Source organism: Primulina huaijiensis, chromosome 4 (genome assembly GCF_012295235.1).
Source record: "Primulina huaijiensis isolate GDHJ02 chromosome 4, ASM1229523v2, whole genome shotgun sequence".
Lineage (NCBI taxonomy): Eukaryota > Viridiplantae > Streptophyta > Magnoliopsida > Lamiales > Gesneriaceae > Primulina > Primulina huaijiensis.
The window spans coordinates 1,337,059-1,409,147 of record NC_133309.1 but is presented as its reverse complement, the minus strand read 5'-3'; the positions used below and the strand labels follow the sequence as shown (position 1 = coordinate 1,409,147).

The following is a 72,089-nucleotide window of genomic DNA, read 5'->3' as shown; positions in this document are numbered from 1 at the left end:
TTTGTAGATTATTGTGGTTCATTTGGAAGTTCAGAGGTTTGCTCATGTCACGGTCAGATTTCAGGGGTGAGCAGGGTTGGTTTGTTCCAAAAAATCATTAAATTTTATTATTTCTGATTTTTTTGTTGGAGTTCACGAGGTTTGATTCAAACTATATCAAATCACGACTTGATGGAATTCTTGGGTTAGTCATGGTATATGCTGAATTTTATGGCTAAAAAGATGGCGTGGTGAAGCAACAGATATCTTGAAATAATGTGTGTGCAAGCAAGCATAGCTGTTTTTTGTGTGTTTACGTGAGAAGATTGACCACACTTGTGATTTCTAAACGGGTAATGTAGAGCTTTAGGTGATTTTTTTTCCAGACGGTTTGTGTCTTGGGCATATCTGCTTGATGAGTATATTGATTACTGACCTCCAAAAAGGGGAGCAACCAACTTGGATTTGAGTTTAGCATATCACAAATGTTTTATGAGTTTTCCTGTTTCTTGAATTGAAATCATGTTTGAGGACAATTGTGTATTTTTTCTGATATTGGCGATCTAATAATAAATTTATATGTATCTTTAGAACTTTAGATGTAAAGCCCAAAAAATCAGTATACGTAAAATCTATGCATTTATTTAATTTATGAAATTTCATTATTTTAATATTTATGTTTAATTGATCTACGTTAAAATGTTTTCTTGAGTTTTATGTTTCAGACGATTATTTAAGGCGGGATCGAGGAAAGGAGACCGGGATGATTTTTAGTGACTTTAATTGTGGTATTTTATTTTAAGTTAGGTTTGAGATATTTTAAATAATTTATGAATTTTTAATATTTTTAAAGCCTAATTTAAATATTAAGTCATTTTAGGATTTTTAAACTTTTAAAGTTTATCAATTAGGGGATTTTAGTAAATTTATTATGGGATTAGAATTTTATTAATTTGTTGATTTGTTAACATTTTTATTAGCATGATTTATTTATTTAAAAACACTTTATAATTACTAATTAAGTGGTTTATTACACACCACACACACATATTAAAATATTCAATTATTCCAACACCTTTTCACACACACTCATACACGTATACACACACCCCTTCATTATAAACAAAACACACATGTTTTATTATATTATTTGACTAAGGAGAGAAGAGAATTTCTCTTTAAACTCTCCTCCATCAACCTCTATATCATTTCTCTCCTCTCCAACTTCTTCTTCAGCAATCGTTCCTTTCCTCTGAAATTTCCAGCAATATTTTGTTGAGTTTATTTCAAGAAAATCGAGCCACCTTCGTCCCGGATCGTCTCTCGCTCCGTCTCCGCTTCAGTGTCGTCGTTTCGGTATTATTTAATCGTCAAAGGCACGTATAATCTCTCTTTTCTGTATCGATCATGTCATATTATGCGTGTGTTGTTATTTATGCTTAAAATCATGTGTATGATGTGTAGAAGTTTGAGCAAATACGTTGGAACAGCTTTTGAAACGATTTTTAGATCTACAATTTTCGTTTTTATTGTTCTGATAAAAACTGCGAAATTTCGGTTCATATTTTGAGAAAACTTTCAAGAACAAAAATGTAGAACTTTTTAATGCCTTCGATTTGATATAAAATTCGAGATTTTTGGATTAGAATTGAGTGAGTTATGGAGTTTTTCGTGGGACTGCTCAAACTGCAACTTTTACAAAAATTGTGTTCTTGAAGTTTTATGTTGCAGGCCTCGTTGGGGATCGACGGGTGATCGTTGCTGCATATAGGTATATTATTTATGATGTTGGGATGTATAATGAAGCTTCGTTTCTTGTCGTTAGGCGCTTGGGAGATTGAATGTCGTATAGAACCGTTTGTTGTCAAAAAGTCTCGTTCACGGGTTTGTTGGGTTGATTGTGATTTTGGTTGTTTTGGGACAATTGTTTAGGCTTGGGTCATTGAATTAGTAGCCTAAGATGAGCTCGTGGTGTTGATTCTTGGTCTGTGCAGTCGAGTCGAGGGAGTTAAGCATATCACATTCAGAATTTTCGTAAGTTTCATGCCACCGCAGGTACACGGACCCGGACACGGACCTCTCCACGGGGTCCGTGCCTTTGTTTCCTTCGAGTAGCCATTTTTGCGAGCCAACACAGACCCCTTACGGACCTAGGCACGGGGTCCGTGCCTCCTATTCCTTTTGAGTATTACTTGGCAGTACCTAGACGGACCTGTACATGGACCCGGGGTCGGGGTCCATGTACTCACGTATTTTAGGAAAATTTATTTATGATTTTGAGGTTTGATGTTATGGTTTAGTGCAAGGATTTATCAAAGTCATGTTATTGGAAATTATAGAATATCCTAAGAAATTATTGAGCTTGAGAGTAAGCATGATATTTACGTCTAAGTTATGCAAGGTAATTATGAAATTTCATGTAGTATGTTGCAGCAACGGCCCCAGTCAAAGTCCAACGAATCCCTCGACACCCAGTAAGTATGTATGACGTGCAAAGAAAATATTTTAAGTTTTTGAGGTATGCTAAATGTCTTGTGACCAAATTATGTTTAGGATTGGAAAGCGTTAAATTATGAACGGGGACCAATCCACCCGTTAAATTATGAACGGGTTAGATCGAGGTTGAAAAGCGTTAAATTATGAACGGGGACCAACCAGCCCGTTAAATTATGAACGGGGATCTTATGTATGTGGCAGTGGATACGTTTCTGTCAGCCCAGTACTGTGGTTTGTCTGATCAGGCATTTATTATGTTATGGGTCACTTGCTTTGAAACATCCTCTACGAAAAATATTGAAGTTATGTATGTTCAAGTATGTTCAAGTATGCAAGTATGTTTATGAAAAGTTTAAGTTGATGGCACGTCTAATTATGTATGTATGTAAGTTCAAGTTTATGATGTAGGTTCAACTTTCAAGTATGTATTTTATATTTTGAAATTTTATGTTGTTTTATTATGTAGTACTTGCTATCTCCAGTTTATACGTGTTGAGTCTTTAGACTCACTAGACTTGATCGATGCAGGTGAGTATGTTGAAGAGGAGACAGGAGGTGGCGACCAAGGGGCAGGCTTGGACTGAGCGGAAGGCTAAACCCGAGGACCACTAAGTTTATGTTTTTATGAAAAGTTTAAAATACTCTGCTTTTATGTTGGATGTGAGACAATTGAAACAAGTATGTTGTTGAAAAATTTATTTGGTGATGTTGATTTCAAATATTAATATGATGAATGATGAGTGACGACCTTATAGATTTTATGTTTAAGAAAATCTTAAATTTTTCCGCAAATTTTGAAGTAGTAAAAAAAAAATAAAAATTTACGGTACGTTACAGTTGGTATCAGAGCCGTGTTCTTGTAAAGGGTTATGTCTACTGCCAGTCACAAGAAGCTCACGAAGTCCCATCTCCAGTCAGTGAGTTTTAAAGTTTTGAAATTATGTTATGTAATAAGTATTTAATCATGATTTCTGCATGGGTATATTTAAAATTTAAGTTATGTGCATCTTATGTAATTTATATTATGTTCATGCATGTTGGGTAAATTTTAAAACAGTATGCCTCCTAGACGTTTGATTGCCCGTGGAGCAAGGGATGAGGACAGAGAGACTTATGATGGAGGGAGGGCCACTCCTCCTCCACCACCAGATATGCAGGCACAGATGCTTGCGGGTATGACGCAATTTTTCGCACAGTTTGCGAGGAACCAGACTACTGTAGGCCCTGAGGAGAGGCCTAGACCAGAGGCAGTATATGAAAGGTTCAGGAGGATGAGTCCGAAGGAGTTTTCGGGTACTACTGACCCGATGATAGCCGAGGGATGGATCAAGTCCATAGAGGTAATCTTCGATTTTATGGAGCTGACCGATGCTGATAGGGTCAGGTGTGCTACGTTCCTTCTGTCAGGGGACGCCAGGCTATGGTGGGAGAGTGCGTCAGTGGCAGTGAATTTGCAGACTTTGACTTGGACGGGATTCAAGGAAGTGTTCTTCGCCAAGTACTTCACTGAAGAGGTACGCTCTCGTCTGACCAGGGAATTTATGACGCTGAGACAGGGAGACAGTAGTGTGGCAGATTTTGTCAGAAAGTTTGAGAGGGGGTGTTACTTCGTACCCCTCATTGCGAATGATGCCCAAGCAAAGCGGAGGCATTTCATGGATGGACTGCGGCCGATCTTGCGCCGTGACGTGGGGGTAGCTGGCCCTACTACTTATGCAGTCGCCGTATCTAGAGCGCTGGCGGCAGAGCAAGACCAGCGAGACATTGAGGCAGACAGGCAGGGCAAGAGGCCCTATCAGGCTCCACCGCAGCAGCAGCAGCAGTATCAGAGGCCTCAATTTAAGAAATCGTATCAGGGGCCACCAGGGAAGAAGCCTTATCAGGGACCGCCGAGGGGCAAGGGTCCCATTCAGCAGCAGGGGGCGCCTCAGAAGCCCGTTAATTTTCCAGTGTGCCCTAAGTGCAACCGTCAGCATCCAGGGCAATGCTTGTATGGGTCAGGTAAATGTTTTAAATGTGGAGCTACTGACCACATGTTGAAAGAATGCCCACAGTGGAAGCAGCCAACTCAGGGTAGGGTATTCGCCATGCATGCTCAGGAGGCGAACCCAGACACTACACTACTGACTGGTAAACTTTTCTACCTAAACTCAGTATTATTTTGACTTGCATGTGGAAATTTTTATTTGGGATTATTAGTGTGCTAGTATTATCTTGTGTGACTTGGGATATTGAGTCCTATTATGCTTTGGGTTACTGTTAGTAATTCTGTGATATAAGTTTCGTGTGGTGCTAACGTCTCTCAGGAAATATTTTCATTAAGAGAATAGCTACTCAGGCCTTGATAGACTCAGGAGCCACCCATTCATTCATCTCAGAGACGTTTGCTAGTCACTTGGATATCAAGACCATCGGCCTCGACGTGAATTATTCAGTGGTAGTCCCATCAGGGGAAGAGCTGTTAGCTACTAGAGTGGTCAGAGATATCGATCTAGAATTGCATGGCCATTTAGTGTATGCAGATTTGATCCTGCTACCAATGCCAGAGTTCGATATTATTTTGGGAATGGACTGGCTGACTAAGAACAGAGTTCTGATTGATTTTCAGAAAAGATCAGTACTGATTAGACCGTTGGGAATGGAGCAGTTTTTATTTGAGCCATCCAGATGGAGGAGTTTTCCTCGCATGATCTCCTGCATCCAGGCGAGGAGACTGATTTCCAAGGGTTGTCAGGCTTTCTTAGCCAGCATGGCATCTGCACTTGAAGTACTCACTCCATCTTTAGCAGACGTGCTAGTAGTCAGGGACTTCCCAGACGTCTTTCCAGATGACGTCACAGGCCTTCCACCAGATAGAGAGGTGGAGTTTGCCATTGATCTCATGCCAGGCACAGTGCCAATCTCTAAGGCACCGTACAGATTAGCTCCAGCAGAAATGCTAGAACTTAAGCAACAGATTCAGGAACTTTTAGACAAGGAATTTATCCGCCCGAGTTTCTCACCGTGGGGCGCGCCAGTGCTCTTTGTGAAAAAGAAGGATGGGAGCATGAGACTGTGCATCGATTACCGTGAGCTGAACAAGGTAACGATCAAGAATAAGTACCCGTTGCCTAGAATCGAAGATTTGTTTGATCAGTTACAGGGAGCTACCATGTTCTCTAAGATAGATCTTCGATCAGGGTATCATCAGCTGAAAGTGAAGAATGCAGATGTCCACAAGACAGCTTTCAGGACCAGATATGGGCATTACGAGTTCTTAGTGATGCCATTTGGAGTGACAAATGCTCCAGCTATTTTCATGGATCTCATGAACCGAGTATTTCAGCCGTTCCTCGATCAGTTCGTCATAGTATTCATTGACGATATTCTTATATATTCGAAGAGCCATGAGGAGCATAGTCAGCATTTGAGAACAGTGTTACAGGTTTTGCAGAGACACAAGTTGTATGCAAAATTCAGTAAGTGTGAATTTTGGTTGGAGAAAATAGCATTTTTAGGACATATAATATCTAGCAGTGGTATTGAGGTGGATCCAGCTAAGGTGGTGACAGTTAAAGAATGGATTGAGCCGAAGAATGCATCAGAGATCCGCAGTTTCCTAGGCTTAGCAGGCTACTACAGAAAGTTTATTAAGGGATTTTCTTCGATAGCAGTGCCACTCACCTCATTGACCAAGAAGAATGTCAAATTCATATGGACTGAAGAGTGTCAGAAGAGCTTTGATACCTTGAAACAAGCTCTTATCACAGCGCCAGTGTTAGCCATGCCAGCAGGACAAGATAATTTTGTGTTGTACACCGATGCTTCTAAGCTCGGTTTGGGCGCAGTATTGATGCAGAATGGTCGGGTTATAGCTTATGCTTCCAGACAGTTAAAAGTGCATGAAAAGAATTATCCGACTCATGATCTCGAGTTAGCTGCCGTGGTCTTTGCTTTGAAGATTTGGAGACATTATTTGTACGGCGAGAGATGCCAGATATTCACTGATCACAAGAGTCTAAAGTATTTCTTCACGCAAAAAGAACTTAACATGAGACAAAGACGGTGGTTGGAGTTAGTAAAAGATTATGATTGTGAAATTAGCTATCATCCAGGGAAAGCTAATGTTGTGGCAGATGCTTTGAGTAGAAAGGTAGCAATCTTAGCACAGCTGTCAGTGCAGAGATCTCTTCAGTCTGAGATTCAAAGGTTTGACTTGGAAGTTTATCGCGAGGGCAGAGCTCCTAAGCTGTCTAATCTGATGGTCCAATCTTCCTTGTTAGACCGTATCCGAGCAGGTCAGCCTTCAGATGAGCAGTTATTGAAATGGAGGCTGAAAGATGAAGCCAAGGGCAGTGTACTCTATTCAGTGTCCGATGGTATTGTGAGATACAGAGATAGAATGTGGGTGCCTAGTGTTGATTCAATTAGACAGGATATTTTGTCAGAGGCACATGCATCTCCGTATTCTATTCATCCAGGAGGTACCAAGATGTACAAAGACCTACAGATTTTGTATTGGTGGCCAGGGATGAAGCGAGACATCCGCAGATTTGTGTCAGAATGCCTCACTTGTCAACAGGTGAAGGCAGAGCATCAGAGGCCAGCAGGAATGCTTAAGCCACTCCCTATTCCAGAGTGGAAATGGGAGAATATCACTATGGATTTTGTCGTTGGGTTGCCAAGATCAGTTAGGGGTTTTAATGCCATTTGGGTTATTGTGGACCGACTCACTAAGTCAGCACATTTCTTACCGGTGAAAACGACTTTCTCCATGACTCAGTATGCAGAGCTTTATATCCGGGATATAGTCCGTTTGCACGGGATTCCAGTTTCGATTGTGTCCGACAGGGACCCGAGGTTCACATCGTCTTTCTGGAAGAGCTTACATGCAGCCATGGGGACGAAGTTGCTTTTCAGTACAGCGTTTCACCCGCAGACAGATGGTCAGTCTGAGCGTGTGATACAGATTTTGGAGGATTTGCTGAGAGCCTGTATGATTGATTTTCAGGGGACTTGGGAGTCGAAGTTACCTCTAGTGGAGTTTACCTACAACAACAGTTTTCAATCCTCTATAGGTATGGCTCCTTATGAAGCACTATATGGAAGAAAGTGCAGATCACCGATTCATTGGGATGAAGTCGGTGAGAGATCAGAACTTGGTCCAGAGATAGTTCAGCAGACTGCAGATGTGGTAGTCAAGATTCGTGACAGAATGAAGACCGCCCAGAGCCGTCAAAAGAGTTATGCTGACAAGAGAAGAAGGGATCTTGAGTTTGCCGTAGGTGATCATGTATTCGTCAAAATAGCACCTATGAAGGGTGTTATGAGATTTGGGAAGAGAGGCAAGCTTAGTCCGAGATTTATTGGACCGTTCGAAATTCTTGACAGAGTTGGAACTCTAGCTTATCGTGTAGCCTTACCGCCGAATTTGTCCGGAGTGCACAATGTGTTCCACGTTTCTATGTTGAGGAAGTATCTAGCTAATCCTTCGCATGTTCTGAGCCATGAGCCATTGCAGTTGACTCCAGATCTGTCTTATGAGGAAAGACCGATTCAAATCTTAGACAGGCAAGAGCGTAGGCTTCGGAACAAGACGACTAAGCTAGTCAAAGTCCAGTGGCTGAATCAATCAGTGGAGGAGGCCACTTGGGAAGCTGAAACAGACATGAGACTTCGCTACCCGGAGTTGTTCGGTAAGACTTAATTTCGAGGACGAAATTTTTATAAGTGGGGGAGAAACTGTAAAGCCCAAAAATCAGTATACGTAAAATCTATGCATTTATTTAATTTATGAAATTTCATTATTTTAATATTTATGTTTAATTGATCTACGTTAAAATGTTTTCTTGAGTTTTATGTTTCAGACGATTATTCGAGGCGGGATCGAGGAAAGGAGACCGGGATGATTTTTAGTGACTTTAATTGTGGTATTTTATTTTAAGTTAGGTTTGAGATATTTTAAATAATTTATGAATTTTTAATATTTTTAAAGCCTAATTTAAATATTAAGTCATTTTAGGATTTTTAAACTTTTAAAGTTTATCAATTAGGGGATTTTAGTAAATTTATTATGGGATTAGAATTTTATTAATTTGTTGATTTGTTAACATTTTTATTAGCATGATTTATTTATTTAAAAACACTTTATAATTACTAATTAAGTGGTTTATTACACACCACACACACATATTAAAATATTCAATTATTCCAACACCTTTTCACACACACTCATACACGTATACACACACCCCTTCATTATAAACAAAACACACATGTTTTATTATATTATTTGACTAAGGAGAGAAGAGAATTTCTCTTTAAACTCTCCTCCATCAACCTCTATATCATTTCTCTCCTCTCCAACTTCTTCTTCAGCAATCGTTCCTTTCCTCTGAAATTTCCAGCAATATTTTGTTGAGTTTATTTCAAGAAAATCGAGCCACCTTCGTCCCGGATCGTCTCTCGCTCCGTCTCCGCTTCAGTGTCGTCGTTTCGGTATTATTTAATCGTCAAAGGCACGTATAATCTCTCTTTTCTGTATCGATCATGTCATATTATGCGTGTGTTGTTATTTATGCTTAAAATCATGTGTATGATGTGTAGAAGTTTGAGCAAATACGTTGGAACAGCTTTTGAAACGATTTTTAGATCTACAATTTTCGTTTTTATTGTTCTGATAAAAACTGCGAAATTTCGGTTCATATTTTGAGAAAACTTTCAAGAACAAAAATGTAGAACTTTTTAATGCCTTCGATTTGATATAAAATTCGAGATTTTTGGATTAGAATTGAGTGAGTTATGGAGTTTTTCGTGGGACTGCTCAAACTGCAACTTTTACAAAAATTGTGTTCTTGAAGTTTTATGTTGCAGGCCTCGTTGGGGATCGACGGGTGATCGTTGCTGCATATAGGTATATTATTTATGATGTTGGGATGTATAATGAAGCTTCGTTTCTTGTCGTTAGGCGCTTGGGAGATTGAATGTCGTATAGAACCGTTTGTTGTCAAAAAGTCTCGTTCACGGGTTTGTTGGGTTGATTGTGATTTTGGTTGTTTTGGGACAATTGTTTAGGCTTGGGTCATTGAATTAGTAGCCTAAGATGAGCTCGTGGTGTTGATTCTTGGTCTGTGCAGTCGAGTCGAGGGAGTTAAGCATATCACATTCAGAATTTTCGTAAGTTTCATGCCACCGCAGGTACACGGACCCGGACACGGACCTCTCCACGGGGTCCGTGCCTTTGTTTCCTTCGAGTAGCCATTTTTGCGAGCCAACACAGACCCCTTACGGACCTAGGCACGGGGTCCGTGCCTCCTATTCCTTTTGAGTATTACTTGGCAGTACCTAGACGGACCTGTACATGGACCCGGGGTCGGGGTCCGTGTACTCACGTATTTTAGGAAAATTTATTTATGATTTTGAGGTTTGATGTTATGGTTTAGTGCAAGGATTTATCAAAGTCGTGTTATTGGAAATTATAGAATATCCTAAGAAATTATTGAGCTTGAGAGTAAGCATGATATTTACGTCTAAGTTATGCAAGGTAATTATGAAATTTCATGTAGTATGTTGCAGCAACGGCCCCAGTCAAAGTCCAACGAATCCCTCGACACCCAGTAAGTATGTATGACGTGCAAAGAAAATATTTTAAGTTTTTGAGGTATGCTAAATGTCTTGTGACCAAATTATGTTTAGGATTGGAAAGCGTTAAATTATGAACGGGGACCAATCCACCCGTTAAATTATGAACGGGTTAGATCGAGGTTGAAAAGCGTTAAATTATGAACGGGGACCAACCAGCCCGTTAAATTATGAACGGGGATCTTATGTATGTGGCAGTGGATACGTTTCTGTCAGCCCAGTACTGTGGTTTGTCTGATCAGGCATTTATTATGTTATGGGTCACTTGCTTTGAAACATCCTCTACGAAAAATATTGAAGTTATGTATGTTCAAGTATGTTCAAGTATGCAAGTATGTTTATGAAAAGTTTAAGTTGATGGCACGTCTAATTATGTATGTATGTAAGTTCAAGTTTATGATGTAGGTTCAACTTTCAAGTATGTATTTTATATTTTGAAATTTTATGTTGTTTTATTATGTAGTACTTGCTATCTCCAGTTTATACGTGTTGAGTCTTTAGACTCACTAGACTTGATCGATGCAGGTGAGTATGTTGAAGAGGAGACAGGAGGTGGCGACCAAGGGGCAGGCTTGGACTGAGCGGAAGGCTAAACCCGAGGACCACTAAGTTTATGTTTTTATGAAAAGTTTAAAATACTCTGCTTTTATGTTGGATGTGAGACAATTGAAACAAGTATGTTGTTGAAAAATTTATTTGGTGATGTTGATTTCAAATATTAATATGATGAATGATGAGTGACGACCTTATAGATTTTATGTTTAAGAAAATCTTAAATTTTTCCGCAAATTTTGAAGTAGTAAAAAAAAAAATAAAAATTTACGGTACGTTACATTAGAATTGTGATTTCTTGCGGTTGATTAAATCTTTTGTCAGTTGGATATCTAGAGCCCATTTAATAATTTGGCACTCATTTTTAATCAACACATCAAATGGACAAGTGTGAAATGAATTTTACACTCTTAAACGTAAGCGTATATGTGAGCCAATATATGATGAGTGGGCACTGGGACATATGGGTGAGCTTCCAAAGAAATCTCGGACTTGTAATCCACGGCTGCCCTGCTTGGAGTAGGCTCGGTAATTAGAAAACTTTTATTACCGCTCGTTTTAAGTTTCTCAAGTAATAAACTATAGATCATTTTGTGAGAGAAAATTATGTTGATTAAGAATGAGGATATTTAGTTGTTAGATCAAGGTGGAAGTGTGACCAATTAGAAAGTTATGTGGGTATTTGCAATTTTTTAGTTTTGGATTCGAAACATTGTTGACTAGTTTTTTTAGATTTGGTATTTCGATTGTGTCCTAGGTAACTCTTACTTGATCCATTTCAATTACTATACTTTAGGAATATTTCGTATTTCTAAGCTACTCATTAGAATTATTTGAAGCTCATCTCAAGTCTTAACTGGATACATACGTGGCTACTTTGCGGTATATAAATTCTTCTAATTACTAGTTTTTGCCATCCATTGGTTTAAATTCATTCGGTAGCATTCTGATGAGTTTGTGTTTCTTGATTTTCAATGTCATTTCAGTAACATGGCTGCAGCTGGGAGTTCAATGCTATACTCATTTCTCCTATTCGTTGCTACTCTATCTCTACAAGAAGTGTATAGATCAAAGTTAGCATCTTCAGAGTTATTTACTATTATTGGAGGATTCACCAGCTCTCTCATATTCCTTTTGCTTCTAACAGTAAGAAAGTTTTCCGTCAATGGCTTTAGTTATTATAGTATAGGGCATGGTCTGAACCATTTTCACATACTATTTAAATCCTCTACTTGTTTTTATAAATTTAGACAATCCTTCGTTGTGAACAATTGGAGCAGAGTATATCAAAAGTGCGGTATCATAGAAGTCCAGGACTGCTAACTATTGATTTCCAATTCTTAATTGGTAGAAAAAGGCTACCAGCATTTAAAGCGAGACTCCTTTATATTATAAATATACCCAGTTTTGTCTCCGCAGCTTCTTTTTTTTAAAAAAATTCAGTTTGTAATCTTGGTGATTATTCTTTGGTTCATAATATAATATAATAATAGAGTAATTATGGGGCATTATGAAAAGTCTACTTCAAAGTAATGATTATATTTGAAGATGACAAAGAGAGGGAAACTTTGTTTTGGGAAAGAGAGTAAAAATAAACGATAGTTTTTGTTTTTGTTTTGGGATGAAAATTTGTTTCCAGAAATTAAAAACAGGCTCTGCAAATAATTTTGGTTTTCTCCTTGCGCTTAATTCCTTGGTGGTTGTGTTAAAATCTGATTTGCTTTTGAAACATTTTTCATCATCTCATCTGCTATAGAGCTGATCTCATAGGAACTTTTACTCCCTTGTCAAAGTTCATGCATGCACTTTGCAAAGTCATATGTAAAGCTCATGTTACTCTTAGAAGTTATGTTACTTGAGCAACACAGAACATTGCATGCATTTATAATTGCTTTATGATTGGTACACTTTTTGCTCTTGATATTTGTTCGACCATGCATGATGTGCTCACCATTCTAAGTAGGAATGTCATCATATTGGGTGGTCCAGGCCATGGCCGAAAACTTAGGCCAGCCAGTAAAACTGAGTTTATAAAAACAACGCTCGGTTAGCTAGCTTGGCTTGGTTGGCGTGATCGGATTACCGAGATGAGGTTCAGAGACCAGTTCGCCAGTCTTTTATTTATTTTTAATTATTTTTTGCCTTTATTTTTAGTGTTATATTAATGATTCTATAGCTCAAAAATAAATTATTGTGTCAAAACTTCATTATTTGAAAAATAATTAAAATTATATCATCTAATGATGTCTATAAAAACATTAATTCTTAGTTTAACTCTCATCTATTAAATTACTTTAATACCTATAATATACTAATATTTAGTAGGTATAGAACAACTGGGTACTTTTTTTTAAATAACAAATTAACATAATGAGAAGAAAACCCACCCGATGCTCCGATGGCCCCGATCCCTGTTTTTGCTCAGGCCAGATCAAACCACCGAGTTAGCCAGTCTAAATTGAAAACAGTAATTGTAAGAACCATAAAATTGGATTCAACCCTCAAGCCTAAACCTGGAATATTTGTGTTTTATGATTGTGTGTGTAACTTGCTTTGTTTAATTGATCGATGCATTTATGAAATGATTGTGGTACGTACCTCAAACCTGATTTTTGTGTCCAGTTAATCGGAAATTATCAGGAAACAAACGGTATCAAGACTGGATGGGGCACTGGTAAGTGTGGTTGCTACTTTGACAATACCTTTGTTTCATCTATCTACATCAAAGCCCGGAAGGTGGTCAAGTTTAGCATTGTCATCTGAAAGGGGGCACCAAATATCATACTATTTTCAGCATCACTAGCTTGCTGCTTCATAATTTTCTTACTTTCTTTCATTTTTTATTTGCCTTGCGCATTCATCTTCGTCTTTTCATGACAGTTATAATCGCCGAAGTCGTAGCTGCTGGCACTGTTCATCGAGTTTGTATCACAACCTGGTATACCATGCATACATATATATATTAAAAGAAAGAATATAAAAGCTAAAACCGTTGAAATATTTATATACAAAGTTTCTTGATTTCTTGATATATTCGCAGCTTTCTCTTTTCGGCTGTGCTACTTTACGAGGTCAGTAAACTTTCTGGAATCATGCTCAGCAAGAGTGAATCCAAGGCAAAGAGATTTTGATTAGGGTGTTTCCTTTGAGGCCTATTAAGAAGAAACCATAATTCTCCCTCCCTTTTGGTTGTTTTTTCCCCCGTGTACTTCTGTTCTCGGACTTGTTAGATAGATGAAATGTTAAGCAATTTTCCCTTATTTAATCCAACAAAGAGATAATGAGAGTACTCAAATCATATATAAAGTTAAAAGTAAATCTTATTGCTCCATTATTACTACATATATTATATCTCATTTTGTTTGTTCTTTTTTATTAAATATTGAAAGAATTGCATTATTCTTCTGAAAAATTTAGAATCAAGCCATTTTGGTCTGTGTTCTATGATACTTCAGAAAGTCACACAGACTCGTGAAATTATTTTTTTATTGCGTATTCTTGATTTGACCATCAGAGAGGTTTCGTCAAGCAGTAATCCGACACGTTTCAACACGATTTCGTTTGTGTCTTTTTTAGTTAAATCTCTGTTTTTGACAACTTACTCCTATATATCCTATAGGGCCTGATTCCATCAATAGTTCACGAGTGCGTGTGAATGTAGACATATATACATATAATACATACAAGTATATATGGATTTACCAGTCCGCAACAAAAAACAGTGGATTATTTTATCATGTAGTTTAATAGCTGTTTTGACTATAATTTAGTATTTAACTCGGATATTTAATAAGCTATTAATTAATAGTATGCATGGCAACTAGTAGATTATTTATCGGTTTGAAAATGTAACCAAATTTAATATTACTATTTTGTATTTTTATATCCATTCTTTGTACTTATCAACGTATTAAGAAGTTTTATTTAATTCTACATATTATACATCATATAAAATAATGTATGAACATATAAAATATTTTTTTTGAATGAAAATATTTTTAATCTCGTAATATCTCATTTTATTTTGTAAATCATTATATAGAGAATACTGACCGTTCAAATTTCATTATTTTGATCTTGCGTTTTTGCTTTATTACGATTTTGATGATCTATGTTATCAAATTTCAGTATTAATCATATATCTTCCGATTTCTTGTAATTTTAATCATTTTCTATCAAAAGTGCTCATAAGACACTTCACAAGTAAACGCCACATTGATACCCGCATCATCTTCGCATTGGAAAAAATAATATTCCGTTTTCATAATTTTATTGGATCACATTGAATGTTTCAAAATAACTAAAGGAGTAATTTAAATTTAATATAATAGGGGCATTTTTCTTGACGTATTTGAATAGGAAAGGGAAAATTAGTATAAAATCCACTCTTGAGACTTCATATTGAGAATATTTTTTAAAAAATCAATAATATAATAATATAAATAATATTATTAATTGCGTTTTTGTTTTATATTCAAAATTATAAAATTCAAACTGCCCTCTACCAAAATCGAAATTATTTCGAGCTAAGTTGAACTTCTAATTAACTAATAATCCTCTTCGAACATGTAATATTCTACTTTTGATAGCAAGAAATTAAGAATTAAGCTACTCCTATGGTTCGAGCATTGCCCAGTGTTGTAGACGCATGTCAACTCGAATTGTTCACTCAAGCTCGGTTCTAAACCAAAACAATGTTCCAATTAGAGTTGGCCACGGACCAATCCCGGTTGTGAAACCGACAGTCCAGGTCCAGTTAACCACCGGGTCCTAGTTCGGCTAAGCCCGTATTTTTATTAAATAAAAATATATTATTATTTGTTAATAAACATTTAAAAAATTTAAAAAAAAATTTACATTTATAAAAACTCTATCAAATATTTCATTTTTTTCATAAAAAAAATCTCTCTCCAAAAGTTTCCAATTAATCAAATATTACAATTAAAACTCCTAAAATATGGTATTATCATCATAAATCTCGTGCAGTCGGATCGTTTCCACGCCTTACTCCAAGATTTATTCTGTTTGGTTCCTTATTTCAAGGTCCAATCATAAAAAATAATCATAATAACGTCGACACGGCATATTCAACCCGTACCCGTACGACCCGACAAGTCGACGGTTATCAAAGACAAAAACCGTAGTCAAAACCGTTGACTCTTTTTGACCTAATTAACTGGTCGGTTGACCACATGCCAATTTCAGTCTGGTCCGGGTCCAACCCAACCTGTGGTCAGGTCTAGTTTCAACCAAGTGATCGACAAATTGTGGTAAAAAAAGGTACACTAATACGCAAACATTTTACAATAATCACGGTGCTTACCAAATCATGTTAGCAGAACCATATAATTTGTAAGAAACAGCTCAGAAACAAGATTAGCGTCCTACATTACATTACATGCTGCAAACATTATATATACATAACAGAGAATTGCTGAGCACAAGTCCGAGAAAAGGTTGGCAGAGAAACCTGAGAGAGCACTAAAATTCAGCTCTGTTCTTTATAAGGGGTCCATATTAGTTTACAGACGTCAACGTCAAGACCGCCACGTCCTGCAGCTTTGAGGTGCCGGTCCAAGACCTTAGGATCCGCACATATAACATGTTGTCCCTTCCGGTATTGGATTAACTCTAAGTTCTGAAGAGTAGACAATATGTCTTCGGCCTTGATAGCCGTCATATCACTGAGCTCCTGGAGAAGGCAATTAACAAGGAATAAAATTGAACGGTACTGCAGTAAAAAAGAGAAATAAGGCCAACGCAAGTCAGCCAACTTTCACCCGGTAGCATTTGGCATCTAACACTCAAAAAACTTCAATGATAGCTAATATAAAATATCTTAATGATATTTCCTGATTCTTTCCTTATTCGCTATTTTTTTTATTTTATTTCCTTTTTCCCCTTTTAATGCTTCACGTTTTCTACTGTTATAAATATACAGAGTCAGAGGTTCGGGTTTAATTAAACATAAAAATTGCTCGACTGTCATCCAGTTCATGCAGTGCACAAACTACTAACTAGGTGATAGCATAAGCAAAACTCGCACATCGATAATATCTGACGGTAGAAACTTTCAAGTACGTTTTAGACTCTCATTTCAAACTCTACCAAGTAGACTGAAATAAAAAAACTACTTAAAAAACTCTTCCACCGCAAATAATCAGTGCCATGTAGATGGAGTTGATACAAACCTTAATGGAGATATTTCCTTTGTGTTTTTTCAGTATGTCTAGGAGAACACGTGTCCAGTACCCTCGGTAACTCAATAGTCCCAGGTCTGAGAGAGGTCTTTCTGGTGTTCCGACTTTATTTTCCTTCTTTGAAAGTTCATATGCTACAAAATGGAGAAGAAAAACATAAACACCTTCGGTGAATAAATTAGCTAACAGATATGTTACGAGCCAATCTACCATAGCAAAACCAGCTACCCCCTCCACACCACTCAGAGAGAGACAACTTCTAAAGCAGCCCAAATTACAAAGTCAAACTTTCATCCATAGCATCAACAATAGAAATTTATGGTATGTCCCTTAACAAAGTGAGGTAAATGCTGAGCTTACAAAATGCAATGAGAAATTTTCCATAGCCTTTTCTCTGATAAGGAGGAAGAGTAAGAATGCAGGCCAAGTTGTAGGATTCCTCAGAATGCTTCTCCTTCACATATCAAGAAAGAAAAGTCAGAAACCTACAATTCTGGAATCTTTTCATAAAATGCAAGACCTTCAGCCTATGATGTAGCAACATATCTATATAAATTATTTCACGCTCCTTGTTCTTTGGTGGTAGACAAAGATATTGCAAAATCATGCCCAGGGAGTAATATGATCAAGCTTAATAGAGTCAAATTTAAATCATATTTTTATTCATCGATGTAAAAATGGCATGCAAACTGATCAAGACAAGGGAATACTAAACAAGTTATGATAATCAAGTAGTTGATAAGCCAATTTATGGTAGATAACACTTGACAAGAAGATGACATGATTTAACACTCAGCATCCAAAAAGTGAACTATATATTTGAAACTTCATTTCCAAAAAAACAATATTCATAATTTGATCAAAACTAATAAAAGGCAAGGACAATCAGGTCAACTCCTCAAGATACAAATACCTTGGAGAAGTAGCCGACCATGTGGCATCCTCGATCATCACATTCACACAGCACATAGAACAGAAACAGATCCACATCATAGTACAGGGTCTTGTGATCCAGAAATAATTTAGCAAGATAGCAAAGATTCTGCCCATAAACCTTGTTCTTTTTTCCATCAACCTGTTTCAGCATATTTCCAATTTAGACAGAAATGTATTATCTGACAACTGCTATGAATCAGATTATAGATTGTTGATAGTCAATGGCAATTAGAAAATTAACACATAAAGCAAGATAATGTGACCCAATAAAGCATCTGAGTGCAAACAAAAAAGAGATTTCACGTAAAAACTAAGGTACACCTCAAATTCCGTTGAGAGATAGGTGCAAAACAATTTGGGGGAATCAAAATCCAAAAATATAAAATCTGGCAGTTAGCAAACCAAAAAAATTACTCCCTCAGTTCCCACAAGATTGTGATCAGCCTGAAAACCTGTGGAAAAATATTTCCACAAACATCAAAATTCATCATTTTATTGTCACTCGGAGTAGAAGGGTGAACAGAAAGGGGACACAAACAACCACCCAATGCTTGCCCATCCTAGTTTTGGTAAGAGAGCTAAGCTTCATCTGCCTGAGATAGTAACTATTGCAAACATAAAAAAAAAGGTGGAGTCTGTTTGGGTAACTTAATCATATATACTACAAAACATTTGTGAAAGATAAATTAAGAGATCATGCGAATGAAAACTTCATCGTTAGTGCAAGAAAATTGGGTAAGCCAGGACCGAATAAAGCATCTGAGTGCAACTGCAAACAAAAAGAGAATTCATGTAAAAACTAAGGTACACCTAAAATTCCATTAAAAGATAGGGCAAAACAACTTGGGGGAATCAAAACCCAAAAATGTAAAATCTGGCAATTAGCAAACCAAAAAAAAATATAGTCCCTCAGTTCCCCCAAGATTGTTATCAGCCTGAAAACCTGTGGAAAAATATTTCCACAAATATCAAAATCCATCACTTTATTGTCATTTGGAGGATAAGGGTGAACAGAAATGGGACACAAACAACCACCCAATGCTTGCCCATCCTAGTTTTGGTAAGAGAGCTACGAGATGGAAATTTCATATCCAAGGGATGGGGTATTTCTTTTGGTTTCAGCATTTTCGTTCATTTGCAGAAATATTTGAGAATGATGGGAACAACTTTTCAATGATATATCAGAAGACTTGCATAGTGATGTTTATTTGGTATGAGAGCGTAAGCCAAAGCTTCATCTGCCTGAGATAGTAACTATTTCAAACATAAAAAAAATGTGGAGGCTATTTGGGTAACTTGATCATATATACTCCAGAACATTTGTGAAAGACAAATTAAGAGATCATGCGAATGAAAGCTTCATAGTCAGTGCAAGAAAATTGGGTAAGTTATTAATCTGGAGAAAGAGATAATGTTACCAATGAAATGATTATAAATTTCCAAAATAAAAGGTGAAGAATGCATTATCTTACCTCAAACATAGACAAAGTAGTATCTCGATATATCTCATCACCTGGGGGATGCTTGAGGTCACATTTCCTCTACAAGTAAAAGGGCAAATAAGGTAAACAATGGGAATAACAGTTGAAGTTCAATTGAAACGAGTATATGATAGTAATGCGCATGAAATTATGGATAAAACAGTACTTAGAAAAAGTTCACAGCTTGAAAACTCAACAAACTTCACTGGCATCGATGCCATAAGTAACATTGTAATGGCATAGAAAAGTATAAATAGCCAAAGAATTTTTTATCACCAAAATGCTATTAAAATCAAACTCAAAGCATGTCAATGCTCACCATATGCCTTTGAAGTTGTTCTTTGCGCTTCATGAAATTTAGGCAAAACTCGCAAAAGTACAACTTGTTACAGTCATTGTATTCTGGTGGAAAAGGGGAGAAGTACCAAGTCTCAATCTCATATCTCCCAAGTTCAATCGTCGCAATATTTTTTACTTTAGTGAATTCTTCATGTTCACGCAAGCTAGCAGCATCAAGCTCCTCATGGCCCTGCAATTTTTTTCAAACACCACCTTGAGATCATCCTTACAGCTCCATTTGAATGTATTCTAGACTAGATATTACGTGGCACACTTTTAAAGGGTGTGACTCCATATATAAAGCCTAAGACTAATACAAATGTAATGTTGGACCGTTCACACTTCATCAAAATATAGTGATTTTCTAAATTCAGGCTACAAGGCATGCCTACTCATGTTAGAAGTTAAAACCAAATGGCTTAGCCTGTAAAACAACAAAAGAGGTATAAATGCATCAAATTTTGATCATGGTGATGCTGATGGAGCATAATATAATGTGTGTCCCATCCACAAGTACAAAAGAAAATGCAACATCCTTGTTCGCATCCAAAACAAAAGTTAAAAGCCTCATGCATGAATGTCAACATATAATGATGTCCACAACAAATTATATATGAATTAATTGCTTCAGAATCATATAAACGAGGAGCACCTCCACATGGGTCTCGTCAATCTTGCGTTTTTGATGGCGAGTCATTTTCAAGCTTGTCACCTGAAATTGTCAGATGTGAGGATATACCTAATAACAAGAAATGGAAAAATATCTATAACATTATATAGGGTAAAATCAATTGAACTCAACTGAGAGAACACGTGTTTCGATAACCAGAAAGAAGTGGCAGAACCACATAGTCCTCAGAGAAGACAATGCAGAAAACCAAAGACAGTACCTTGTCCTCAACCTTTTCATCCACGTCAGTTTCCACAGAATCAAGATCAAGGTGTTCACGCTTCACCCACTCGTCAAGTCTGCGGTTAACTGTCAGCCCATGGAAAATTCAATAAGTCATGTGATATAACAAACGAATCATGAACAAACAATATCAAAGAAACAACATTGCACTCAGGTAAAAAGCTAGCACTTTGACTCTTTCTATTGAGGATTTTTTGACGCATTTTCCTACTAGCATAAATGGTTATATTCCTATCATATTTTGACATGTAGTATGACATAGTGGAAAATAACGAAATAAACATTAAATTAGGAAAGATCACTTGTTAGTTGTTATCATGAAATCATTGTTTTGAAGCACTTTTTCTTTAAAAACAAAAGAAAAAAATGAATTCGATAAAAGAATAAAGAGTCACTAATTCAATAGGAATAAGACATTCCAACAAGTTGGTTTTCCATCAAGCATTGGGATGCTCATTTTTACTTGAGCCCAAAGGTGCCTGCCCTACATTTAACCCCAAATTTAAACCCTATTTTCACAAAAATTAGAAGAAATAGGAAATAGTATGAATTAAACAAACTACTTCTCACATTCGGTGTAGTGGACGTAGTACTCATAATCGTTGGGATCGCCAACAGGAAGCTTGCGACGCTCGATGACCTTCACGGGATGGTACTTTCCGTCACGCCAACGGCAATTGACACGAGTGCCCACCTCCAAGGGCATTGTCGTCATTTTCCTCTTCCGATACGAGTCGGTCCCGGGCTGAGACCCGCTGTAATCTGCCGCGGCGTGTGGCTGACGAACTGATGCTCCTTCTACGACATCAGGCCCTTTCTCGGAGGAAGCGGCGCTGCCGTTACCCGCGGCAGAGGCCCCGCCGTTCACCGGTGCGTTTAAGGTCACCGAAACCATTGCACACGAAATAAATTTAATTTTGATTGGAGGAAGTGGACCGGTTATGTTTTTAGATTAGATATTTTATTTATTTATATTTATATTAGTAAAAGATGCAAACCTGTTGAATGTGTTATTATTATTTTTAATTTGATCAAATAAGACTAAACAATTAGCAAAAAAAATTTTCGATTTAGAAAGAAAGTTTTGTTTAGATTTTTTTTCTATGTAAAAAATTGGGTGATTTGAGGAGATTTTCAGTAGGTTAAGAAGGTAATTATGAAATTAAATATTTTGATGTCCTCTAAAGTAGTTACTATAAGGGTCTCAAACTTAATGATATAATAATATAATATAGATTTATATTATTTTTAATTTTTCCCTTGGGATTATCAAATTTACCAAAAAGTCCCTTAGATCTTAATATATTTAAATAAAAAACTCCACACCTATTAAATAGCACATTATGGTAGGGATGACAATTTCCTCTGAACCTGTTGGAAGATCCGATACCCGACACGAATAGAAGAGGGTATGGAGGGATTTTTAGACTCGATTAAATAATTGGGTAATCGGGTATGGGGATTTTCGGGTTTGGGTATGGAGGCGGGTTTGATATAATCCGACCCACACCCGACCCGAATACCCGTTTAAATTAATATATATAAATATATATATATATATATATATATGTATGTATATATATATATATAGTAATTATATTTATTTATATTAAAGATTCATCAGTCAATCCACCGATTTTCGGAGTTTTCAATACATATAATCATAAATTTGAAAATTAAAGAAAACAATGCTTTGTATATTAAAAGAGAAGAAAATATATAAAACTTCATTATATATATATACACACACACACACACTTAATATAAAGCGTGAATAATTTTTCTTATTATTCATTTAAATAATTTTTTAAATATTCATAACTTCATTGAAACAATTTAAATTTGAAAAAATTCAATTGTATATGATAATTGGGTATTTGGGTAGGATATGAGTATCCGATAATCCGATGGGTATAGGGATGAGGATGAAATTCAATACCCGATGGGTATGAGTATGGGTATGGGGATAAATTTAATAAATGAGTATGAGCATGGATGTATGAAATCCGACCCATACCCTACCCATTGTCATCCCTATATTATGGGTAATCTATTTTATATGTTTTATTTATTTATTTATTTATTATTATTAGGATATTAAATTTATAATAAATTATGTTTTGTTAGGGTTTTTTTTGTGTTTATGAAATAATTTTAAAGAATTTTTTCATAGTATTATTGAATTATTTTATGGAGTGTGAAATTTTGTTGTACATGATTTTTTAAAACTTGTCGTATAGCATGTTAGACACAGATATGTGTGGATTGACAGAGAATATGAAGGGAGAGAGAGTTATTTTATGCATACATGTCAAATGTGATGAGTAGGGATATCAACGGGACGAGTTCAGTGCGGATTTGTCCAAATTCGAGACTGTACTACCAAGAAAAATTAAAAAAAAAAACCCGAACCCGACCGGTCCAATCCCAATGGGAGGGTTTTTTTAAAAAAATAATATAATTTTAAAAAGTGTATATTAAAATATTGCAAATTTAAAAAATTTGTAAAAATATTGCATTCCGTATAAATAAAAATATTTAAATTATTTTCATTAGTATTACTAATGTAATTCTTTAATAAAAACTTATGTTAAGGATGAATGAAATAAAGCCATTATTTTCAAATTTTTGAAGGGGACCATGAAAATCTATAATTTGTTTAATTCCCAAACAATTACATGGTAAATTACTGTCATTAGCATTACTAATGTAATCTTGTTTCTATTAAGAGTGGGTCTCATGTGAGACCGTCTCACGGATCTTAATCTGTGAGACGGGTCAATCCTACTCATATTCACAATAAAAAATAATACTCTTAGCATAAAAAATAATACTTTTTCATGTATGACCCAAATAAGAGATTCGTCTCACAAATACGACCCGTGAGACTGTCTCACACAAATTTTTGCCTTCTATTAATTATTCGAAAAATTTGTCGTGGTTCCTAGTACTTATTAGAGAAACAAAGATGCTCATATAATAAATGTTAGAGAAACTTATATTCGAGTAATATGCAATATGGAAATATATTTTACAAAACAAAGATTAAATAAAATGATTCTTGTTTGATTTTTTTAGTACAAAATACGTTGTTATTATTACTTTAAGCTGATTTTCATAATATTAATTGTGTCACTTATAAAATTCATTCAATCAAATTTAGTTCAATAAATCAACGAACAATAATAAATTAAATTTAAAAAATCAATAATGTTATCTCTTAAAAATTTCCTCGTATGAAATAAATGATCAAATCAACGAACAATATAATAACCTATCAATGTTAAACATTTTTATAAAAATTACATTATAAAACAACATTAATTCAATAAAAATAAAATAAATTAATACCTGACAATTTTGGATAACAAAAAACTTATGAACACAACGTCCGACCGAGAAGAAATTTAACTAACAAAAATTGTCGTCGACAAAAACGAAACGAAAAAAAAAACTAATGAATCAGAAGAAATGCGGAAGACTTGCGCTAAAAATATCCGAAGACTCAGTGTTCGAATGGTAAGTGATCGGTGTAATTTAAAAAAAGAGAAGGAGTCACGGATTCTTAGAATCCGCGACAGACCGTCGCAGATTCTAAGAATCCATGACCCTTGTATTTTTTTTTAAAAAAAAATTGAATATGGAGTTTTATACTCCAGATTGTTATATTTTTACAATAACTTCACATTTGCAATATTTTAATATATATTTTTTAAAATTATATTATTTAAAAAAAAACCCCAATTGGACTTGTTGACCCCACAATACATTTAAATAAAAAAAATTTAAATATATTATTATTATTAGTTTAATAATATATAAAAATATACATACATTCATATATATTAATGAAAATATATACATACATAATATGTATATGTTTATACATAATATGAAAAAACTTATAGCAAACTCGCAATTGGACTCGTTGATTTGGATCCGCCTTGTCTCAAATCCGTGTGACCGTGTTTTAACCAGCACCAAATGAAAAAGGTTTAACACGGGCCAAGTTTTAACTCGATCCATTGCTTGCTAGCCAGTTGAATAAGAATTGTCGAAAGTGAATATTCAAAATGAATACGAATATATCGAAAAAGTAATTCAAACCAGTTGATATTGGCATTTCTAACAGAAAGAGAGAAAATAACTCAAATCTTCATTCTCATTGCCTATAGCAGCCCTCATACTCTCTAAAAGTGAAAAGTAAGTCGTGCTGTCTTATTCTGATTTCGGCAGTAAACTAAATAGAAGGCACGGATTAAAATTAGCCATGGTTGGATCTTTTTTTAATAATACATCAATTGCCCACATTCCAGCTAAAATCTAGCCAAGCCCTTGCCCTTCTAGGATCAGATGAGAAGTCCTTTCGAATCCCAAGAACAAAGGCAGATTGTTACTATGAAAAGCATCTTTATCCGTTCCTTCTGACTTCAAACATCTTCGCGGGTGACATCTAACTGTATCCAACATGACCCCGATCCGTCCTTTTATTCAAAAGCCAAGGATCACGTCAACCGGTCTTTCTTTACCCATTGAAGTGAAGTTCTATTTTTATTAATGTAAAGTAAGTCTGTCCACACCTGGGCAGACCCGAAAATTCTAAGTATGATTTTGAGTTACTTAGGGCAAGATATAGAGGTGTGCAAAATGTCGGTTAAACCGAATTAACCGACCGAACCGAATTAATTAAAAAACTCGGTTCGGTTTTGGGATTTTAAAAAATCGGTTAATTCGGTTAATTCGGTTCGGTTTCGGTTGTAATTTTAAAAATTCGGTTAAACCGAAAAAACCGATTTATAATTTATATGAATTTAAATTGTAAATGGGTAATTAGAAATTAATGGTAAAGAGGCCCAACTTTTAATATATGGGCCAAACTTGTCAACCCATTATAAGTTTCATTTGACCTAATTGAGAAGGCATCACTTAAATTTCACGCAGACCGGCATACGGGCTTCGAAGGTGACGGTCTGACGGATGAGTGCGGGAGGGTGCTGAGCGGGCTGTTCAACAACGAAAACAAGCCGTCCAGAGGTGACAATGTTGGTTTTATTTATTAGTACAAGTGTTCTTGCATCACTTCTTTTGTGGACTTTCAATTTCTTGAAGATGAGTGTATGAATTGCTGTTCCAGAAGTTTTGAGAAGCTGTGAAAATAGTAGTTTTTTTTCTATCCTCGTATTGAATTCTCAATCTATGATGTGATTTTCCATTGATATATTATTGTCCCGTGGAGCATAAACCAACCCTCGTACTTAATAGTGAATCTTTCTCTTTAAAAAAATTATATATATTCCCTCGTTCCATACCCATTTTATGGTGCTTTCCACCGTTTTACTCCGTTCCCCTACAATATTTATCCATTCCATCATTTTTTCTTACCTCAGTTTTCCTGTTCCGTTCCATTTTATTGTGATCAAAGACAGATTTGAGAGTTATCTCGAAATGTGTAGCTTGACTTTCGTAAGATTTTTATATTATGTGTAATATAAAATATACATATAATTTAATAAAAGATGGGTAACACATCTTTGGATCAGCTGAGCTATCGGAAATTGGGTAACAAATCAACATATAATATTCAACGTATCACGCACACACACACACACACACACACACACATATATATATATATATATATATATAACGATTAGTGGGTGTATGAAGTTGGGTGGTCGTTTAAATTGTAATGAGGTTCAGTGTACAGATTTTAGAAAGAAATATGGCATTTAGGGATTGGAACATTGTTTATAGATATACTTGAATGGAAACATGTATGAGGGATTAATAACTTTTGAGTGTTGTTCTCTACTTTGTTGAAGTTATTTTTCTTCCTTTCTTAGTCTCATTCCCACTCTTAGATTCATTTGCAGCTTGTGCATGGTATCATGATACATCATTTTAAATAATGTGTTGCATAAAGTTTGATTCGGTAACCATAAAGTCTTTGAGGCATCACAAAAAAAATTCAAGTTTGATTTGTTATGTGTTATTTTGATGAAAAATTTTATGATTTAATTGTAGATGTCAAGGCAAGAAGATATATCAATTATGAATATTGATGATAGTTGTTCTATTCCACAACCTTCAATTGGAATAGAAACATGTGTGAATTCTAAAGTGAAGGCAACCAAACGAAAAGCAATGAAACCAAGAAGTGAGGTATGGGAGCATTTCACAAAATTTTCCACTTCTGAAAATGAAATTAAAGCTAAATGCAAGTATTGTGAGAAGGAATGTTATTGTGATCCGTATAAAAATGTAACAGCGAGTTTGAGGGCACATATGAATTCTTGTAGAAAAAACCCACATGTTATTGAGACTAATCAAGCACAGTTAAGTCTACAACAAGGTGCAAAAGACAGTGAGGCATGTTTAACTACTTGGAAATTTGATCAAGAAGTATGTAGGAAAGCTTTGGCTAGAATGATTGTGGTTGATGAACTCCCTTTCAAATTTGTAGAAGGGGATGGATTTAAAAAGTTTATGGCTATAACATGTCCAAAGTTTCGAATCTCTTCAAGATGGACAGTTGCACGTGATATTGTTGATTTATATGAAGGTGAGAGAGAAAGGTTAAAAAGTTTCTTAAAAAATTCATCACAAAGAGTTTGTTTGACAACAGATAAATGGACATCGATTCAAAAGATCAATTATATGTGTCTGACAGCTCACTTTATTGATAAAAATTGGACTTTACAAAAAAAGATTATCAATTTTTGTCCAGTTACAAGTCATAAAGGTGAGTCCATTAGTTTAGCAATTGAGACATGCTTAAGGGATTGGGGAATTGAAAAAATTTTGACGATTACTGTTGACAATGCAAGTTCAAATGATGTCGCAATCAGTAATTTGAAAAGAAAGATGGCGAATTGGGATTCTACTATCTTAAAGGGAGAGTGCATTCATATGAGGTGTGTAGCTCATATAATCAATTTGATTGTTGTTGATGGCTTGAAAGATATGAGTGAGTCGGTGACAAGGGTCAGAGATGCAGTGGAATATGTTAAACAATCTCCTTCTAGATTAAATAAGTTTAAAGAATGTGTGAAGATTGAAAAAATTGAAAGCATGAATTCTTTATGTCTTGACGTATCAACAAGATGGAACTCAACTTTCTTAATGTTGAATGTAGCTCAAAAATTTGAAAGAGCTTTCGAAAGATTTGATGAACAAGATCCATGTTATAAATTGGATCTTCAACTCACAAAATGGATTGATGTTGTGAATGATGGTGGAGAGGTGGTATTCGGTGCAGATGGAAAACTTAAAAAAGAAATTAGAACTTTCGATGGGAGGCCTACTAGTGCCGATTGGGAAAATGTTAGGACTTTTGCTGCTTTATTGCAAGTATTTTATGAACTAACTTTGAAAGTTTCAAGTTCATTGTATGTCATATCCAATACTTTTGCACATGAGATTAGTTTCATTCACAAAATATTGAAAGAGTGGAAAGAAAGTGACGATTTTGGTGTATATTCTATGGGAGTTAAAATGAAAAAAAAAAATTTGACAAGTACTGGGGAGATTCCGAGAAAATGAATAATTTACTCTATGTTGCGGTGGTGCTCGATCCAAGACACAAATTGGATTTTGTTGAATTCATGTTGTTAGAATTGTATGGAGATGAAATGGGTGCAAGAGTAGGAAAGACAGAAAAAGAAACTTTGCTTTCTTTGTATAAAAATTACAAGGAGAAGATGGAGCCTCAAGGAAGCAAATCAAAAGTGTTATCTATTCAACAAGTAAATGACGTTGAGCAAAAAAGTGCAAGTCAAACAGATTTAAAAAGACAATCAATTCTTGAGAAGTACAAAAAGCAAAAGGCACAGAATTTTGGTGATGGTAATATTTCAGAATTGGATAGATATCTAAATGAGATGGTTGAGGAGTATTATGAATATTTTGATATGTTGGGATGGTGGAAGCAAAATTGTCATAGATTTCCCATACTTTCTGAAGTTGCTCGTGATGTGTTGGCTATTCAAATATCAATTGTTGCTTCAGAATCTGCTTTTAGTACTGGTGGCCGAGTACTTGATTGTTTTAGGAGTTCATTGACTCCTAAGATAGTGGAAAGCCTTGTTTGCACACAAGATTGGCTCCGTTCATGCCCAATACCAATCAATGTTGAAGAGATTTTGGAGGATATGGAAAACCTAGAAGATCGTATGTTTTTCTTATAAAAATGTTATATTTATAATTTTTTTATTGCTATAAACTTCTAATTTATTTTACTTGTATGTCTTACTTTCTTTTTCAGAGATAGCAAAACTTGGGTTGGACTCATCTTCCTCAACAATACATGTGGATAAATTATAAATGAAATACGTAAGTGAGAATGATAAATGAAACATTTTGTCATGTATTTTATTATGCTCTCTGTTTCATCTTCTTAATTCTTACTTCTTGAACATTATTCTATGTCCATCCATGGTTGATGCTAACACATATTTCTACGATAAACAAAGATTATCGCATCTTATCTTATGTTCTTTTTCGTGTGTTTGGGACTTTTGATTTATTGAGGTGCTGGGCTTTTGAAACTGCATAATGACATTCAAAGTTGTGGATACGAGGACGTGAAGATTATGTGGGAAATGCTGAGAAGAACAGAATATAAGTAATGTCGCCCCACGACAAGCACAAAAGTAGATGGTTTTGGAGGAATATTTCATGGTCTAGCACCCATTCAAACCATGAAGGAGCCGCAGTTTCCTTTTCTTAAAATCAAACTTGATGACGAAAAGCTCTCCAACTATTGCATAATAATATTATAATGAGAGACTTGATTTCCTTCGAGATAGTCATGCACTCATGATTACATTTTGGTGATTGTAATATCTTCAAGTTTGTATCGTTTATGTTTGATCGTAATATTTTCAAGTTTGATTGTAATATCTTCGAGTTTGTATCATTCAAGATAGTCATGCACTCATGTTTTTTTTTTTGTTATAATTCACATTTTTTTTAAAAAAAATCGGTTCGGTTAATTCGATTTCTATGATTAATTCGGTCGATTCGGTTATTCTGAAATAAAATCGGTTAAATCGGTTATAGGTCTATTTGGTTCGGTTGGTAATCGAATAGACCGATTGCACACTGCTAGCAAGATAAGATCCAGACGGGCTTGTCCAATACCGATGATCAGTGTCTAGAATGCATTTTAGATCAATAGAACAAGAAGAGGAGTCGGCCAAAAAGAAAGATCACCAAAAGGACCTTAAAGCCATTCTTCATATACCTCAGCTCCGAGAATAGAAGAACTAGGGATAGGACCTATTAATAAAATTCCAATAAGAAGCGGCTTGTAGAAGCTCATCCATGAACAGATAGCCTATATAAAGTTGAGGATGTGGAAGGATAGGATGAGGCTAATAAATGTCTAAACGTGGATAATATGGCTAGTCCAATAGTCGCCATACATGGAGTAATAAATAATGTTTTTGTAATAAAAAATAATATTTTTCATTGGTTGGGTAAGAAATATGTATCACAAAATTGACTTGTAAAATAATCTAGTACGAGTTTTTGTTTTTACTGATGTATATTAAAAAAATTTAGATAAATGAAAAATTATACCAATATCATTATATTTTTAAAAAACTATTTCATATAAAATGAAAATTTATTATATAGGCACATATCACATACCAAATATAGCTATTTTTTAGATTACAATTCTTAATAAAAAAATATATAAAATTTTAGATTACAATTAGTAATAAAAAAAATATATGTCAAAATGATAATTAATCCATATTATTAAAATTGAGGACATGATAGTAACCACCTAGGAAAGACAACAAATTTTTTTTCCAACTTTACCCTTATATGATACTGATATTACATTTTTGTTTTTTGTTTTTTTAAATTTCAAAACACATTTTTATTTTTATTTTTTTATTTAAACAATTTAAATATCAATTTAGTCTATCTATAATCCAACGATAATGATAAAAAAACTGTACACATATACATCGCGTGTGCAGAGTAACTAATAATAATAAAATATTATCTGTATTTTAGCTTAATTGTACTCTTTTGTTGTTGGGCTTAGGCTTGGACTGGATTTTGTCACTTATAAACTCATAATTTTCAATCTTCCATCCCCCAAACCTCACCCGACCGAGGAGAAACCGCCGCCCATCTAGCCGACTGTTGCTCTAGATTCTCCGTTTGCGGTGAGTTCTATCTTCCAGTTTGTGGTGTCGTTATTCATAGGATGTTATGATTTAGGATTATAATTGAAAGAGGATGGTTATAAGTGAATTTTAGGGCGTTTAAGAAAGCAAAGAACGAAGATTTAATCGCAATTTGTTTTAATGTTATTGTTACTGCCAATATTTTTTGGGTATCAGTTATTGCTATGTTAACGAGGCAATTTTTTTTAATACTTTATTATAATTCGTATTATTTGTTTTTTTATGGGGAAATTTGAATTGTGAGCAGCGGCAAAGATGGTTTTAACCGAAGAGGAAATCACACGACTTTATAGAACCCGGAAGACCGTGATGCAAATGCTGAGAGACAGGGGTTACGTGGTGGGTGATTTTGAGATTGAAATGTCGAAGGCCCAGTTCATCCAGAAGTATGGAGAGAACATGAAGAGGGATGACCTCTTTATTGTTAAAGGCATGCGTGACAATAGCTCCGATCAGGTTCGTGGTCTCGTGAATTCCTTAAGTTTCACTATTTTGTGATTATTGTGAAATTTATTGAGAACACCATACCAAGACTTTAGCCTTTTGAGATATCACGTAAAGAATGGTAGAAATTTTTAATCTTCATGGTTTTTTGGACGGGTGGAGAGAGTGTTCTGGTTTGAAGACGGCACCATACCAAGACTTTAGCTTCTTGAGCTGCATGGTTTTCTCATATTTCAGCTTACCTGGGAGAAAGTTCCCCATGGTTGTTACTCGTCTTTAATAATAGCCTGTGCCCCCTGTTCATCTTGCCCCTAGTTGTGTTTTTGCCCTAGTTCTATGTTGGCCAAAAGCCATAACTAAGTTATTGTGATTGCAATTGGTGTGTTTGACAGTGTTCTGTTGAGTATACTGTTATGTGTACGAGTTTGCGATCTCTAACCAATGGGCAATGGTTGATCATGCAGATCAATGCTCGTGTGTTTGGAAGTTTTTCTTCCTTGTCGACCTATTTTTGCTAATGTGGTTTGGGCCTCATTTGAGAGATTCTCGTGGTATCGTGTTAGAAGAGAAATTTAGGAAATCAAACTTGAATTTTTTATCGCTTCTCATTGGAATATATATACACAAGAATGAGTCGTGGAATTTTCCAAAATACAACTTTCGAATTCTAAGAATTATCGTGAAAGGGATAGTTCTCTTTACTCTAACTGCTAACAAAGGTTAAAGTGATAAAAATTTATTCAAATCCGAAATAACTGAAGGAAAAAATGATAAAATTCATCTGCTGGATTCTTCTTGAATCTTCTATTAGTATGTCGATGATGTACAATATCTCCTGAAGTTGTGGGCCTTTTGCTTGTGCTTGATTGGCTGGATCGGTGGCAACACTTGCATGGTTCAGAATTTTGCCTTATGCAACCAATTCACAGTTTGCCTTCTCATTGCCAGATATATGTGTTCTTTCCAGAGGAACCGAAAGTTGGAGGTAAGACAATGAAGACTTATACCGACCGCATGAAAGCAGAAGGTGTTCATCGGGCAATCTTAGTAGTCCAACAAAATTTAACTCCATTTGCTCGTACCTGCATAAGTGAAATATCTTCGAAATTTAACCTAGAAACTTTTCAGGTGATTGCTGTCTTTCATTGTCATAATTCATAATATTTATTTGAATAATAGGATGATCATTTTGTTCAATGGATATTTTTTTGAATTCTTAGTTCTCATGCAGTTTCATGTGAACTGTTGAGTAATAAGTATATTAGCTGTGTCATCTACGTTTGGCATTTATGCTGCTTAGTTGTACATTTATATGACTGAAGTTCGACCCGCATGCGGTTATGTATGATTAATGTGGAATTTAGGGATACTTATGACTAATGACTGTCATAGTACAGGAGGCAGAGTTGATGGTCAACATTAAAGAGCATGTCCTTGTTCCTGAGCATCAGCTTCTCACTCCTGAAGAAAAGAAGACTTTACTCGAAAGATATACTGTGAAAGAAACACAGGTTAGTTAATGATAACCGATGCAACATCACAGGACACAAGTATATCGTTTTTATGACAATAAATTGAACTCTTAAGAAACCTTTTCTGCGACTCCCACTTGCATAATTTGACTATAAAGCAGCTTGGATACTGTGTATCTTGCTTCTTGAATAGTTAGTTTAATTTTGTTCAGCTACAATTTTCGGTTTTTCATTCAACCTCAAACTATGCAGCTTACATTTAGCATGAAAGATTGTCGGTCCATTGTCATTACGAACTTTATGATTTTCGGCGGTGCTCATTATTATAACCAGTTACATTCCAATAATTCTTCTTCACGGGCCGGCACTATCTGTGGACCTTTTTTCTGTTTGTAACTTATTGAAATTTATGTTGGTCCCACGTGCGGAATTTTGAGATAATAAAACCCGAAAATAAAGAATAAACTGGACACCGAGATTTACGTGGAAAACCCCTAAAAATTATTAGGGTAAAAACCACGGGCAAGATGAAAAGAATTTCCACTATAATATTTTGTGGTGTACAACTCACTCACTGTGTTTCCAAAGAGAACACACTCTCTTAATACAGGAGAACAAAACACCTCACAAATATTATAGAATGCTATAAGATGAGAGAAAACTCGAAGAAGGGATAATTTCAAAATGAAGGGGGGAGCTCTATTTATAGAGCCCCTTGACCGTGTGAAGACGCGTATAAAACGCGTCTTCCATCTTTCCACGAAAATTCTGTCAGTGGAAATTTCCTTCTGCATACATTTAATACACGTTTTTTTATTTTCTTTGACTGGTCCCACCTATTAAATTCTTTGTCGACATTTCTCCCACTTGGAGATTTGATTGAGAATCAAACACATCTCCACACATCCTTTCAATCTTGCCATTCCCTGCTGCTTACGTTTCTGCTAGGCCACTGGAGGATCTACACCACTCAAACTTATCAGTGTTTACTGGCTTGGTCAAAAAATCAGCTATGTTATCCTTCGTATGGATTTTCTGCATATCCATGCTTCTTTTTTCTACTACTTCCCGCACAAAGTGAAATTGTACTCCAATGTGTTTTGTACTGGAATGAAAGGCTGGATTCCTTGCGATGTGCAAGGCACTCTGACTGTCACAAAACAAAGAAACATTTTCTTGTTTGTGCCCGATCTCCTCCAATAACCTTTTAATCCATATTGCCTCCTTGCAAGCTTGAGTAGGTGTCATATATTCTGCCTCCGTTGTAGATAACGCCACAACTGTCTGCAGTTTTGAAACCCAGCTTACTGCTCCTCCTGCAAGTGTAAACACATAACCAGTAGTAGAATTCCTCTTATCAAGATCACCTGCATAATCTGAATCGACATAGCCCCTGAGTGTAAAATCCGATCATCCATAACATAATGCAGCATTCGAGGTACCCTTAATGTATCTAAGGATCCTCTTAACAGTGCTCCAATGCTCTCGTCCAGGATTCGCCATATACCGACTAACTGCTCCCACTGCTTGAGCAGTGTCCGGTCTTGTACAGATCATGGCGAACATCAAACTCCCCACTGCTGATGCATATGGTACTCGAGACCTCTCAATCCTCTCTGCTTCACTGCTAGGACACATCTCGGAGGATAACTTGAAGTTAACAGGAAGAGGGGTCGAAATTGGCTTACTATCTTGCATGTTGAAGCGTTGCAAGACTTTCTTCAAATACTTTTTCTGAGAAAGCCAAATCTTTCTGTTACTTCTGTCTCGGTGAACTTGCATCCCTAGAATCTTGTTTGCTGGTCCCAAGTCCTTCATATCAAATTCCCTAGCCAACTGTGCCTTCAATCCCTGGACTTGATCTTTGTTGGGGCCTGCTACCAACATGTCGTCCACATACAACAACAAAATGATATAATCATCACCAGACCTCTTGAAATACGTACAAGGGTCTGCACTCAGTCTGTTGTATCCAAGGCTCATGATATAGGAATCAAATCTCTTGTACCAACACCTCGGCGCCTGTTTGAGACCGTACAGAGATTTGTTCAACCTGCAAACCAAGTTCTCTTTGCCTTTTTACGCAAAACCTTCTGGCTGGAGCATATAAATTTCTTCTTCAAGATCTCCATGAAGAAACGCCGTTTTCACATCGAGATGTAGGTCAAACACCGCACACAATGCCAACACTACTCTGACTGTTGTAAGCCGAACCACAGGAGAAAAGATCTCATTGAAGTCAATGCCTTCTTTCTGAGCATACCCTTTTACGACCACTCTAGCACGATACCGCTCCACTTGGTTATTGCCATCACGCTTGATCTTATAGACCCATCTGTTTCCAATGGCTTTCCTCCCTCATGGTAGTGTAACAAGATCCCAAGTCTTATTCTTGTCTAATGCCTCCAATTCTTCTTGCATTGCTATCATCCTCAAGGATACATCCGAGCTTTGAGTAGCCTCGTGGAAACTCGATGGCTCACCATCCTCTGATAATAGAAAATATGCAATGTTACTTTCAGTGACATAATCTGAAAGCCAACCTGGTGGTCTTCTGTCTCGAGTTGACTGCCTCACATTGGAAACTTCAGACTCAACTTGTTCTTGTTCTTCGTGCTCTAGTACTGCTTCACAAGAAACTTGACCTTCATCCGTCTTATTTTCCACCTGAAATATAGTAGTTTCTGAATTCGGTGTGCCTTTGTCTCCCTTTACTTTATCTTCCTCGAAGATAACATCCCTGCTGATGACAAGCTTGTGGACAGTAGGATCCCACAAGCGAAACCCCTTTATTCCATCAGCATAACCCAAGAAGATACATTTTCTGGATTTCGAATCCAACTTTGATCTTTCTTGCTCATTGTACAGAACGTACACAGGACTTCCAAATGTATGCAAATGAGAATAATCTGTCGGCTTCCCAGTCCACATCTCCATCGGAGTCTTCAGATTAATCGCCATTGAAGGAGAACGATTAATAATATAACAAGCGGTTTTGACTGCTTCTGCCCAAAATGACTTGTCTAGACCCACAGTCCTCAACATAGCTCTTGTTCTGTCGAAAAAGGTCCTGTTCATCCGCCCCGCCACTCCATTCTGTTGAGGTGTGTAAGCCGTTGTGAACTGTCTTTTGATGCCTTAATGTTGACAATATGCATCAAACTCGTCACTGGTATATTCTCCTCCATTGTCAGTCCTTAGACACTTGATTTTCTTCTCAGAATCAAGTTCAACCCGCGCTTTGAAATCTTTGAAGATCTGGAAAACATCTGATTTCTTCTTGATTGGATACACCCAACATCTCCTAGAGAAATCATCAATGAACGAGACAAAGTATCTCGCTCCTCCTAGGGATACAACCGGTGCTTGCCAAACATCCGAATGAATCAGCTCCAATATGCTTTTGCTCCTGGCAGTAGAAGTGCCAAACTTTAATATGTGTTGTTTACTGGTAACACAGTGCTCACAAAAGGGTAGTGACACTTTTGTAAGTCCCGGCAGCAGCTTCCGTTCTGTGAGAATTTTCAACCCTCGTTCTGACATATGCCCGAGCTTTCTATGCCATAACACTGTTAATTCTTCTCCTGAACCAATTGATGCTACAACTAATTCTGCCTCTTTGTGTGTTTCTCCCAAAAGTACATACAGATTTGCAGCAACCTTTTCCGCCTTCATAACCACAAGCGCGCCTTTCACAATTTTCATGATCCCATTCTCAATACGAGTTTTGCACCCGATGTCATCCAATTGCCCCAAGGACAAAAGATTTTTCGTCAGTCCTTTCACATGTCGTACCTCCTGTATGGTGCGAATGGTGCCATCAAACATTTTAATTTTGATAGTACCAACCCCAGCGATTTCCAAGACATGATTATTTCCCATGAATACAGATCCTCCTGAGACTGGTTCATAATGATCAAACCATTCTCTCCGAGACGTCATGTGCCACGTCGCTCCTGAATCCATAATCCTCGTGTCACAAAATTTGTCCCTGTCATCTGTAACAGTTGTTGTTTCGGTGAATAAAATTTCACCACTGCCTGAAGTACTGGCCACATTTCCTTGAGAACTCTTCTCGATAATCGTACACTCTTTCTTGAAGTGCCCTTTACCACCACATTTAAAGCAGTAAATATTTTTCTTCTTACTTCTCGACTTTGATCTACCTCGTCTTTGGCTCCCACTGAAATCGCGGTCCATAAATCTTCCTCTTATCATCGGTAAAGCCTCCGCCTGCTTCGATGTTACCAACCTATCTTCCTTATTCTTGCGTCGGCTTTCTTCACCGAGAACCGCAGTTAAGACATCGTCGTATCTTAGAAAGCCCATAAGAATATTGTTGGTAATGTTGATGATAAGTTGATCATATGAATCTGGTAGCCTTTGAAGTAAAAGCTCCGCACGTTCATTTTCCCCTATTTTATGCTCCATGGAAGTGGGTGGGGCAAATAGAGTATTCAGTGTGTTGATATGGTCGGTCATCGATGAAGATTCCGCCATCCGAAGAGTATAAAGCCTTCTCTTTAGGAAAATCATGTTGTGTAGGGACTTGACCTCGTACATCTTTGTCAGAGTATCCCAGATAACTTTTGCTGTTTTTATCTCAGAGATATTTGACAATACTTCGTCTGCTATAGCAAAGTGTAAATTGGCAACAGCGTTGTCATTCATCTCATTCCACTTTCCATCATCCGTAATCTCCACCGGTCTATCTCCAATAGCCGCCAAGCAATTCTCCTTTCTTAAAACTTCTTGTATCTTTCTTTTCCACAGCATAAAATTGCTTCCGTTGAACTTTGCTATCTCGTACCTTCCCGCATTATGTCTACAACAATTTGGTAGACTGGACAAAATAATCCCGCCTTAATAAAAAAATCTCAAAAAATCTTTTCTGATGTGGAAGATCAGTCTAGGCTGCAACCACAGAGCATACTCAGAATTTTAAGAAATTTTAAACCAAGCTCTGATACCACTTGTTGGTCCCACGTGCGGAATTTTAAGAAATGTCGACAAAGAATTTAATAGGTGAGACCAGTCAAAGAAAATAAAAAAACGTGTATTAAATGTATGCAGAAGGAAATTTCCACTGACAGAATTTTTGTGGAAAGATGGAAGACGCGTTTTATACGCGTCTTCACACGGTCAAGGGGCTCTATAAATAGAGCTCCCTCCTTCATTTTGAAATTATTCCTTCTTCGAGTTTTCTCTCATCTTATAGCATTCTATAATATTTGTGAGGTGTTTTGTTCTCCTGTATTAAGAGAGTGTGTTCTCTTTGAAAACACAGTGAGTGAGTTGTACACCACAAAATATTATAGTGGAAATTCTTTTCATCTTGTCCGTGGTTTTTACCCTAATAATTTTTAGGGGTTTTCCACGTAAATCTCGGTGTCCAGTTTATTCTTTATTTTCGGGTTTTATTATCTCAAAATTCCGCACGTAGGACCAACAATTTATTGGTTCCAACAACTCATGAAGGAGAGTTATCCCAATCAGGGGGGTTGTGAGAGCAAAGAGCTGCCTCCCTGTGGAGTGCACTGGCGGTTGTTGGCAGCCATAGCGGTATTGAGAATGAATACATATTATAATTTTTTTACTAATTTTTGGGTTCAGTTCCGAAGGTTCTACCAGTTAATGGAGTAATTAAAAATTGCACCAATAATTATAACTTTATTAAACAGACTTGTGATTAATATTTACATATTCCAAACTGTGAAAGTGGCCAACAATCTACTCCACTGCATATATTTATAAATCGCTTTTCCTCTTTAAACCCGTGTTCCAATCCTTTATGATATATAGTTATGCAAAACAGATAAGAAATCTCAATTGTTTTTATGGCTATGTGATGTTTCTTTAACATGGAATTTTTTCTGTTTGCTGGTATTGTGGCATTCCCTTATTTATGCTCACAACTTGGTCATTCTTGGCTTCTTGCTATTATGGTCTGCCTGACCGGTGTTTCTTATGATTGTGGTGTAACAGTTACCTCGTATTCAGATAACCGACCCCATCGCCAGATATTACGGGCTAAGGCGTGGACAAGTAGTGAAAATTATCCGACCGAGTGAGACCGCTGGGCGCTATGTTACTTACCGTTTTGTGGTCTGAACTTCTGCAGCTTTGGTTGTGAGAGGACATTCTATCATGAATTTTAAAATCTGGATCTGGGTTATGGACGAAATGTGCCTCTGTGTTTGTTTAAAGATTTAGGAATGTTTCTTGAATAAATTCTTGAACCTTTGAGATTGTCGAGATGTAATTTCCCCTTGAATGATTTGTTGATCTGTGCCAGGTTAAATAGTTTATATTTTTGAATATATATCTTGTTCCATAGTTGTGTTCTTACTCCATGTAAATCATATTAAATTTGACTCTGTTTTTATACATTTTTTGTTGTATGTATATAGCTTCACGATAAAATATTCTTTGGTTAAATGTTTATCTATAAAAATCTTTCTGAAAAAAAATCATAAAACCCATCAAAAAGTGGTCTAATGAATATAGCTTAAAATTTTTTTTTTAAAAAAAAGTCTGAAATTTAACTTTTAGGTTGTGTCTACATCTTTGTTTTAAAATCAAATCAGACCGATCGATTTGATTGGAAATAGTCCATGGATTTGGTTTGGATATAGTCTAAAAATGACTAAAAATCATTTTTAAGGTCAGAACCGATTGGACCAGTGAACTTGATAAAAATTAAAATTGGTTTGGAAAACTGGTTCGGTCGATTCACCAATTTTATTTTATTTTTAATGTTTTTAAAAAATCAAAATTTGATTATTTTTTGGGTAATTTGTAAATAAATCCCCAAACCCAACTTCAACTTTATCCTAACTCCCTACACCCAAAAAAATTTGTTTAAACCCTCTAAACCATTAAAAAAAGACAATATTACCCTTATATATGTTAATTTCAAATGATTGATTTTCTATTATTTTTCTGAGCCAAAAATGGTATCAGAGCCGATGTAAAATTATTTCAAACATATAAATGTATTATTATTATGTAATTAAATGTTTGAGGAGGAGAATTTTCTCAATTAACATGAATCTGAACCAATGTTCGAGATTAACTATTTACAGGACTTATTCCAGAACTCTGGAATGTTTGAAACAGGAAGATCTAACCAATGTTAGATATCAAGAAGGAACTTATTAGAGTTCTAAGATACACTTATGATTCAAAATAACAGGTTCCTAGAAATAGTATTGGATTCTTCTAAACTTTCTGGAGATCTTAGAGAAATTCAAAAGACAGTACAGAATTATGGCAATATGTTGTATTATGTACCTCAAATTATAGAGAAAATTCTTGAAAACCCGGAAGAAATTCTTGGAATATTAAAGGATATTCGAACGAGAATATAAAACCTAGAACAATAACCAAATTCTAGTAGAAGGACTTCAGAAAGAAGGTTACCACCATCATTTGGTACTGAAACTTTATTACATCAAATAGGAATGACCAAAGTGATAACAAAACCTTTAACTGAGGAAGAAAAAATGATCAATCTAATTAAAACAGTCTCAGAAAAGAAATTAATATGATGGCAACTTTAGAAATGATTGGTCTAGAGGATCTCCAAAACCTTGCAGAATCATTTGTGAATCTTAAGGTTGTAGATCTAAAGATGAACACAACTGGGGGTGAACAACCCACCATACCTGGTCATCTTCGCAAGAACCACCAAAAGAAAGTGTGAGATATCAGAATATAAATATGAGAGAATCCCAACCAGACTTTTACATTGGTGGAGAATCACACCCAGCAGGAACAAGGTCAAGGAAGAGTCAAATTCTTTTGCACCAAACACCTTATGAGAAATCTGTTTTAGAACCTGTACATACTTATGGGGTTATGCTTAATCTAGATGTATTAGACTTTAAAAACAGAGAAGATCTCATAGATGATTGGACATCTGCTATGAGAATCGCAGCATGAACACTTGATCTCAACAGAGAAGGATTCATTAAACTTCTAAAAATAAGTCTTATGGGATCAATTAAAATTTTTTGGGACACGACTTCGGTAGAAACCAAAGAATCCGTCCTAGCTGGAGAATCTCTTAGCGATATAGCCGGAAGAATGGCTACTCTTTTCAAAGCACAATTTATAGTGGTAGACTATTTCAACAGTCAAGAAACAATGAAGAAAAAGAAATATACTCAAGCTCTGTATAGTATTGAAGTACATGATATATGTTTAGTGGATGAATATATTATGTTGTTTACTAAATATAGATGGAATTCAGGGGTCGAAGAAGGTATAACAATGCAACTTTTTTTCGTCAAGATGCCAAGTCCCTGGTGAGAAATGCTAATAAGGGAATATAACCCTGGAAATTCAGATACTCTAGCAAGAAGAGCCTCTTTCCTCAAAGGAAAATTGACAGAATGATGTCATTTGTCAGCATTACAAAAGAATTACAAACGTTTAAAGAGTATTAACAAAAATACTCCTCTGTGTTGTAAAGAAAATGATTTTCCAACAATTATTGGAAATAAACCACAAAGGCAAAAAAAAAAGAGTTTTAGATCTCATCCTTATGCCAGAAGTGGAAGAAGTTTTTGGAAACCAATAACAGTTTGGTCAAGACAAAAGACCAGATCCTACAAATCTGGGCAAAGAAGTGGACCATCAAGAAATTGGACATCATCTCAAGCATCGAGTACATCTCAGAGCACAGGAAGAATACCTAAAAAAAAACTTTTAGAAGAGCTCACACTAGAGCTAATAAAAGTTTTAAGGATTGCAATTGATGTACATGTGGAGCAAGAAGTCATATCTCGACAAACTGTCTAGAAAATGAAAAAAGAGGAATAAAATGTTTCGATCCAACCCCGGATATTGATTATCTTACTAAAGAAAAGCGTAATTTATACTAACTAAATTGATTTGGTTAAGTCAAAAACAAAATATCTAAAGACCTTTCAAAGAAAAAATAATAAGAGATAAAATTTCAACCTTCTAATTTCTATCTTAACCTCCACGTGTCCACGATTTTCTCTATTTTTTGTGCCACCATTTTAATTTGAGTAGGTCTCTTGTGAGACGATTTCACGAATCTTTATCTGTGAGACTGATCAACCCTACCGATATTCACAATAAAAAGTAATACTCTTAGCATAAAAAGTAATACTTTTTATGCATGACCCAAATAAGATATCCGTCTCATAAAATACGACCCGTGAAACCGTCTCACACAAGTTTTTGCCTTTTATTTTCAAATCAAAAGAATAACAAATAAAAATCTTCCTCTTTCTCACTCCAAGTCTCATCTCTTTCTATTTTATTTAGCAAAATACGGTCATAGTAATTATATTAGTGGGTTAGTATGATCAAAAGTGATATTACAACTCTAACCCTATTTTTACTAGATAAAAATAGTTTTTGTGAAATGGTCTCACGGTTATTTGTGAGACAAGTCGATCCGATCCATACATGGAGTAATAAATAATTTTTTTGTTATAAAAAATAATATTTTTAATGAGTTGGATAAGGTAGGAAATATGTATCACAAAATTGACTTGTAAAATGATCTAATACGAGTTTTTGTGTTTTACTTATGCATACTAATAAAAATTTAGATAAATGAAAAATTATACCAATATCATTATATTTTAAAAAAATTATTTCATATAAAATTAAAATTTAATATATAGGCACATATCACATACCAAATATTGCTATTTCTAATAGAATTTATATATTTATATTATTAAATTTTAGATTACAAAGTATTAACTGTATTTTAGCTTAATTGGATTCTTTTGTTTTTGGGCTTGGCTTGGGCTGGATTTTGTCACTTTATAAGCTCATAATTTTCAATCTTCCATCCCCCAAACCTCACCCCACCGAGGAGAAACCGCCGCCGACTAGCCGACCGTTGCTCTAGATTCTCCGTTTGCGGTGAGTTCTATCTTCCAGTTTGTGGTGTCGTTATTCATAGGATGTTATGATTTAGGATTATAATTGAAAGAGGATGGTTATAAGTGAATTTTAGGGCGTTTAAGAAAGCAAAGAACGAAGATTTAATCGCAATTTGTTTTAATGTTATTGTTACTGCCAATATTTTTTGGGTATCAGTTATTGCTATGTTAACGAGGGAATTTTTTTTATACTTTATTATAATTCGTATTATTTGTTTTTTTATTTGGGGAAATTTGGATTGTGAGCAGCGGCAAACATGGTTTTGTCCGACGAGGAAATCACACGACTTTATAGAACCCGGAAGACCGTGATGCAAATGCTGAGAGACAGGGGTTACGTGGTGGGTGATTTTGAGATTGAAATGTCGAAGGCCCAGTTCATCCAGAAGTATGGAGAGAACATGAAGAGGGATGACCTCTTTATTGTTAAAGGCATGCGTGACAATAGCTCCGATCAGGTTCGTGGTCTCGTGAATTCCTTAAGTTTCACCATTTTGTGAAATTTATTGAGAACACCATACCAAGACTTTAGCCTTTTGAGATATCACGTAAAGAATGGTAGAAATTTTTAACGTTCATGGTTTTTTGGACGGGTGGAGAGAGTGTTCTGGTATGGAGACGGCACCATACCAAGACTTTAGCTTCTTGAGCTGCATGGTTTTCTCATATTTCAGCTTACCTGGGAGAAAGTTCCCCATGGTTGTTACTCGTCTTTAATAATAGCCTGTGCCCCCTGTTCATCTTGCCCCTAGTTGTGTTTTTGCCCTAGTTCTATGTTGGCCAAAAGCCATAACTAAGTTATTGTGATTGCAATTGGTGTGTTTGACAGTGTTCTGTTGAGTATACTGTTATGTGTACGAGTTTGCGATCTCTAACCAATGGGCAATGGTTGATCATGCAGATCAATGCTCGTGTGTTTGGAAGTTTTTCTTCCTTGTCGACCTATTTTTGCTAATGTGGTTTGGGCCTCATTTGAGAGATTCTCGTGGTATCGTGTTAGAAGAGAAATTTAGGAAATCAAACTTGAATTTTTTATCGCTTCTCATTGGAATATATATATATACAAGAATGAGTCGTGGAATTTTCCAAAATACAACTTACGAATTCTAAGAATTATCCTGAAAGGTATAATTCTCTTTACTCTAACTGCTAACAAAGGTTAAAGTGATAAAAATTTATTCAAAGTTCAAACCCGAAATAACTGAAGGAAAAAATGATAAATTCATCTGCTGGATTCTTCTTGAATCTTCTATTAGTATGTTGATGGTGTACAATATCTCCTGAAGTTGTTGGCCTTTTGCTTGTGCTTGATTGGCTGGATCGGTGGCAACACTTACATGGTTCAGAATTTTGCCTTATGCAACCAATTCACAGTTTGCCTTCTCATTGCCAGATATATGTGTTCTTTCCAGAGGAACCGAAAGTTGGAGGTAAGACAATGAAGACTTATACCGACCGCATGAAAGCAGAAGGTGTTCATCGGGCAATCTTAGTAGTCCAACAAAATTTAACTCCATTTGCTCGTACCTGCATAAGTGAAATATCTTCGAAATTTAACCTAGAAACTTTTCAGGTGATTGCTGTCTTTCATTGTCATAATTCATAATATTTATTTGAATAATAGGATGATCATTTTGTTCAATGGATATTTTTTTGAATTCTTGGTTCTCATGCACTTTCATGTGAACTGTTGAGTAATTAGTATATTAGCTGTGTCATCTACGTTTGGCATTTCTGCTGCTTAGTTGTACATTTATATGACTGAAGTTCAACGCATGCGGTTATGTATGATTAATGTGGAATTTAGGGATACTTATGACTAATGACTGTCATAGTACAGGAGGCAGAGTTGATGGTCAACATTACAGAGCATGTCCTTGTTCCTGAGCATCAGCTTCTCACTCCTGAAGAAAAGAAGACTTTACTCGAAAGATATACTGTGAAAGAAACACAGGTTAGTTAATGATAACCGATGCAACATCACAGGACACAAGTATATCGTTTTTATGACAATAAATTGAACTCTTAAGAAACCTTTTCTGCGACTCCCACTTGCATAATTTGACTATAAAGCAGCTTGGATACTGTGTATCTTGCTTCTTGAATAGTTAGTTTAATTTTGTTCAGCTACAATTTTCGGTTTTTCATTCAACCTCAAACTATGCAGCTTACATTTAGCATGAAAGATTGTCGGTCCATTGTCATTACGAACTTTATGATTTTCGGCGGTGCTCATTATTATAACCAGTTACATTCCAATAATTCTTCTTCGCGGGCCGGCACTATCTGTGGACCTTTTTTCTGTTTGTAACTTATTGAAATTTGTTGGTTCCAACAACTCATGAAGGAGAGTTATCCCAAGCAGGCTGATTTTTTTTGGGGAAAGTGAAGAAATTGGCGGTCATAGATGCCAATCGCAATCAACCACAGCCAGTGCTTAGAATTTCTAAGAGAATGGATTCGAAAAATGAAAATGGTGGAAACTCTTATTTCAGGATAAAGAAAAGAATTGGCCATGGTGACAAGTAACAGCAAAGAGCTGCCTCCCTACCCTGGCGGTTGGTGGCAGCCATAGCTGCATTGAGAATGGATATATATTATAAATTTTTTTACTAATTTTTGGGTTCAGGTCCGGAGGTTCTACCAGTTAATGGAGTAATTAAAAATTGTACCAATAATTATAACTTTATTAAACAAACTTGTGATTAATGTTTACATATTCCAAACTGTGAAAGTGGCCAACAACCTACTCCACTGCATATATTTATAAATCGCTTTTCCTCTTTAAACCCGTGTTCCAATCCTTTATTATATGTAGTTATGCCAAACAAATAAGAAATCTCAATTGTTTTTATGGCTATGTGATGTTTCTTTAACATGGAATTTTTTCTGTTTGCTGGTATTGTGGCATTCCCTTATTTATGCTCACAACTTGGTCATTCTTGGCTTCTTGCTATTATGGTCTGCCTGACCGGTGTTTCTTATGATTGTGGTGTAACAGTTACCTCGTATTCAGATAACCGACCCCATCGCCAGATATTACGGGCTAAGGCGTGGACAAGTAGTGAAAATTATCCGACCGAGTGAGACCGCTGGGCGCTATGTTACTTACCGTTTTGTGGTCTGAACTTCTGCAGCTTTTGTGGTCTGAACTTGTCACACCTTTGTGCTACATGTGGAAAAATGAATACTTAAAATGACTTATAATGAGTTATAGTAGATTTTTACAATAACTTGGACTGATCATTTCCGTAAACAAATGACAAATACAAAATAGTTTGCTATAAAAGTCTATTGTTGGATCTTGAGCGTGACAAAATATAATAAAGATATGTTTTTTTTTTCATTAAGTTCCACTGATATTGTTGTCTCTACGCCAATTTTCAACGCTTTTGACAATCATCGGACGTTCACGAAAATCAATTTCAGTGCATTCTCATGTGTTTTTGGAGTTTTTTTTGCACTTATTTGTCTAAATCCGACTGTAATTACAAAATATGAAGTCCTTCAAATATTACACATATACACATGCTTGCATACATACAATTTTTAAAAATAAATAAAGAGTCGTGCCAATTCATAATAGGGCAGTTTGCAAGACATTCCAAACTACCATTATTATTTTATGCAATTCAACGTGGATGCGTAACCAACAATAATAGTAGTATAAAAGCAAGTTATCCAAACAATATCTTGTGACAATGATGTCGATGAGGTTTTAGCCCAATGATTGTTAAAGTTGAGGTTATGTGATTTGTTGGTTTTATGTTCGAATCCCCTCGTTGAATGCAGACAATTTTCTTAATTTATTTAGCTAGATGTAGTTGTTTATTTGTAGTTTTTTAGCTCGAGATAAGCAAGTCTCGGATCCACACTCAAGTATTGTCTAGAGTGCGAACAATCACATTATGTTTATTTGTAGTTTTTTTTGCTCGAGATAAACAAGTCTTGAGTCCACACTCAAATCTTGTCTATGGTGCGAACAATCACATTATGTTTATCTGTAGTTTTTTTTGCTCGAGATAAGCAAATCTCGAGTTCACACTCAAGTATTGTCTATAGTGCGAACAATCACATTATGTTTATTTGTAGTTTTTTTGCTTGAGTTATGCAAGTCTCGAGTCCACACTCAAATATTGTCTATAATGCGAACAATAACATTATGTTTATTTGTAGTTTTTTTTGCTCGAGATAAGCAAATCTCGAGTCCACATTCAAATCTTGTCTATAATACGGACACTGACATTATATGTTTGTATTTTGATCTTGGTCCTAAAAAAATCATTATAATAATGATTATGTAAGCGTACACGTACTCATGGCGCCATCATTACGCATTCGGGAGTGCTATAAATAGAAATCCCAAGACTCTCTTACCGCGTTTTCTCCAAAATTCTTTCGTCGGTCTTCACCCGACAACCTTTTACAAGTCTCCTCCTTTCACAATTGATGCGGATTTCCTGCCCAAACCCTAGCTAAATCCACCCAAAATCCAGTGGAAATCCGGATTTTTTATACAGGAAGTGTCGCCTCATTTTGCGTACTGGGTTGGCGAGCTGAAGATTCCTTCCTCCCGATTCATGGGTTTTGCTCCCCGCGGCTACTACGATGCATCTCTTACCGAAAATCTTCTCTCACAGCTCTGAAAGAAGCAGAGAGGGAATGGATTCCAGCACTGGCCGGAGCCGCCGAGCTCCCAAGCCGAGGCCGAAACTCGACCGCCGCAACGCGGTGAAGAACATTAACTACGACTTCTCGCGTTCTAGTTCCTCGGCCTCTTCGTCATATTCGTCGGAAGAGTCTCTGCGCACGCGTTCACTTGATTTGTACGAGGGCCAGACGAGCTTTCGTGTGGAAGGTATTGATGGGGAGATTGAGATTATCTGCCAGACGCTGGGGTTTTCTGGTATAGATGATTTGACGATACCGGCTGAGGAGTATGAGGCTATGAAGGTTCGATCTTCTTCCGATCCTCTTGTATTTAGCCAGCTGAAGGAACCTATATGTGGTCGGAGATCTAAATTTAATCGTGATAATATTGCTGAGGTTCCTGGTGCTGGTCATGTTGATGTAACTGATCGAAGAATCACGGGTGCAGATGTCTATGTTGGATATCCTGGTGATGATGTTGGTGAAACGAGTGATCTTAGCTGTGATAAATGTGAGGAACGTTCCGATTTCACGTTTTCTTGTTGTAATATAGATAGGAGTAGACCTGGTAATTTAAGTAGCAGCCTTTGTAAGTCAGGTGATAGATTACAGAGTAGTGAAAGGTTAGGCAATGTAAATTTGAATAATGTAAGTGGAGAATCCAATGAGTTCCGTGGAACTGGTATTAAGGGTGTGCGGCCGCCGATTCTTGCACCGCCGCCTTTGATGTCATTACCCTGGGTTGATAAAGAGTGCTCCACTTGGGATATTTTGAACTCATTTGCTCCAGTCAGTGACATGGGCAGTCTGACGTATGGTAGAGGATTTTGCTCAGACGAGGATGAGGAAGAGGCTGAAGTAGATGGGAAGGTGAGAAATGAGATGGAGGATGATAGGATGGGTGGGATGACGGGGACAGAGAATCATGTTCTGTTGGAATCATGTTATTTTATTACAACTTCAAATGATGATGATTCTTGGAGTAGCATAACAGAGCCATCACCAAGTATGTCTCCTATTGGGAAATTGAAAAGGAATATCGTAGATTGGCAAAAGGGTGAACTCTTGGGCCGTGGATCATTTGGCTCTGTATATGAAGCCATAGACAAGTAAGTGTTTTTCATTTTATATTTCATTGGTTTTTGCTGCTAGCTTGTGATAATTATTTTGTTCATGAGGCTAAATGTAGCTTTTATGCTTAGCACGTTGAAACTCAAGTTGGTTTGCTATTATTCACAATTTCCGAAGCTCAAACAATGATTTACGAACAGTAACTGTTACTTATGGTTTTTATTGTGGAAGCAGTTGATCATCTTTTCTTTTAGGAAAATTCTGATTTCAGCTTAAACCAAATTTTGTGTAAGTCTGGATTTTAGCCAAAACTTTTCTTTGTCGAAGGTTTTCAGCTAACAAGCAAAACAAATCCACCTTGCCAATTCATTAAAGCTTTGCTGATGCCAGTTGAGTGGTAATTTTGAAAATTGTTTGTGCAGATTGACACCTGTCTATTGGTTTTGCTGGTGTACTTTTTTTATTCAATGATCCCTATCAGTCGTAAAGCACATTCTGAAAGACTTAAAACTTGGTGGAAAAATACTTGTAAGCTTATTGATGCCAATCTTCGTATGGTTAATTTTTGAGGGACACATATTGGAAAAAAAGTATGAGACCAGTGGTATGAGAAGGGTGTAAAAGGCTTAGACAAGGTGATCCGATGTCTTTTTTTTTTTTTGAATTTGGTAGTGGATGTGTTGGGGTGATTGGTTGTTAAAGCCAAGGACATGAATTTAATAAGAGGGATCGAGGTTGGGAAAAACAGGATAAAGATATCTCATATTCAGTTTGCGGACAATACACTATTCTTTGTTAACGAAGAGGATCATATCAGGTTTTTGGTGAAAGTTGTGAGAGCATTTTGCGACATGTCTGGATTAAAAATCAATTGGGAAAATAGTGCGTTTGTTGGGTATCCATTGTGAAGAAGAAGAAGTTGAATTGTTAGCACATCAAATTGGATGTGGTAAGGAGAAGTGACCGATTAAGTATTTGGGAGTGTCTTTAGGTGAAAATCCATTACAAGCCTCGTTTTGGGAACCCATCCAGTCTAAGAAGTTGGAAAAATTGGCAAGATGGAAAAAAACTTTTTTGTCAAGAGTGGGGAGGTTAACTTTGATAACTTCAATTTAAATGCACTCCCAATTTATTACATCTCTTTTTAGGGTGGCGCCAAAAGGTATAGCGGACGAGATGGAGAAAATTTCAAGGAATTTTTTATGGGATGGAGCTGGTGGTGAAGGACATAGTCACTTGGTTGCCTGAGAACATGTTTGCAAACCTAAAAAAAAAGCGGATTGGGTATTGGGAATATTATTTTGAGAAACAAGGCTATGTTGAGGAAATGGTGGTGGAGATTTTATGTGGAAAATGGGACCTTGTGGAAAAAAGATCATAGTGAGTAAATATGGGTTACAAGAGAATGGGTGGGATTCGGGTTTAGCAAGAAACATCACATTCAGATGCCAATAGAAGTTTATATCCCGATCATACCCGACTTTTCAACAATTAGTTACGATTAATGTTAGAAGTGGTAATAAGGCTAGATTTTGGGAAGACATTTGGTGGGGGGATTATTCCTTTAAAGAACTTTATCCGGCTTTTATTTCAGCTATCCGCGGTTCACAATATGCCTATATCACACTTTGTTCAATTTGACAATTCATTGTCTTCCTAGTCACGGGATTTGCATTTTCGAAGGGGTGTGAGAGATGAGGAGTTAATTCAGTTGACTAAGAAATTAGGTTTGTTAGATAGGATTAGGTTAAGTGAAGGGGTAGATGACTATCGAGTATGGAGTGGGGATCCTTCGGGTCTTTTCTCAGTCAAATCTTTTTTTGAGACTTTTTTTCAACAAAGTCGATTTCCCGCTTTTCCTTATTTCCATGTTATTTGGATGGTCCCGGTTCCAACAAAAATTCGGGTTTGCTCGTGGACAACGATTCTGGGTAAGCTACTGACCTCGGAGACGATGCGAAAAAAGTGGCCCTCAATTGCTATGAGCCCCAATTGGTGTGTGTTGTGTAGGAATGATACGGAAACACGTGATCATATGCTAATTCACTGTGCATTCACGAGCGGCTTGTGGGCTAGAGCTTTGAAAGAACTGGACTTGGTTTGGGTGGTGCCTAAGTCAACGAATGATTTATTTGCTATGGATCTAGGACAACTAATTGGTAGGAGAGGAAGAATTTTATGGCAAGTGGTGGTTCAAGGAATATGTTGGACAGTGTGGTTAGAAAGAATTCAAAGAATTTTTGAAGATACAGAAGACAAATGTGACGAGTGCTAGGATAAAATCAAGATCAAAGTTGCTATGTGGATTGACACTCATGATAAATTTTTAGAACGTGTCGATTTCAGATATATTGAGAGATTGTGCTTATGTGTATCATTGATGGAGCATTGATATCATGAAGTTTATGTTGACAGTGGGTCCCTAGTCAACTGATTGTAATTAACTTTTATTACATTATTAGTAAATTATCTTTTCTTATAAAAAAAATAAATCTTTTATGCTGCTATCAGGTTGGAAAAGGTTTGCTTATTTTACATGGCATGACACTAATTATGCATACTTTGAGACTCCTTTAATGATAAAGTTTTGCGACTGATCTTGAGTAACATTCTCAAGTTAAACAAGTATTCCATTCTTTATTGCAGTAATGATGGATTTTTTTTTGCTGTGAAAGAAGTATCTCTGCTTGACCAAGATGACGAGGGAAGACAATGTATCATCCAACTTGAGCAGGTCTGGTATCCCCAGAATTTTCTTGCTTACCATTTAGATTTTGCTACACATTTCCAAATTGGTGGTTATGGTTGTATCATGTGAAATTTCTTTTTCTTCTTATTATTGTTATTTTGAAAACTCCTTTGGTCTTTGATGTTATTTTTTCTTCTGTTCTGATCAGGAAATTGCTCTTCTTAGTCAGTTTGAGCATGAGAATATTGTCCAGTATTATGGAGCAAAGAAGGTAATGGACTCTTTACTTTTGATCTTTTTTATCATTGTTTTCATCTATTATATCCTGAGGCAATATTCCTGCTATAGTTTGGCACTGGACTGGTAATGTTCTGATGAAAAATAAACTATGCAAATTTTCTTTTATTTTACGTAGTGTCTCACTGTCTCTATTATAACATAATTCTCTTTTTCTGTTTGAACGGGGCTTTAATTTGTAATTTTGCTATCTCTGTCCTTATTTACATTGATAAGTGATTTTCTAAAGTGATGGTTGCATAAATCCTTCAACTCCATGTACTGGATATGGAAACTTTTTCCGCTTTTCTACTCTGAATTTTGCAGACAAAGTGAACAATACAGTGAATTTATATGTGTGTGTGTGTGTGTGTGTGTGTGTGTGTGAATGTGAATATTGATATATTTTCTTCCTTGTGTTTTTCTTTTTACATGTGAAACCATCTTTTTCATTTGCTTTGCAAACTCTTATGTTGCGTTTAGATTAATAGATTTGATTTAGTCGAAAAGATTTGATTTGAGGAAGTATTTGACGAATAAATTTCAAATAATATCCAGGATGTATTTAGAATCCGCAACAATTATTATTAAAATTGCTTAACTTGACATAGAGTTGGTTTGAAAATAGCTTGAATTTTTTCCATCCAAACTCAAAGAATTCGATCCAAGCAGAACCTGATAGATTATCCTCTTCTGCTGACTCATTTAAGTTTTTCTGACAATGGTTTTTTTTTTTATTTATGTGTAGGATGAATCACATCTCTATATTTTTCTTCAGCTTGTCACAAAAGGCTCCCTCTTGAGTCTTTACCAAAAATATAACCTCCGAGATTCACAAGTCTCTGTTTATACGAGACAGATCTTACATGGTTTGAAGTATCTGCATGACAGGAATGTGGTCCACAGGTGAATGTGACAAGGCACTTCTATACATTTTTATTTAGGAAATATATGAATTTGAATTTTTACTAATAAATTCATGTGATCCAGAGCCTATTTTTGATAAATAAATTGGATCATGATGCTTCTGTTATTCACGTGTTGTCTAATCAATCTTATATATGCTTTTTCTAATATTTGTCGATTGTCTACTACTTTATATTTCTTTTTTGTCGCTCATGCTTTTTTTCACTATTTTCTTTCCTAAGTCACGTGTTTCTTTCCCATCATGAAGCTCCTTCTAAAAAACATGATTTGAACAAAGTTTTAAAAAATAATTTCATTGCAGAACAAATTAACACGTTTCACTGATTTTTACCTACGCAGCAGTGCTTGAGTCTTGAGTTTCTTATATTTCTGTCTCGTTATTCCCTTTATAGAGATATTAAATGTGCAAATATATTGGTGGACTCGTTGGGTTCAGTGAAACTTGCTGATTTTGGACTTGCGAAGGTTAGAATCCTACTTACTCTTCTCTTTTTAGCATTTTGTATACCTTTTCATATAATTTAAAACAATAGATTATATTTCTAAATGTCATTATATCTAACATCATGTGATCAATTATTCCGCAGGCCACCAAGTTGAACGACGTGAAATCCTGCAAGGGGACTGCGTTCTGGATGGCTCCTGAGGTTTGTTGCTAAACCCTCTTTCAGCCAATAGTTTGAGTAGCTCTTGTTAAAGCTCTGGTCTAAATCATTGAGATTCTAAATATTTTGTCCATAAATTTGCTATGAGGTAGATTTCATTTTAGTGCTCCATAAACTACTTTCAAGAATTTTGGAAAGAGTTGTGATCATTTTGATGGAAGGTCGATGTTAGCTTCTTCATTTGAGTATGAGTAAAGAACTTGGAGTTGAATCTGACATTTTCAAAATTTAGCTTGAGCATCTGTTTTGTGTTTCATGCGATCAGATTTTACTCTTTAGGTTTTCAACTTCTCATTTTCTGCCTCTTTTTACTGTTTTCTCTATTCTATGTAAGTTGTGTGCTTGATTCAGCACTTAATGAAAATTGGTGACAACCCAGTAGCTGGTTCCCAAAGTGGTTGATCAACACCTAATGTAAATCGGCGACAATCTAGTAGATTAACATACAAAGTGGTTTATTTTAAAAAAATGCTTAAGATCTTTTGACTAACCTAAATTTTACAATATAAAGTAAGGGAAATATGATTATGAGGTGATTGATGCATGCTTTCAGGCACAATTTTTTTTGAAAGAAGTCTCGTGGTGTGGTCACGCATCCATATCACCTCAGAAGTCAGAGGATGTGAATAAGGCATAAGGGACATTCTTGCACGTCCACAAGATGGCCTGACTTTTGTTTTCTTACCATTACCAAACTAGAAGAAATGGGAAGAACTATGGAGTTCTTCAATCTTAATCACAAATATTTTCAGCTTGTTTTTGTCCTTTCGACAATCCAAATCCCAAACTTTCTTTCTTTGATTTTATGTCTAAAGTAGTGTCATGTTGTAAATATTTGAAGTTTGAAGATCCTCGTGGTGTGAGTGAGCATGTGTGTGTTCTGATACCACATTCTAGTGATTATAAATTGTGTTCAGGTTGTTAGGAGCCGGGGTTATGGCCTTGCTGCAGATATATGGAGCCTTGGATGCACCGTCTTGGAGATGCTGACAGGACGTTTTCCATATGCCAATTTGGAATGTGTAAGTGAATGAATGTCAACCGAGGAACTAGAAATAATTCCTCTTTTATACGCCTTTCTTGTACAGGCTTGTTCTTTTTTGTGTTTCGATTCTTTTCCTGGCACATCAGGAGTACCCTAAAAAAAAGGAACCTTTTCGGGAAATTTCCAAACGAACAATTTCAACGCCTTTAGTTTACTTTGAGTTGGCGAAGTGTTAGCTGCAAGGATATTAACTGTGGGAGTTAATGTGTTGAACATTAATATTTAAACGACATTATTTACCTCGCTATGGTTTGTAGATGCGTGGCATCATGATGTATTGGGCTGACTCGGAAAAAATTCAGTTGGGATAATTTATGTATTTAAGTTGAAAAACTCTTTTGGAATAGCTATCATGTTACTTCTAAATTGTCTGAAAATGCATTCTGTTTGATGCAACAGATGCCAGCATTGTTCAGAATAGGAAGAGGCGAGAGACCTCCTATTCCTGATTCTCTTTCTAGAGAATCGCGTGATTTCATACTCCAATGCCTCCAAGTTGACCCAAGCTTGCGGCCAACAGCTGCTCAGCTCTTAGATCATCCTTTTGTTAAGCGACCGCTCCACTCAGGCTCAGCGTCTCCTCTTCATTTCGGACGGCAGATATGAGAAAGTGTTTTGGGATAACTAAAAGAACCATTCTTTATTGTCCAATTCACGCCATAGCACATGCTCGAGTGGACTCTGGAATCCGTTACAGCGCCTTAAATTGTCCTGTAAAAGATCTAGCAGTAACATTGCAAAATTTTGAAAGTTGGAGGTCGAAGTTGGGAGATTTTTTTTACTCAGCGTCTCTCCAAATCGGCCCTGTGTGTCTTGTTCTTCCATTTGCCGGTTGATGGTTATTTCCATAGAAAGTTCGGCAATGACATGATCATCGTAGAAAATGTATGTAATTTATGGTTATATTTTACGAATTCTTCTTCTGTTGCATTATTGTGATATAAGAATAATATCAAAAATCGTGAAAGATTTTTGACGTATCAGTCAAAGGTAGGATACTTTAAATTTTACATTCAACTCGTTTCTTATAACCAAGTTGTGATATCTCAGTTATAGAGACATTTTTACTGTGTTTGGATTAAAAGATTCCAAGAAATTCATTCAAATGCATTATTTATGTTTAGATGAAATATTAAAGTAGATGTTTCAAATTTTTTTTTTTAAAAAAATACATTTTCCTTTCCATTTTGAGAGAACTATTAGATTTCAATTTTCAGATCCATTCATCAAAATACAACTTTTAAAGATATGTGATTGTTCAATTTAATCAGAATATTTGTTGCAATTCTTTTGAGAGTAGGTGTCTTGTGAGACGGTCTCACGAATCTTTATCTGTGAGACGAGTTAATCTTATCGATATTCACAATAAAAAATAATACTCTTAGCATAAAAAGTAATAACTTTTCATGGATGACTTAAATAAGAGATCCGTCTTACAAAATACGATCTTTGAGATCGTATCACACAAATTTTTGTCTTCTTTTGATTATTAATATAAGTGGTAGTATACATTATATTATCAACGTAGCTGTAATCCGTAAAAGCTTGTGTAGAGTTTCATGAACTTATTAATTGAGGAGGTAGGTTCGTAGTTAAATGTGCAATTTATCATATAAACACGTGGTTCCGAATCATTGTCTATAAACTATATGGCTTCGGCCTCGTTCATGCTACAACTATAACCAAGATTGTAAATGGCGGGAGGCGGCGGCCATCGTCTCGGCTGCTTAGGTGGTGCCTAGGCGGTTGAAATTTTTTTAGTAATTTTTTTATATATAATCATACAATATAATCACAAATAGTCATTATTTTTTTTATGTAAGATGTGTAAATAAATAATATTTAAGCACAAAAAAACTTCATACAATATAATATCATCTAGATAATGTACAAATAAATATATAAATGCAAACTAACAAGATAATAATTAATAAAGATTCATCATCATATTAATGTTATTATGCTAACAAAGTAATATAATTACTTTTACCAAAAAACTAAGTTTAAATTTCAAAGTTTCAATCCATTATCCATCGTTAGAAAAAAGTACTAGACTAAACATAACTAATCTTCCAAATCATCTACATATGCACCATCTACTACATCCATGATCCTCTCATCATCGGACTCAAAATTAACATCTTCTTCGTTCTCCTCCGATGTATCAAAATCTTCGTCAAGTTCTCCAATGGAGATGTTCCTTGCACTCCTCCTTGGTTTTAGCACTGCATCCGCTCCCAAGGCCTCCACTACCATTCTCCAAGTAACTCCTGAACCCGGCTCGACGTCATCTTCATCACCATCATCAACAAGACAATCTTGAGCTTCACTAGCTTGAGAGGATAGAAGCAAATCTCCACCCATTTCTCTTTTACTCTTTTTCTTCATAAGATTGGCATTGAATTTGACATATACAAGATCATTCAATCTTGATATCTCAAGCATATTCATTTTCTTAGTATGTATCTAAAAATTTAAAATCATTGTTATTAATAAAAAAAAAGATAGATAACATAATTTATGAATCAGTTCTCAATATTTACTCCTTCAAATTGACTCCAATTTCTTTCACACCTCGATGAACTACTTGTCAAAGAGAGAAATCTCATTGCCATTTTTTGTAAGTTCGGAGTGTCACCACCATAATAGGACCACCATCCAACTTAATAAAGCAAAGAGGAAAAAAAATAATTAAACCGAAGATGGATAAAAAAAATACATGTACTGACATGAATAAAAATAAAGGAAAAAAGATTTACTCGGGTCAAAGTCATAGTACACATTCACTTTCTCATATGCCGCGACCGCCATTTTTCTTCCAAAGTTTCCAGATTTACTTTTATACATCAACAATTCATCATTAACAATGGTAGATTGCATGTCCTCGTTAGTAGGAAAAATTATCTCAACACAATTCAAAAACTCATTCATAACATTAGTGTCATTTGATATGCTTAATCTTTGTAGTAAAAAAATGGATTCAATAAGTAAGCGGCATAATGCAAAGGACTATTAAGTCTACCTTTAGACTTCTCATCAATAATCTTCAAAATAAGGATGACATTTTCCTCTTTTTTGAAAGACTTTTTAATGTCTTCTTTGGCTTGTTTAAGGGCACCCAATAAAAAGGCCATTGAGGGATTCTTGTCACCGTCAACAAGACGTAAAACTTTCACTAAAGGGGTGAAAACATTCAAATCCAAAAAAACACCATTCCAAAAAGATATACTTGTTACCGTCGCTTCCGCCACTTTCTCCTTCACACAACTTCTTAACTTTGTTTTGCTCCATTCATCGGATGTAAATATTATTGGTCCCACGTGCGGTAATTTTAGATAATAAATATGAAAATAAAGAATAAATTGGACACCGAGACTTACGTGGAAAACCTCTAAAAATTATTAGAGTAAAAATCACGGGCTAGATGAAAAAAATTCCACTATAATATTTTATGGTGTACAACCACTCACTATGTTTCCAAAGAGAACACACACTCTCTTGATATAGAGAACAAACACCTCACACATATTATATAACTAAGCACTCAAATGCTATAAGATGAGAGAAAACTCGAAGAATGAATGATTTCAGAATGAGGGGAAGGAGCACTATTTATAAGAATTTTCGTCCATGAGAAAACGCGTCGTCTGAATTTTCTTGTCAAGAATCTGCCAACCCACATTTAATGCACGCGTTTTCTTCGTCTGAATTTTCTCGTCAATAATCTGCCAACCCACATTTAATGCACGCGTTTATGAATTGACTTTTCCCTCATTCATTTAATGCTTGTCTAGGCATTTAACTATTTTGCCAACATTTCTCTCACTTAAAGATTTGATTGAGAATCAAACACATCTCTACATATCTTTTAGATCTTGCCATTATCTAGTGCTTACGTTTCTTATAGACCACTTGAGGATCTACACCACTCAAACTTATCAGTGTTAACTGGCTTGGTCAGAACCTCAGCTATATTATCTTTTGTATGAATCTTCTGCATATCAACACTTCCTTCTTCTACTACTTCTCGTACAAAGTGAAATTGAACTCCAATGTGTTTCATCTTGGAATGAAAGGCTAGATTCTTTGTGATGTGTAAGGCACTCTGACTGTCACAAAACAAAGAAACATTATGTTATTTGTGCCTGATTTCCTCCGATAACCTTTTAATCCATATTTCCTCCTTGCAAGCTTGAGTAGCTGTCATGTATTTTTCCTCCGTTATATATAAATGCCACAACTGTTTGCAATTTTGAAACCCAGCTTACTGCTCCTCCTGCAAGTGTAAACACATAATCAGTAGTGGATTTCCTCTTATCAGGATCACCTGCATAATCTGAATCGACATATCTCATGAGTGTAAAATCTGATCTTCCATAACGTAACACAGCATTTAAGGTACCCTTAATGTATCTAAGGATCCTCTTAACAGTAATCCAATACTCTTTTCCAGGATTCATCATATATCGAATAACGGCTCCCACTTCTTGAGCAATGTCCGGTATTGTACAGCTCATGGCGAACATCAAACTTCCCACTGCTGATGCATATGGTACTCGAGACATCTCCATCCTCTCACCTTGACTGCTAGGATACATCTCGGAGAAGAACTTGAAGTTAATAGAAAGAGGGGCCGAAATTGGCTTACTATCTTGCATGTTGAAGCGTTGCAAAACTTTGTTCAAACAATTTTTCTGAGAAAGTCAAATCTTTTTGTTACTTCTGTCTCGGTGAACTTGCATCTCTAGAATCTTGTTTGCTGGTCCCAAGTCTTTTATATCAAATTCCTTAGCCAAATGTACCTTCAATTCTTGGACATGATATTTGTTGGGGCATGCTATCAATATGTCGTCCGTATACAACAGCAAAATGATATAACTATCACCAGACCTCTTGAAATATGTACAAGGATGTACATTCAGTCTGTTGTATCCAAGGCTTGTGATATAAGAATCAAATCTCTCGTAACAATACCTCGACGCCTGTTTGAGACCATACAGAGATTTGTTCAACCTGCAAACTAAGTTCTCTTTGTCTTTTTTTGCAAAATTTTCTGGCTGAAACATATAGATTTTTTCTTCAAGATCTCCATGAAAAAATGCAGTTTTCATAACTAGCTGTTCTAGATGTAGGTCAAACATCGCACATAATGCCAACACTGCTCTGACTGTTGTAAGCCGAACCACATGAGAAAATATCTCATTGAATTCAATGTCTTCTTTCTGAGCATACCCTTTTATCACCAATCTAGTACGATACCGCTCCACTTGGTTATTGCCATGACGCTTGATCTTATAGACCCATCTGTTACTAATGACTTTCCTCTCTCGTGATAGTGTAACAAGATCCCAAATTTTATTCTTGTCTAATGCCTCCAATTCTTCCTGCATTGCTATCATCCATAAAGATACATCCGAACTTTGAGTAGCCTCGTGGAAACTCGATGGCTCACCATCCTCTGATAATAGACAATATTCAATATTGCTTTTAGTGACATAATCTGAAAGCTAACCTGGTGGTCTTCTGTCTCGAGTTGACTGCCTCACATTGAAAACCTCAGACTCAACATGTTATTGTTCTTCGTGCTCTGGTACTACTTCACAAGAAATTTGACCTTTGTTCGTCTTATTTTCCACCTGAAATTTGGTAGTTTCTGAATTCAATGTGCCTTTGTCTCTTTTTACTTTATCTTCTTGAAGATATCCCTGCTGATGACAAGCTTGTGAAGAGTAAGTTCTTACAAGCAAAACCCCTTTACTCCATCAACATAACCCAAGAAGATATTTTTTTTTGATTTCGAATCCAACTTTGATATTTCTTGCTCATTGTACAGAATAATCTGCCGGCTTCTTGGTCAATATCTCCATCGGAGTCTTCAGATCAATCGCCATTGAAGGAGAACGATTGATTATATAACAAGCGATTTTGATTGCTTCCATCCAAAATGTCTTGTCTAGCCCCCCAGTCCTCAACATAGCTCTTGTTTTATCCAACAAAGTTCTGTTCATCCACTCTATCATTCCATTCTGTTGCGGTGTGTAAGCCGTCGTGAATTGTCTTTTGATGCCCTTATGTTGACAAAATGCATCAAATTCATCATTGGTGTATTCTACTCCATTGTCAGTCCTCAGATACTTGATTTTGTTTTCAGAATCAAGTTCAATCCGCGCTTCAAAATCTTTGAAGTTCTGGAAAACATCTGATTTCTTCTTGATTGAATACACCCAATATTTTCTAGAGAAATCATCAATGAACGAGACAAAGTATCTCGCTCTTTCTAGGGATACAACTGGTGCTTGCCAACATCCGAAAGAATCAGATCCAATATGCTTTTGCTTCTGGCAGTAGAAGTGCCAAACTTTAATCCGTGTTATTTACTGGTAAAACAATGCTCGCAAAAGAGTAGTGACACTTTTGTAAGTCTCGGAAGCACCTTCCGTTCTGAGAGAATTTTCAATCCTCGTTCTGACATATGCCCAAGCTTTCTATGCCATAGCACTGGTAATTCTTCTCCTGAACCAATTGATACAACTAGTTCTACCTCTTTGTGTGTTTCTCCCAAAAGTACATACAGATTTGCAGCAACTTTTTCTGCCTTCATAACCACAAGAAACCCTTCACAATTTTCATGATCTCATTCTCGATACGGGTTTCGCACTCGATATCATCCAATTACCCCAAGGAAAAAAGATATTTTGTCAATCCCTTCACATGTCGTACCTCATGTATGTTACGAATGGTGCCATCAAATATTTTTATTTTGATAGTACCGACCTCGGCGATTTCCAAGACATGATCATTTTCCATGAATACAGATCCTCCTAAGACTGGTTCAAAATGATCAAACCATTATCTTCGAGACGTCATGTGCCACGTCGCTCTTGAATCCATAATCCATGTGTCACAAAATTTGTGTATATCTTCTGCAACTGTTGCTGCTTCGCTGAATAATATATCTCACCACGGCCTGAAGTACTTGCCACATTTCTTTGAGAACTCTTCTCGATACTCATACACTCTTTCTTGAAGTGACCTTTACCACCACATTTAAAGCAGTAAATATTTTTATTATCACTTCTCGACTTTGATCTACCTCGTCTTTGGCTTGGAGTCATGGTCCATAAATCTTCCATTTATCATTGATAAAGCCTCTGCCTGTTTCGAAGTTACCAACCTATCTTCCTTATTCTTGCATCGGATTTTTTCTCCAAGAACTGCAGTTATGACATCGTCGAATTTTAGAGAGCCCATAAGAATATTGTTGGTTATGTTGATGATAAGTTGATCATGTGAATCCGGTAGACTTTGAAGTAGAAGCTCCACACGTTCATTTTCCTCTATTTTATGCCCCATAGAAGTGAGTTGGGCAAATAGAGTATTTAGTGTGTTGATATGGTCGGTCATCAATGAGGATTCCGCCATCCGAAGAGTATAAAACCTTCTCTTTAGGAAAATCATGTTGTGTAGCGACTTGACCTCGTACATCTTTGTCAGAGTATCCCAAATAATGTTTGTTGTTTTTATCTCAGAGATACTTAATAATACTTCGTCTGCTATAACCAAGTGTAAATTGACAACAACATTATCATTCATCTTATTCTACTTTCCATCGTCCGTAATTTCCACCAGTCTATCTCCAATAGCCGCCAAGCAATTTTCCTTTTTTAAAACTGCTTGTATCTTTATTTTCCACAGCATAAAATTGCTTCCATTGAACTTTGTTATCTATCTCGTACATGTCCGTCATTAAGTTTACAACAATTTAGTAGACTGAACAAAATAATCCCGTCTTAATAAAAAATCTCAAAAAAAATTTTCTAATGTGGAAGATCAGTGTAGGCTGCAACCACAGAGCATACTCATAATTTTAAGAAATTTTAAACCAAAGCTTTGATGTCACTTTTTGGTCCCACGTACGGCAATTTGAGATAATAAAGAATAAATTGGATACCGAGATTTACGTGAAAAACCCTAAAAATTATTCGGGTAAAAACCACAGCCATGATGAAAATAATTCCACTATAATATTTTATGGTGTACAACCACTCACTATGTTTCCAAAAAGAACACACACTGTCTTGATACAGAGAACAAACACCTCACACATATTATAGAACTAAGCACTCAAATGCTATAAGATGAGAGAAAACTCAAAGAAGTGATGATTTCATAATGAGGGGAAGGAGCTCTATTTATAAGAATTTTGCGTCCGTGTGAAAACGCGTATAAACACATTTTCTTCGTCTGAATTTTCCCGTCAATAATCTTCCAAACCCACATTTAATGCAGCGTTTTCTTCTTCTGCAAATTATGAATTAATTTTTCCCTAATTCATTTAATGCTTATCTAGGCATTTAATTATTTTGCCGATAAACTTGAGTCTCAATTGATCTTTTTTGTCTTTGAGACTTTCAAAATTAAAAAAATGAAGTAGCAAATCTAGTCACTCCGGACCTCACAATATCACTCTTCTTGGTATATTTCCTCATAATAGCTAAAGTTCTATAATGTGCATAGATGAATATATCAAGGCTTTTGCTTTCTCAAGCATTCCGCCAAACTTGAGTAGTTTTCCAATTGCTTCGAGAATGAGGTTGATTGTATGAGTCGCACAAGATGTCCAAAAAATTTAAGGTTGTGTAACCTTCAATAAATCCACCGCCGCCATATTGTTTGTGGCATTGTTCACTACTTGAGCAACATGTTGTGGGCTAATCTCAATGATATATTTTTCAACAAACTCAAATATATAAACCCCGGTGTGTGCCTCCATGGATTTTTCAATAGAACCAAGGAATGAAGTGCCTAGCTTGCAATTAACATATATATTCATAATGCTTCTCCTCTTGCGGTCGGTCCATGCATCGGTCATTATTGAACATCCATTTTTCATCCACTCTTCTTCATGTATTTTTAGAGAAAATTTGGTCATCTCAACTTCTTGCTTCAAAAGTGGCTCTCTTAAATGATATTGACTTGGAAGTTTGTAGCCCGGACTGAATTGGCCAATCTCCTCTACAAGTTGTCTAAAACTTTGATTGTCAATTGAATGAAAAGGAACCCCGTTTCGTATATCCATCTTGCAACTTACTCATGCACATCATTTGCAAACTTTAACTTCAAGGCATCATTTATGTTTTTTGTTTTGTCTTTGTTAGATTGATTGCGGATGTCCACTTATCAATAGGCCAGAGGTTATTTGGCTTCTTTTTTGAATTATCTTCCACCACTTGACAATCACCATCCTCTTCATCAACACCTATGTTTACCTCCGCCCTTTCTTCTTTTAGTTCTTCCATACTTTGTCACTTTTTTATTCTTGCTATTTTCAAGATAGCCTCTCACTCTTTTTTTGTCCTCATCAGATGCTTTAGGACATGCTTCAACTTGTCCTACAATACCCGCAATATAATGCTTCATCCTATGAACTCTTCCTTTAATAAGCCTCTTACACACCTTGCATGTGAGCCAATCTATTTTCTCTTTATTATATAACACCTCATATTCTCAAACAATATTATTAGACTTTGGCTTAAATTCCAACTCCGGTTGTTTATCCTTTTCCGTCATTAATCTTCAACAATAAATCAATAATAATAGGAAAAAAATTTGTTTTTTTTAAATCACAAAATCTAAAATATTATAAAAAAGTATGATAAATAATAAATATGAAATGCTTAATCTAAATATTCTTGCTGCTGGCGGCGGCGGCAAGCGGCGGGCTGCAGGCGGCAGACAGTGTGTGGTGGGATTAGTGGTTGAGACATGAGAGTTGAGAGTGAAAACCAAAAGTAAAAAAAAGAAAGTGGGGTATGATAGGGTTTTGAGATTTAAAATTAGTTGACTTTGACTAAGTTTTTAAAATTGTTGACTACAACTTAAAAATCTTGACTGCCCGCCTGCTCACCACCTCGACCCGTCTCCCCAATGCAATATAGCTTGGGCCGCTTAAAACACCCGCCTCAAGCGTAGGCGGTGCAGTCGAGAGTAGCACACAGTAGATGCCTAGGCGGCCACCTCGATCGCCATTTAGAACACTGACTATAATATAAGTGTATTAATTATCCTTGTTGGTAGAACAATCAAAACGTGTTGCTTGAGCCGCTGTACTGTTTAAAATATTTTGAGTTGCACAATTACCATCAGCTATAGCTTTTGGTAAAGCGGAAAATATTTGGTCCTTCAATTGACATCAAAGTCATGGTCACGTGTATAATTCATATTGATTGTAAGAAGTGAAATTATTGATATTGTCGGGATTTTTGTTTAACATAAACGGTAAAAACGTTGTGTTTATCATATAACAATGTTGTCCCAGATATTGTAACACTTAGTGGTAACACGCAACGGAATAATACACATTCAAATAAATAACTTAAACAAATATAACTCAGAGATAATTACGCACACGTATAAATACTTGCGCGATGTCTGGAGGCAAAATAATCACTAGAAAAACAACTCGAGTTTTCAAAAACCAACACTAGTAATTCTATGGAAAATTTTATTCTTTTAACATGTTAAGGAATAAAATTGCATCCTAAAACAAATAACCAGGCTTAAAACGTAATCAAAGAATGCAAAACGATGTGCCGAAAACTGGAGCAACAAAACAAAATCTTCAGTCAACACTTTCAAAAGCTTTATTTTTATATGTCTCTTACAACAACGACAACACGTTAAAACAACGACGAACTTCAAACGTCGACGCTCTGTGACTTGATTCTTCTCTCTATATTTTCGATTCTATATATCTGGTTTTCCACCTCTCTCTATCATGTTTTTTTCCCTTTCGCGTAGCATATGATCTTTATATTTATAGACATGTTTTTTCCTAGACTTGTTTCCTTGATTAGATGCCTACAAATGAAGGTAAGATAGAGTATATAAGGAAATAAATACTTTTTAAGCATATCAAATTAAATCTAGAGTCAATCTCTATAAAAGTCTAGAAAGACAAAACTCCTAATCAATTATTTAACAAAATCTTATCTATAAGAAAAAGATAATTTCAAAGAATAAATTATATCTTGAAACCCAAGAATTATTTTTCCTTTCAGAGATGAAGATTGTTGAAATAATCAAAACGTGGTGCTTGAGCTGCTACAAAATCTAAAAGATTTGAGTTATACAATTACCAAAATTTATTTTTGTTAAAATGATAAATACTCGGTCCTAAAATTGGTATCGGAGTCAAGGTCACGGGTTCGATTCATATTAATCATAAGAAGTGAAATCATTGAGAGAGAGATTGTTGGTAGAGAAATCGAAACATGGTGTTTAAGCTACTATATGATTTAAAAGATTTGACTTGCACCATTGTCATCACTATATATTTTGGTACAAAGACAAACACTCGGTTCTACATATGCGTGTCTCGGAAAAATTCAAAACTTTCATAAGTTTTCAATGGAGACATCTTTAAATTAATTTTTTTTTTTTAAAAAGTGCACAAATATATTGGGCATATCTAAGCATACAAATGATCTAGTATGTATATAAGCGTTTAAATGACTGTTATCAACACTAGAATAATAATGATATAATTTATTCATTGAAAGGGGGAAGACACTGATAGACCAGGTCTCGGTGAAACACACACGTATGTGCTGTTGGTCGGGTCGGCTTGGCTCGGCGTGGTGCGATGTGGTGAGGTGAGGTCTCTTGACCATATTAACTTTTTTGGACAAAATTTATTTGAAAAATAATTTTTTTTTATTATTTTTGAAATATTATGTGAAAGATTGCACCCATTCGGAAACTTTGTGTCCCTTGGCCTATCAAAGAAGGTTGCGTTTGGACCAGATTGGTTTCGGACCAAACACTGCGTCCTTTGGCTTATCATAGAAGGTTGCATTTGTATCTAGAAGGTGGTGTTCCTTCTCCGCAACTGGTGAACATGTTACGAATAATCCTTCCATCTTCATTGATCAGAACTTTTGACATCTTTGCTGCATTTCTCTTTTTGTTCATTTTGAATCAAGGTCTTGGGATCTCCAATTCATAAGGTTGGGTTACCGTCATAAATATTTTATTTTGTGGGTTTTAAGTTCATTCCTCTTATTAATTTGTAAATTTGATCTCGATTTATTTCTTTAGTAAAAGGATCCGCCAAGTTTTCCTTTGACTTCACATATTCAACACAAATAACCCTATTTGAGATCAATTGTCTTATGGTATTATGTTTTCGAGAAACATGTCGAGACTTACCATTGTTCCTACTACTTTGTGCTCTTTCTATTATTGATTGACTATCATAATGAATAATAATCGAACGCACTATCTTATTGAAAAAAGGAATGTCTTAGTCACTCGACTTCTTCTCCAGCTTTATCCAAAGCAATGAACTCGGATTCCATAGTGGATCGAGCTATACATGTCCGCCTAGAAGATTTCCACGACACCACTCCTCCACCTAACATAAATCTGCTAGTGGACTTGAAGTCTTTTATATCATATATCCAATTCGTATTACAATATCCTTCCAAAACTGCTGGAGATTTTGTATATACCAATCCATAATTCAATGTGTATTTTAAATATCCAAGCACTCTCGTTAAGGCTTTCCAATTATCCTTATTTGGATTGCTAGTGAACCTACTTAACTTATTTACTGTATATGCAATGTCTGGACGAATACATTTAGTTAAGTACATTAGATTGCCTATTATCCTAGCATGTTCTAGTTGTGAGACAAGTTCTCTACGATTTTTGGCCAAATGAACATCTAAATCTATAGGTGTTCTCACCGGAGGATTGTTTATGGAATTAAACCTTCCAAGAACCTTTACAATGTAATGAGTTTGTGATAATATAATTCCATCAGATGTTCTAGATATTTTAATCCCTAATATTATATAATATAACTACAAATCTTTCATGTCAAAATGTTCTTTAAACATTTTTTTAATATTCACGATCAACTCATGATCACTCTCTATAATTAACATGTCGTCCAAATAAAAGCATGCAATTACATAGGCATTTGCAATACCTTTAATGTAGACACTCTTGTCACATTCGTTGATTTTAAAACCATTTGATATCATTGTAGTGTCAATTTTTTCATGCCATTGCTTAAGTGCTTGTTTGAGTGCGTACAATGACTTGACTAGTTTATACACTTTTTTCTCTTGTCCGAGTACGACAAATTAGTCAGGTTGTTCCACATATATTTTCTCTTCCAATTCTCCATTCAAGAAGACTGTTTTTACATCCATTTGATGAATCTCAAGGTTGTGCAAAGTAGCAATGGCTATAAGAACACGAATGGATGTAATTCTAGTGACTAGAGAATATGTCAAAGAAATCATATAATTCGTTTTGTTTAAAACCTTTAGCTATCAATTGAGCTCTATATTTATCTATAGATCCATCTTCTTTGTATTTTCTTTTAAGGATCCATTTGCATCCTAAAGGTTCACAACCCGGAGGGAGAGATCCGTTAACTTCCAAATATTATTATGCATGATGAAATTTTTTTTATTTTTTATTGATTCTTTCCAGAAATGGGTCTGGATTAGAGCTTCTTGAATAGTTCATGATTCATTATCTAACATATATGTTAGAAAATTAGTACTAGATTCACTCGAAATGGGTGGAAAGACTGAAAGAAAAAAGAGAACCTTTGCTGAATTAATAATTGCTACCTTACTCAATTCTGGTGCTGCACCATATCGGTGGGGATAAATTTTTTTTTAACTGTATGTTATGTGCTAAATATAACTCCAATGTCTAAAAGTAAATCTCCTTCTTATGAAATCTTTAGAAATAAGAAACCTAATGTGTCTTATTTTAGAACATGGGGTTGCTTTGGTTTATGATTTGGATGCACATGTGATTATTGATGCTGAGTTTTATGAACATAAATTTCCATTTACATTGAAGATTAGTGGGGGTTCAACTTCTAGTGATGTAACATAACATGAGAGTTAGTTGATTTTCTACCAAGATGTAAAACAATAGGTTGTAAATGGCTATCGAAAAGAAAACTAAAACCGGATGGAACTATTGAAAACATAAGGCACATATAGTAGTGAAATTATATAGGCAAAGAAAAACATAGATTTCTTTGACACATTTTCACATGTAATAACTAGAATCACATCTATTCATGTGTTGTTTTCTCTGGCTTAAATATGCTATCTAATAATGCATCAAATAGATGTTAAAACTGTATTTTTGAATGATGACTTGGAAGAAATAATTTACATGGACCAACCGAAAGGTTTTGTTGTAACAGGTCAAGAAATAAAAGTTTGTAAATTAAATAAATCACTATATGATTTGAAACAAGCTATCAAACAATGTCACAAAAAGTTGGATAATCTTGTTATCTCACGTGGTTTTAAAATAAATGAAAGTTCCAAATGAATATACCGTAAGTTAGAACATGATCTTTTAACTATTTTATGTCTTTATGTGGACGACTTGTTTATATTTGGATCGAACATTCATGTCATTAATAATATAAAATCAACGTTATGTGCTAAATTTGACATGAAAGATTTGGGAAAAGCTAGTGTGATTCTTGGTATAAAAATAACTAGGTCGGAAAAAGGAATTTCTTTGGATCAATCTCACGACTTTGAGAAGATCCTAAAGAAATATAAGTTCTATGAATGTAAACCAACATGACACCTTATGATCCTAGTGTAAAGTTGTTCAAGAACATTAGACAATCTGAGTATGCGAGCATCATTGGTATCTTACGAGATGCTGCTGATTGCACTAGACCCGACATAGCATATGTCATAAGATTATTGTGCAGATTTACTCGTAGACCTAGTAATGAGCATTGACATGTTGTCCAAAAAGATATCTAAAGAGGACCATGAACTTTGGATTACATTTTCTGAAGTTTCTCGAATTCTTTGAAAGATATAGCGATGCTAATTGGAACATCCTTTCAGATGACTCCAAAGCGACTCGTGTATACATATTTTGTATATCTAGTGCAGCCGTTTCTTGGAAGTCTAAGAAACAGACCATTTTGGCTCAATCTACAATGAAATCCTAGATTATAGCTCTAGCTACGACTAGTGAAGAAGCAAGTTAAATTAGAAACTTGCTTTATGAAATTCCCTCATGGGAGAAACCGATACCAGCCATCTTGATCCATCACAATAGTACAACTGCTATTGCAAAAGTTCAGAACCATTACTATGATGGTAAGAGACCGCGAATACATCGTAAGAATAGCACATTTACGGAGTTTCTATAAATAGGTTTTATCTGGGATGTTGTTAGAGATAGAGTTCAAGATTCTGCGTTGTTTTGTCCTGGAGATGACGAGCCTGGAGCTCGACTTTGGGCAGAGCCGCGAAACATCTTAAAGAAAGCGACTATGGTCTATGGTATGGACCATAGACTCAAACAATTGCTAGAAATCCTCAAATAGATGAAATGCATGCACGAAATATAAGATGGCATATATTGATTATGTATTTAGGACAATTCAATTACATGTATATCAATTATTGAATTGATGGTATGAAAAGTCGTTTTCGATACTTTTTAGAACACAAAAACTCACGTGAGACGGTCTCAAATGTCAAATTTTTTTTATGCATATTTCTAACCCGACCCGATTCATGAAGAATATTACTTTTTATGCCTGTAATATTATTTTTCACTTTATACATGAATCGAATTGACTCGTCTAACGAAAATGAATATATGAAAAATATCTGCTTTTTCTTATATATGCCCAACATATGTGTACTTTGAATTGATTATTAATAAAATTTATTTACGTATCAAAAAATATGTGAGAAAATGTAGTAGTAAAATAATAAAAATTTAAATATGATTATTTAAACGAAATTTTTATTCTAATAATTATATTTTATAAAAAAAATCATATTATATATGGATTATTTAATAATTAATACCTTGCCGACCAATAGTAGTAGGCGACTGAAAAAGCCGATACATATATAATAATAAATGGCCGAGTTCGAGTTTGATTTCATTTTGTCAACTGACAAATAAGAGCCGACGGAGATGGATGGCGGAGCTCAGCCGGGGGACGCCGTGATGTCGGAGGCGGAGCCACCTCCTCCGTCGCAGCCGATCGATCATATCCCAGCGACTTTGAGCCACGGCGGAAGATTTATCCAATACAACATATTCGGCAACATCTTCGAGGTCACATCAAAGTACAAACCCCCAATCATGCCCATCGGTAAAGGCGCATACGGCATCGTCTGGTATCAAGATTTCTATCTCTTCGCCTGTGCTGTTTTTTTTTCTCAATGCATTTGATTACTGATTTGCACTGATTGATTTGATTTTTGTTGAAAAGCTCGGCATTGAATTCGGAGACTAATGAGCATGTGGCGATAAAGAAGGTGGCTAATGCCTTCGACAATAAAATTGATGCGAAGAGGACTCTGCGTGAAATAAAGCTGCTTCGTCATATGGATCATGAAAACGTTAGTAAATTAATATTTGTGCTGATTGTATATGTATTCTGGTGGGCATCAGAGGCAGCTTAGAACCAACTTTTTTTTTGCCCTATAATTAAGAAATTTTTTATTGAGAATGGGTGATTCAGTTTTATATTTTGCGGGGTGGTTAATTTGTTATCAACTAATGTAATCGAACAAGTCAGAGAAACTACATTTCGTTTCTTAGGTTGGTATGAATCTTGGTCTTAAGGTTTCATGTGTGAACTTAAGATTGGTGTGAACAGCCTTGGCCGAACCAAAACATACTAGAGCCCTATAGATCTTTTGAGGAAATGAGATAGAATGACACCAAATTTCCGGGATATCTTGGAATTATCTTTAAAAAGAACATCTTTTTAACTTTTTATCCAATGTTGGATGTGTAATTTTGGTGCTTTAACTATGTACACCTCTATATCAGAACACAGTTCTGAAAGATGAATGTGCTTTCTCATGCTTTGCTGCTGCCTGCCAATTTGACCTGGATCTGAAACAGCCTATTAAGATGCTGCTTGCTTAAACGGTTCTGCAATTTTTTCGTTTCTCTATTTTTTGGCTCCTGGACCATGTTGTTAGCACATAGCATTTCACTCTCATTTATGATCATAGTATAATATCCAACATCAAGTGTGTTTAATTGCTAAATTCAGATCTCCAACTACTTTATTAACTAACGAGAATAAGTGACTTTTGTGGTGCAAAAAGAAACACATTGGCATTCTTTTCGCTAGTAATTTAGTACATTTAGTCATTCTCAACTCATTCTATTTTTGCAGGTGGTTGCTATCAGAGATATAATTCCACCCCCTCAGAGAGAGGCATTTAATGATGTGTACATCGCGTATGAACTTATGGACACCGATCTCCATCAAATTATCCGTTCTAATCAAGGGTTGTCAGAGGAGCATTGCCAGGTTGTTATACATATTTTAATTTAAAATGTACATTAAATTAAGGCTTTGCATCTTGGCTTTATGGTGTGCACCCCCATGATTCCTGGGGAAAAACATGATACATCCTTTTGGCGAGAAAGAAATGACACGGGTCACGTGAAGAAGTTGGAAAAAAAGTAGTAGAATGAGGAGAAAATTTGGAAATTGGCCGATAGTTTAACAGTTAAATCCATTTTTTTTCCTTGTTGGTGGCCATCACCACAGGAAATGAAAATCGGTAAAATTGAAAGTTTCACGTGTTATCAAATATTGAACAAGTTGAGCTCATTCCTTTCATGACTTTTCTTCCATAAATTTAACAAAACTCCAGCCTGTTATGGATCGTGTTATGGGCAATTTATGGGCTGATCATAATTCATGATGTTTTAAATTGAGGCTCATTAGAAAGAACCTCTTGATCTCTTGGTTGTAAGGCTAGTTGGGAAAGAACCTTAGATCTCATAACGCAATATCATAAATAATTTTTCTCACATCCTTTATTGATTCATTCCCACAACTAGGGAGTACAATGATTTAAAATAAGTATAATCATAAAATAAAAAGATCATCATATCCTAAAAGATATGCGTATCCTAACTCACAATCCTATGAGAATTGTCTCATTGTCCAAACTAAACTATTAAAAGGTAATAATTAAACAAAAGATATTAATTAGCTAGAATCCTATTTTATTTGGATTTCCCATAGACAAATCTTCTTGGGTTGGGCAGAGGAGCCCATGACATTACTCCCCCCTTTGAATCATGGTTGTCCTCAACCATGAAGGAAGGGTATGCAGCCTCAGTCCACGCAA

At 35.7% G+C, this 72,089-nt stretch overlaps 5 protein-coding genes across 8 annotated transcripts in view; 4 read left to right on the top strand and 1 right to left on the bottom strand.

Moving 5' to 3' along the window:
* Positions 1-15,933: 15,933 nt before the first annotated feature.
* LOC140975130 (histone acetyltransferase of the MYST family 1-like) lies at positions 15,934-21,453 on the bottom strand. The gene is made up of 9 exons (XM_073438673.1): positions 21,087-21,453; positions 20,494-20,582; positions 20,256-20,315; positions 19,584-19,793; positions 19,256-19,324; positions 17,761-17,922; positions 17,208-17,301; positions 16,839-16,981; positions 15,934-16,339 (listed from the first exon to the last, which is right to left on the bottom strand). The coding sequence occupies exons 1-9, from the start codon at positions 21,409-21,411 to the stop codon at positions 16,136-16,138; spliced, it is 1,356 nt and encodes a 451-aa protein (XP_073294774.1). The 5' UTR covers positions 21,412-21,453; the 3' UTR covers positions 15,934-16,135.
* Positions 21,454-30,570: 9,117 nt separating this feature from the next.
* On the top strand, positions 30,571-45,105 carry LOC140975127 (DNA-directed RNA polymerases II and IV subunit 5A-like). Of its 2 annotated transcripts, XR_012174908.1 has the most exons (6): positions 30,571-30,700; positions 30,969-31,177; positions 32,114-32,293; positions 32,563-32,676; positions 38,623-38,932; positions 45,065-45,105. XR_012174908.1 is itself a non-coding variant. In XM_073438669.1 (5 exons), the coding sequence occupies exons 2-5, from the start codon at positions 30,977-30,979 to the stop codon at positions 38,746-38,748; spliced, it is 621 nt and encodes a 206-aa protein (XP_073294770.1). In that variant the 5' UTR covers positions 30,571-30,700; positions 30,969-30,976; the 3' UTR covers positions 38,749-38,948. The 2 variants fall into 2 exon arrangements, 1 of the variants encoding a protein (XP_073294770.1); XM_073438669.1 differs by lacking the exon at positions 45,065-45,105 and having other exon boundaries at positions 38,623-38,948.
* Positions 30,586-45,835, top strand: LOC140975128 (DNA-directed RNA polymerases II and IV subunit 5A-like). Of its 3 annotated transcripts, none has more exons than XM_073438671.1 (5): positions 30,586-30,700; positions 42,819-43,027; positions 43,963-44,142; positions 44,410-44,523; positions 45,571-45,835. In XM_073438671.1, the coding sequence occupies exons 2-5, from the start codon at positions 42,827-42,829 to the stop codon at positions 45,694-45,696; spliced, it is 621 nt and encodes a 206-aa protein (XP_073294772.1). In that variant the 5' UTR covers positions 30,586-30,700; positions 42,819-42,826; the 3' UTR covers positions 45,697-45,835. The 3 variants fall into 3 exon arrangements, with proteins under 3 accessions (XP_073294772.1, XP_073294771.1, XP_073294773.1); XM_073438670.1 differs by lacking the exon at positions 30,586-30,700 and adding an exon at positions 42,422-42,549 and having other exon boundaries at positions 45,571-45,831; XM_073438672.1 differs by lacking the exon at positions 30,586-30,700 and adding an exon at positions 42,525-42,566.
* Positions 45,836-46,955: 1,120 nt separating this feature from the next.
* LOC140975126 (mitogen-activated protein kinase kinase kinase 1-like) lies at positions 46,956-54,922 on the top strand. Its single transcript, XM_073438668.1, has 8 exons — positions 46,956-48,328; positions 50,937-51,024; positions 51,188-51,250; positions 52,004-52,161; positions 52,575-52,647; positions 52,770-52,829; positions 53,765-53,869; positions 54,292-54,922. The coding sequence occupies exons 1-8, from the start codon at positions 47,178-47,180 to the stop codon at positions 54,496-54,498; spliced, it is 1,905 nt and encodes a 634-aa protein (XP_073294769.1). The 5' UTR covers positions 46,956-47,177; the 3' UTR covers positions 54,499-54,922.
* Positions 54,923-69,833: 14,911 nt separating this feature from the next.
* Positions 69,834-72,089, top strand: part of LOC140975125 (mitogen-activated protein kinase homolog MMK1) — a 5,338-nt gene continuing 3,082 nt past the window's right edge. The window contains exons 1-3 of the mRNA XM_073438666.1: positions 69,834-70,103; positions 70,199-70,328; positions 71,120-71,257. Coding sequence (XP_073294767.1) covers positions 69,898-70,103; positions 70,199-70,328; positions 71,120-71,257 — 474 coding nt within the window. The 5' untranslated portion in view covers positions 69,834-69,897. The remainder of the gene's footprint in view (positions 70,104-70,198; positions 70,329-71,119; positions 71,258-72,089) is intronic.

Coding starts and splice junctions, on each gene's coding strand:
- LOC140975130 (XM_073438673.1), bottom strand. CDS start 21,411: ATGGTTTCGGTGACCTTAAACGCACCGGTGAACGGCGGGGCCTCTGCC. Junction 19,794..20,255: donor TTGACGAGACCCATGTGGAG/GTGCTCCTCGTT, acceptor AAAAAATTGCAG/GGCCATGAGGAGCTTGATGC. Junction 19,325..19,583: donor AACAACTTCAAAGGCATATG/GTGAGCATTGAC, acceptor TTTTACTTGTAG/AGGAAATGTGACCTCAAGCA.
- LOC140975126 (XM_073438668.1), top strand. CDS start 47,178: ATGCATCTCTTACCGAAAATCTTCTCTCACAGCTCTGAAAGAAGCAGA. Junction 52,648..52,769: donor CTGATTTTGGACTTGCGAAG/GTTAGAATCCTA, acceptor ATTATTCCGCAG/GCCACCAAGTTGAACGACGT. Junction 53,870..54,291: donor CATATGCCAATTTGGAATGT/GTAAGTGAATGA, acceptor TTGATGCAACAG/ATGCCAGCATTGTTCAGAAT.
- LOC140975128 (XM_073438671.1), top strand. CDS start 42,827: ATGGTTTTGTCCGACGAGGAAATCACACGACTTTATAGAACCCGGAAG. Junction 43,028..43,962: donor GTGACAATAGCTCCGATCAG/GTTCGTGGTCTC, acceptor TCTCATTGCCAG/ATATATGTGTTCTTTCCAGA. Junction 44,143..44,409: donor TTAACCTAGAAACTTTTCAG/GTGATTGCTGTC, acceptor GTCATAGTACAG/GAGGCAGAGTTGATGGTCAA.
- LOC140975127 (XM_073438669.1), top strand. CDS start 30,977: ATGGTTTTAACCGAAGAGGAAATCACACGACTTTATAGAACCCGGAAG. Junction 31,178..32,113: donor GTGACAATAGCTCCGATCAG/GTTCGTGGTCTC, acceptor TCTCATTGCCAG/ATATATGTGTTCTTTCCAGA. Junction 32,677..38,622: donor ATACTGTGAAAGAAACACAG/GTTAGTTAATGA, acceptor GTGGTGTAACAG/TTACCTCGTATTCAGATAAC.